We start from the raw sequence: 72089 nt of genomic DNA on the forward strand, positions 1-72089 counted from the left end.
GCCGGTGGACTCTCAACCTAATGCTAGTAACCCGAATGATGAAGCTAGACAAGCTTTCTATAGCGTGATGAATGATTGGTTCAACCAATACATTCAAACTAATACGGCTGTTCCACAACCTCTATTCCCGACAAATACCACCCCCGCACCTACCATACCTCCGGTAACTGACCAAATAAGGTCAAATAAGCCCCCAGTTGACAGAATCTGAAAACATGGGGCTACTGAATTTAAAGCCACGGACAGCGATGATGCCGAGCAAGCGGAATTTTGGTTGGACAACACTATCCGGGTACTAGATGAACTATCTTGCACACCCGATGAGTGCCTAAAGTGTACTATCTCCTTGCTACGTGATTCTGCCTACTATTGGTGGAATACGTTGACTTCTGTTGTGCCTAGAGAGCAAGTAACTTGGGAGTTTTTCCAAACCGAGTTTCGAAAGAAGTATATCAGTCAGAGATTCATTGACCAAAAACGGAAGGAATTTCTTGAACTCAAATAAGGTTCCATGTCGGTTACCGACTATGAACGAAAATTTGTTAGGCTTAGCCGGTACGCACGAGAATGCATTTCCTCAGAAGCCGTGATGTGTAAACGTTTCGAGGATGGGCTGAATGACGATATAAAGCTGTATGTAGGCATTTTGGAAATCCGAGAATTTGTGGATCTTGTCGAGCGAGCTTGCAAGGCCGAGGAGCTCAGTATGGAGAAAAGAAAAGCTAAGGTGGGAGCAAAGGAGTTTCGTAAGAGGTCTTCGGGGAAGCCCTTCCCACAGTTATCGAAGAAATTTAGAGATGGCTTAGGCCGATCTAGAGACACTTCAGGCTTTTCTAGACGAGATCGCGATCGACCCCCTGTGGATGCACGAGTCACTTCGGTCGCTAGTGTTGGAAATGATCGTCGGGACAGAGCGGAGTGCCAGTATTGTGGTAAATGGCATTCGGGGAGTTGTAGATTCCATGATCGCTCCTGTTACAAGTGCGGATCAGCTGACCACTTCATTAAGGATTGCCCGAGGTTGTCTGAACAGAATATAAATCAAAGCAAGAAACCGGGTGCTACCACTGTTCGAGGTAAACCATCTAGAAATACGGGCAATACTAGGGGTGGTCAGAGAGGATCTAGAGATGCTACGACCAGATCCGAGGCTCGCGCTCCTGCTAGGGCTTATGCTATACGCGCACGCGAGGATGCTTCCTCGCCAGATGTTATTACCGGTACTTTTATTCTCTTTGATACTAATGTGATTGCTTTGATTGACCCTGGTTCTACTCATTCTTATATATGCGAAACCTTAGCATCCAGTAAGACTTTACCTATTGAGTTTACTGAGTTCATAATTCGGGTGTCAAATCCCTTGGGTCGTTACGTGCTTGTCGACAAAGTGTGTAAGAAATGCCCCCTAGTAATTCGAGATTCCTGTTTTCCGGTGGACTTGATGCTTTTGCCGTTTGATAAATTTGATGTTATTCTTGGTTTGGATTGGTTGACCGCGCATGATGCGATTGTGAATTGCAAAAGCAAGACTATTGATTTGAGGTGCGCAAATAACGAGATAATCCGAGTTGAGTCTATGGACTTAAGGGGGTTGCCAGCTGTAATATCAGCAATGTTGGCCCAGAAATATGTAAGAAAAGGGTGCAAAGCATACCTTGCGTATGTACTTGATGACAAAGAATTAGAAAAGAAACCCGAATCTGTACCGGTGGTTTGTGAATACCCGGATGTTTTCCTGAAGAATTACCGGGTTAACCACCTGTTCGGGAGGTAGAGTTTGGTATTGAGCTTGTACCTGGAACTACGCCAATTTCGATAGCTCCGTATCGTATGGCACCAACCGAGTTAAAAGAATTGAAAGCTCAGTTGCAAGAGTTGACGGATAGAGGTTTCGCTCGACCAAGTTTCTCACCTTGGGGTGCACCAGTATTGTTCGTGAAAAAGAAGGACGGAACCATGAGGTTGTGCATTGACTATCGTCAACTGAATAAAGTGACGATAAAGAATAAATATCCATTACCGCGTATTGATGATTTGTTTGATCAACTAAAGGGAGCCTCAGTGTTTTCAAAGATAGATTTGAGATCGGGTTATTATCAGTTGCGGATTCGAGATTCGGACGTACCCAAAACTGCTTTCAGAACGAGGTACAGTCACTACGAGTTCTTAGTGATGCCGTTCGGGCTCACAAATGCCCCTGCGGTATTTATGGATTTGATGAATCGGATCTTCAAACAGTATTTGGACCGGTTCGTAGTTGTGTTCATTGATGACATCTTGGTCTATTCAGGAGATGAGACCGAACATGCTGAGCACCTGAGATTAGTGTTGCAAATTTTGCGGGATAAGCAGTTATATGCTAAGTTCAGTAAGTGTGAGTTCTGGTTAAGAGAGGTTAGCTTCTTGGGTCATGTGGTATCCGCATCGGGTATTCGAGTTGACCCGAGCAAAATTTCAGCCATACTTAACTGGAAGCCTCCAAGAAATATTACCGAAGTTCGGAGCTTCCTGGGGCTCGCCGGTTATTACCGACGATTTGTAAAAGGTTTCTCGATGATAGCCACACCAATGACGAAGCTACTTCAAAAGGATGTTAAGTTCGAATGGACGGAGAAATGTCAAAAAAGTTTCGATCAACTGAAAACTTATTTGACTGAAGCTCCAATTTTAGTGCAACCCAAATCAGGCAAAGAGTTTGTCATTTATAGTGACGCATCCCTACTTGGGTTGGGTTGCGTATTGATGCAAGAAGGTCGAGTTGTGGCCTATGCGTCGAGACAATTGAAGCCACATGAGAGAAATTATCCGACCCATGATCTCGAACTAGCTGCCATCGTATTTGCTTTGAAAATATGGCGACATTATTTGTTGGTGAGAAGTGCCATGTATTTTTGGATCACAAAAGTCTCAAATATTTGATGACCCAGCGAGACTTGAATCTGCGACAAAGGTGTTGGCTTGAGTTGTTGAAAGATTATGAGCTTGTCATTGATTACCACCCGGGAAAGGCTAATGTGGTTGCGGACGCCTTAAGCCGGAAATCACTGTTTGCTTTACGAGCGATGAATGTACACTTGTTTGTTCTACCCGAAAATGTGTTAATAGCTGAATTAAAAGCCAAACCATTATTGATTCATCAAATTCGTGAAGCTCAGAAAGCCGATGATGAATTGGTTGCAAAACGGGCTGAGTGTGTTCCGAACAAGGAATCGGAGTTTCAAATTGATGATGATGATTGTTTGAGGTTCAGAAGTCGTTTGTGTGTTCCAAGGAATTCAGAACTCATTCCGATGATTCTGAACGAAGCCCATTGTAGCCGAATGTCAATTCACCCGGGGAGTACGAAAATGTACAACGATTTCAAACGTCGGTTTTGGTGGCATGGTATGAAACGAGACATCTTCGACTTTGTTTCGAGATGTTTAATATGTCAACAAGTGAAAGCAGAACATCAAGTGCCTTCAGGATTACTTCAGCCGATCATGGTACCTGAATGGAAATGGGATCGAGTCACAATGGATTTCGTATCTGGGTTGCCAGTATCGGCAAGTAAGAAAGATGCGATTTGGGTTGTTGTGGATAGACTGACTAAGTCGGCTCACTTTATCCCCGTACGTACGGATTTTTCATTGGATAAACTAGCTGAATTGTATGTTTCTCAGATTGTGAGATTACACGGGGTACCGATTTCTGTTGTGTCGGATAGAGATCCGAGATTCACCTCGCGATTTTGGAAGAAATTGCAAGAAGCTTTGGGTACCAAGCTGCACTTTAGCACCGCTTTTCACCCCCAAACCGATGGTCAATCCGAGCGGATAATTCAGATACTTGAGGATATGTTGAGATGTTGCATCCTCGAGTTCAGCGGTTCATGGGAACGGTATTTACCTTTGATTGAATTCGCTTACAACAACAGTTTTCAATCAAGTATTAAGATGGCACCTTACGAGGCTTTGTACGGTCGTAAATGCCATACACCATTGTTTTGGACCGAGCTCGGTGATAGTAAAATTTTCGGAGTTGATTTGATTAAAGATGCTGAACAGAAAGTAAAGGTAATCCGTGAAAGTCTGAAGGCAGCCACAGATCGTCAGAAATCGTATGCGGATTTGAAACGAAAAGACATTGAATATCAGGTGGGAGATAAAGTGTTTCTTAAAGTTTCGCCTTGGAAAAAGATACTCAGATTTGGCCGTAAGGGCAAGTTGAGCCCGAGATTCATTGGGCCGTACGAAATCTCCGAACGAGTTGGTCCGGTTGCGTATAGATTGATTTTGCCCCCTGAACTTGAAAAGATTCACGACGTCTTTCATGTTTCGATGCTTCGACGTTATAGATCCAATCCGTCACATGTGATTAATCCCTCAGAAGTTGAAATTCAATCTGACTTGAGTTATGAAGAAGAACCGATTCGTATCCTAGCTCGTGAAGTGAAAGAGTTGTGAAACAAAAGGGTTCCGTTAGTTAAGGTGTTATGGCTCAAACACGGGATCAAGGAAGCTACTTGGGAAACCGAGAGCTCGATGAAAGAACGATACCCAAACCTATTTACCGGTAAGATTTTCGGGGACGAAAATTTCTTAAGTGGGGGAGAGTTGTGACAGCCCTAAAGTGACCCTAGTCGGAAAGCGGTCTCGGGACCGCTAGACCGAGTCACCAAATTATTTGAATGTGATAATTATTGCCTAAAATATGTGAATATAAATGTGTGAAAGTTTTAAGCTTCGATTTAGTTAATTGCATGTGAATTTAGTTGATAGGACTTATGTGAGAAAATTTAGAAATGTGCTAGGCAAATGCAAGTGGCCTAATAGTGCATGTAATCAAAGGGGTGGACTTGCATGTCAATTTCCCCCCATTTAAGTACTAGTGGCCGGCCATGACAAGGGATGATGGGCAAAACAAGTCATGAAACATGTTGTGTTAATGGAAAAATAAAATAAGAAGCATGGGCAAAACATGTCATGAAACATGTTGTGTTAATGGAAGAATAAAATAAGAAGCATGGGCAAAACATGTCATGAAACATGTTGTGTTAATGGAAGAATAAAATAAGAAGCATGGGCAAAACATGTCATGAAACATGTTGTGTTAATGGAAGAATAAAATAAGAAGCATGGGCAATAAACTAATAAGAAATTGAAGGAAGAAAAAAAGAGAAAAAAATGTGTTCATCATTCTCATGCATGACCAAAAAAAAAGAAGAGAAAAGCTCTCATGTTGTTCTTGGCCGAATAGGAGAAAGAAAAAGAAGGAAAAAGAGCTTTGAGGAAATCGGCTATGGTGGTTTGATAGACTAAGGTATGTTTGATGATGTTCCATGAGATGCATGCATGTTTTAGTAGTTAGCTTGAGTTCTAAATAGCCCATGGTTCAAATCTTTACTATGTCATGGAGATGATATTCGACCAAGGTGGATTGGTGTTGATATCATTTGCATGCTAAAAGTGAAGCTTTGTAGTGGTGCATGTGATGGTGGATTGATGATTCTTGAATCTTCTTTTTAGCATTTTTGAGTGAGACATTAAGTTCTTTGTTTAACCATGACCAAAAATTGAAATGGTATGGTGTTGTGATGCAATCGGCCCCAACATAGACATGTATGTTCGGCCACATGAATAAGTACATAAGTTATGTGTATGTTCGGCCATAGGTAGCCTATTGATGGCTTTAGCTTGACTTAGAAAATTCGGCTAAGGGGAAATATTAGCTAGTATGTTGAATTCGATTCGTGATTTCGTACATATGTGACTCTAGTGTCTAATGTATATATGGGCTAAGTACCTTGAGCTTCTCTTTTGATGTTCGAATGAATTGTATTAAATTGCTTGATGTGATTAAAAATGCGTATGACCATTGTGTATTTGAGCTAAAAGGTGGCCATATGACCTATCAAACTCCTTGTCATATTCGGCCATAAGCTAGCAAAATGAGACTTTAATGAGTTAAATTTGTTTGAATTAAGCTCAAGAGCAAAGGGGAACTAAATCCGATAAAGGGAAGGAAAAAGTGGTCGAATAGCCGTCGAAACCGTTCGACAACATCCGAGGTAAGTTCTTGAGTAATAGAGCTTAAATTATTATTTGATTAGATCATGTTTTAAGCAAATCAAAATCGTGCTCTTTGTGTGTGGCTATTGAGCCGAAATGGCAAGAGTGATAAGTGTCTTGTGTTTGAGTTTTGCTAATGAAAATGAAATACGAATGTGTCATGATTTATTGTTAAATGTACATGGTTATTCGAATGATGTCCGGGCTAAGTCCCGAAGGCTTTGTGCTAAGTGACCATATCCGGACTAAGATCCGAAGGCATTTGTGTGAGATACTAATTCCGGGCTAAGCCCGAAGGCATTGGTGCGAGTTACTAAATCCGGGTTAAGTCCCGAAGGCATTTGTGCGAGTTACTAAATCCGGGTTAAGTCCCGAAGGCATTTGTGCGAGTTACTATAACTGGGCTATGTCCCGAAGGCATTTGAACGAGTAGATATATCCGGTTAAATTCCGAAGGTACGTGATTTGGGAATGAATGATCTTGCTGTAAAAATTTCAGTTAATACGCTTGTAACATCCCAACATTGAGGTATGTTTCGTATGTGCTTTGAATTAGTTGAGCCCTTACAAATAAGTATTCGCTCAGTTGATAAATGAGCTACCGGCCTTTGGCTAAGTTGATCTTTGTGTATGAATAAAAGGGTTGGTAATGTGAAGTAAGTATGATATTGAAAATTTGTGCATATGAAATTATCCGTTTAGCTACATGAATGCTATACTTTGTTTGTATCTAAATTCTTTGCTCAAAACTTACTAAGCATTTAATGCTTACTCCGTTTCTTTGATTCTCTGTTTTATAGATTTTGGTTCTTCAGCTATCGGACTCGGGATTTTGAAGTCGAAGTCGCCCACACTATCAAAGCCCCCTTTTAGTACAATTTTGGTTGAACTTCGAAATGGCATGTATAGGACTACCCTTTTTGTTGTGGGTCATGGACCCTTTGGATTTGTATAATTTTGGATAGCCATGCGAAAATGGCTTATATATGTTTGAGCATAATGTTATACTCATTTGGTATGGATATGCTTAACAAGGATTGGCCATGGGAATGGTTAATCACTATCATAATTTGTGCTATTTATGCTAAAAGGGCTAGTTGAATCATGGAAACTATGAAATAGGTAAAGTCTACCTTAAAGGCAGATGCTGACAGCAGCAGTGATGTAGATTTGGAAAATCACTAAAAATAGTAGGAATGGAATTAAATAGTGAATAAATTATGAAAACGAACCTTGATGAATCTATTTTCATAGGAAAGTAACGAAACGTTCATATGAACAGTATATTATGAGATGCTAAAGTTTTCGTGAGACAGGGCCAGAACGGTTTCTGGATTCCCTGTTCCGACTTTGGAAATTCATTATAAATTAACCAGAGATAATTAGAAGTCATTCCATATATGAATAGATTTATTTTTGAGTCTAGTTTCTATAGAAATAAACGAAATCAGTATTGAAGCCCTGTACAGGGAGATATCCAAGTCGTAATGCGCAAAGGTCAGTGTAGTCGATCCCTGTAACATGGGAGACTTTGACTAATAAACTGTACTAATTGGCTGGACCAAAAATTCTAGAAAAAAATTTTTAGATGCATATATGAGTCTAGTTTCAGGGAAAAATCACGAAGCTGATTTTCGAGTTGTGAAACTCAAGATATGATTTTTAAGGTGACAGTGACGCAGTTAGTCAGCTTGCCTGGAAAATTTAAAATGGATTGTGCAAAGAAGTGATTTAAGTCTGCAAACCCCTCGTGTCCGACTCCGACGAAGAACTCGGGTACGGGGTGTTACATTTACCCAATAGTCAAAGGGAAAATTATTCTTTTTATTGTTTATAGATTCCAAAATAACCCAAAATAAGGTTGCCTTAATAATGCAATAAAAAACCATTAACATTAAACTTTGACTTTTTTTTCTAAAACTTACATATCAAAACCAAATAGAAATAATGTAGTGATTCAAAACCAAATAATTAACAAGAACATGAATTCATAATTTTGGCATAGACAAAAACACCAAAGCAATTCACATATATGCATGTATTCATAATCAAATAGAAAAACTTACCCTGAATATACTATGTAAATCCAAAATTGTATTTATGATTAAACAAAGATTCACATGAATACTTGAAAAATATTTTCAAGCCAAGAAATCTCAAAAATAAAATCATAATAGTTGACATCTCCCACAATTCATACATTAAACCATATCATCATAATTTAACCAAATAATTGGAACCATAAGATGTCAAAACCTATATTATAGAACCAAATTTTAAACCAAATTCTTTAAACATGTATTATAGTTGACATGTTATTCAACCAATCTTAAAACTAAATTCCTTAAAACATGCATTAATCAAAACATATTTATGAATAAAGCAAGCAACGAGTTTGACACCATCAATTTTGGTTTATAACTAAACTATGTACTCTAAAATTAACAACCAAATAAAAAACTATACATTGAAAAGTTTGTACAATCCTTTTCCTCGTCAAACACTGACAAACAGTTTTGATTGGTTTTGGCAAATACTAGATAATTGAATTGAAGCAAATTGCAATTATCACAACAATCATAAAAATATCACTGACTTCTATAATAATAGATAAATGTGCATTTAGATTTAAAATTCGAAACTAGAATTCAATAAAATTACACATAGACCAAAATTCATAGGCATTGCCATATAACAATATAACAAAACCTAAATATATTATTCCTAATACTCGAAACATAGATTTCAGAGATATTACCATAGATAATCAAAATTAAAAAAATGATTCTAATAGTTGAACACATATTATTGCAATTGAAGAATAATTGTAACACCCTAAACCCAGCCTAGACATTATGGCCGAATCCGGGAGTGTTACGAAGAAGAGTTTTGAAACCGATGATACTTCAATAAATCAGTGTTTAGTTATTTGATAAAACGTCCAAGTTTTATAAAACATATTCATTTATATATATGTTACTAAAACTGTTACATGTTGTCCTTTAAAGTTAATCAATTATTTTACAGCGGAAGTTTGAAAATCGTTAAAACAAAACCACTCACTCGTGTTTTTAAAACATTTATTCACGTATAATCGCTCTTTTTCAATCACCATAATTTTAAAAACTTAAACACAACCAAACCAAAACCAACAATTAAAACCGTATAGTCCAGATAGTCCCAAAAATTATAAACTCTCAAAGAAATCCAAAATTTAAAATACCGAAACTAATGGTAATGGGAAAATAGTTTCCCAACGAGTGGTCACCAGTGAGCCTCTGTCGCACTGACTCGTATATGACTAAGGGTTACCTGTACAGATCAGACAAACAGATGTGAGTTTTCGTAACTCAGTGTGTAACCTTACAGAGATAGTCATGCAACATTCATAGAATCTCATATGCAGATAGAAATAGATTCAGACCTAAGTCCCTAATAGATACAGATATCAGAATCAGATGTACAAAATAGATATATTGAATCTTACCCTGTAATGGCCCAAATTTAAGGCTATTGAAATAGTGGTTTTGTAACCACAAATCCGATTTAAAGAGAAATTATTATTAATTTTTTTATTATTTATCGAGTGATCAGATATAAGTATTAGAGTATTGACAAGAAATTTTATTGATTGCATGCCTAAATTGCCTATTAGGACTTAATTGCAAAAGTGGGTAAATATGAGTTTTAGATGATAAAGGATTTATTTGAAGTGCATAATCAAAGTAGAGGTCCTTAAATAGTAATTAGACCATAAAATTTTCATGGACAAAAATAAGCATGCATAGATAAAAATAACTAAAGTTTTAATGAAGGGTATTTTAGTCATTGAATAATAAAAAGAATAAAAAGGGAAAAAGATGGCAAAAATATCTTCTCCAAAAAGCTTGCTGCCAAAATTTGAAGGACACCATAGCTAGGGTTTTCACACTTTCTCAAGCTCATAGTAAGTGATTCCAAGCCTCGTTTTTAATGTTCTTTACGTTTTTGAAATCCCGATAGCTTAATTTAGTTTATTCTAGCAATAATTTAACCTAGGGTTTATATTTGGAAAAATACCCATAGGTGAAAAGTGTTTATTTTGATGTTTTAAGGTATAATTTGAAGCTATAAATTATGTTAAACAACTTTTTCTAGTCGATTTTAAGAGAAAACGAGTAAAACTCCATAATCAGTAAAATACCTAATGTTCATAAGTAGATGTTATAGTGAGAATTTGATTTGTCATAGAAGAGAAAAATGTTCACCATGTTGTAAAACATAAGAATAAGAGATGAAGTTTAATTTCCGAGCTTTGGGGCAAAAGTGTAATTATGTAAAAGTTTAGGGGAGAAATTATAATTTTTCCAAATTTAAAGTCCAGGGCTATTTTAATGAATGTGGGTATTAAATAAATTAAATTTGCTATTATAGATCAAGAAGAACGGAATTCGAGGTTAGATCAAGGAAAGAATAAGATTGAAGAATAAGTGATGATTTGGCTATATTTGGTACCGAGGTAAGTTTACGGTAAATAAATGTAATATTTTAATAATTATTATTAATGTTGTTATTTTTCAGCAATTATATATTTATTTCATGAATTTATCAGATGTTGACTAAAGTATGAGATGATAGAGAATTAGTGATACAAGCCCCGTTGAAACATTAGGAATGTACTGGATACAAATATCATGACATTTGGGTAAAGAGATCCCATGTAAGACCATGTCTGGGACATGGCATTGGCATCCTTGAGATCATGAGAGGTTCCATGTAAGACCATGTCTGGGACATGGCATTGGCACCGAGACGAGAGGTCCCATGTAAGACTATGTCTGGGACATGGCGTTGGCACCGAGATGAGAGGTCCCCCGTAAGACCATGTCTGGGACATGGCGTGGGCACCGATAGGAGAACTCCCATGTAAGACCATATCTGGGATATGGAATTGGCAGTACATGAAACATCCCATGTAAGACCATGTATGAGACATGGCTTTGGCATGTTATTATCAGAAAGAGACCCAAGTATCCTTATTGTTCCAATGTGGCTCAACGGGCTAGTAAATAACTTATGTCCATGAAAGTTCAGTTAAAAGCATAAATGGCAAGTTCAAGTGGGTTATAAGAGTTAAGAGTATATTACGTTACCCATTGAGAATCAACATTTCAACAAGAGAAAAGTAAGTCATAATTATGAGTTATCTAAGTATACAAGTAAGTGAATGAGTAAGAGATTAAGTAAAGAGGAAATTAAAGATTATGTTACTTGGTATTATTATTTGTGTTCAATGTTTCTATTTATTTACTTGTAAACTTACTAAGCATTATTCTCAATTTGTTTATTTTCTTTTTATATAGCATTATTAATCAAAGTTGAGGATCCTAAAGACGTCGGAGATCGTCCACACTATCAACCATAATGACTCGGTATTTTATGATGAACTATGTTTGAACTATGGCATGTATAGGGACTTACTTATTTTGAATGTTGTATTATGATTTTTCTAAAGAATGATGTGTAAATATCTAATGATGAATGGTTGTCGAAATGGCTAAGTATGAAGGTGTTTGTTGTTATACATATCTATGTGATAAATTATGCATAGAAATCATGAAAGGGTAATAAATTGCAAAGAAACAGATTTCAAATAGCAGCAGTAATGTGATTTTGAAAAATCACATAGGATATTATAAAATGAATTAGAGGGTGTATGATATATATAATGAAAGCTTGTTGAGTCTATTCTCATGGAAAAATAACGGTTTAGAAAAATGAATTTTATATTTTGAGAGATGTAAATTTTGGTGAGACAGGGTCAGAACTGTTTTTGGAGTCCCTTGTTTTGAGTTTAGAAAATCACTAAAAATTGTAAAAAATATATTTATGAGTTGTAATAAATATTTTTAGATTCCTTATTGAGTCTATTTTCTATAGAAACAAGTGAGAACACCATATGAAAATCCTACAATGAGAAAACTTATTTTTAGTGGCAAGAGGTCAGGACAGTCGAGTGGTGAAATAGGGAAGACTTTAAATAATAAAATGTACTAATTTACTGAACCAAAAATTCTGAAAAATTTATGGTAAGAAGATATATGAGTCTAGTTTCATATAAAATTTATGGATTTAAAGTTTGAGTTCTGTATCTTGAGTTATAAATGATTTTGTGACTGCTCCACGAGTGGACAACTTTATCATAAAAAATGAGATAAATTTTAAAAGCAAATTTTTATGCCCCAAACTAATAAGTTAGTGAAGTAATGCCTCGAGCTCGACTCCGGTAATGATCTCAGGAAAGAGGTGTTACATTTTTTTGTATTAGAGCAGGTTTAGTCGGTTCTCAGATCGAAATACTCAGTATGAATAAGAGTTTACCTATACATGCCATACTTATATTTTGATAGTGTGACGACTCCTGACGGTTTTAAAATATTTTCTTTTATAGTTATGGATCCCGAATGAGTTGGCACTGATGAAGTATAGAGTAATGCACTCGCTCCCGTAGAAGGGATGGTGCCACTAGATGTTAATCTTAGTGAAAGGCCCATATCAGTTAGTCAGGGAGGAGGAGCTAGAGAAGCCTTCTTCCAATCTATGAATGATTGGTCTGCCGAGTTCGTTCGTACGAATCCGGCTGTGAGACCTCCACCCCCTCATGATTCTCAAGTTCCCTATGTAACTTCCCCAGCTATAGGTATAGTTATCAGAGAGAGACCTCCAGTTGATAAGATTCGGAAACAAAGTGCTGAAGAGTTTCAGGCTAACAAAGATGATGATGCTGAGAAAGCTGAATTTTGGCTTGAAAATACTATCAGAGTTTTTGAAGAATTATCTTGTACACTGAAAGAATGTATGAAGTGTGTTGTTTCACTTCTCCGAGATTCAGCCTATCATTGGTGGAAGACTCTCGTGTCTGTGGTACCGAGTGAGAGGGTTACCTGGGATTTCTTTAAGGAGGAGTTCCGAAAGAAGTATATCAGCCAGAGCTTTATAGATCAGAAAAGGAAAGAGTTTCTTGAGTTAAAACAAGGTAAGATGATTGTGACTGAATATGAATGCGAATTTTTTAGACTTAGTAAATATGCCCAGGAGTTTGTATCAATCGAAGCTAACATGTGCAAGAGATTTGAAGAATGGCTTAATGATGATATTCGACTAGCAGTAGGTGTTTTAGAAATCAGAGAGTTTGTCCTTTTGGTGGAAAGAGCCTGTAAAGTAGAAGATTTATTAAAAGAAAAAGAGAAGGGCAAAGCTGAAGTTGAAGTGCAAGGTACAAAGAAGAGGCAAATGAGTAAATCATTTCAGTCTACTTCTAAGAGGCCTAGAGAGCTCTCTAGTTTAGAAAATCACTAAAAATTGTAAAAAATATTTATGAGTTGTAATTTATATTTCCAGATTCCTTATTGAGTCTATTTTCTGTAGAAACAAGTGAGAACACCATATGAAAATCCTACAATGAGAAAACTCATTTTTAGTGGCAAGAGGTCAGGATAGTCGAGTGGTGAAATAGGGGATACTTTAACTAATAAAATGTACTAATTGGCTGAACAAAAAATTCTTAAAAGTTTATGGTAAGAAGATATATGAGTCTAGTTTTAAGGATAATTTATGGATTTAAATTTCAAGTTCTGTAGCTCGAGTTATAAATGATTTAGTGACTACTGTGCGAGTGGACAGCTTTATCATAAATAGTAAGATAAATTTTAAAAGCAAATTTTTATGCCCCGAACTAATAAGTTAAGTAAAGTAATGCCTCGAGCTTGACTCCGACAACAGTCTCGGGTAAGGGGTGTTACATACCCCCTCCTCTACACACCACCTCCAACCATCCCATCACACCATGTGGGGTTAAAAATACTCACCCATCCCTACACACCATATAGTGTCGATGCGACACATAACAGAATAATATGCAGCCAAGCTACCAGATAATAAGCAAAAGGTCGCCATACAAATCACTTCCTCCACATATGCAATCCCTACCCTAGACACAGATACATGATACAGAATTAACAGAATCATCATGCTTAACATGCTCGTATACAAATAACATATATACTCAAACAAAATAGCCAGACATACATATCAATTTCCTACTCAGATCAAACTATCAGAACATCAGATCATATGAAATAGGGTTTGGTTAGCCCTTACCGACCCTAGGTAGACCCATAGTTGATCGGATCGACCAATGTTTAGGGAAATTTTCAAAATTTTGGCCCCATATGGCTATGTGGCTTACCCATGTGGGCCCACACGCCCATATTGGCCTTACCTATGTGGCCCACACAGTTTGGTCCAAACCAACACGCCCATGTGGCTTACCCTTGTGGGCACATACGCCCAAACTAGCTTATCCCGTATGGCTCAAACGGCCATGCCATCACCGTCACACGATCATATCTCACACACGGCCACACCTATGACATTCACACGGCTGCGTCTTGCATACGACCAGCCACACGAGGGGGCGCACACCCGTGTGGCATCGATAGTGCCCTTTTTCGGCTTTTGTGGAACTTCAATTTTTCATGTTTAGGGTACAAACCTAGTTCGATTTTGATGCGTAAGCAATCCTGAGCCCACTAAAACCTAAAAATCAACATTATACGCTCCCACAATTAGTTTTAATTCTCAATTAAACCGAACCAACAAAAATGACAACGGTGCAAATTAAGCGTTCTACACTTACCCACTACCCTGAACGATTCTGACTACGATTCCGTAAGAGGAGAGCCTCGTTCTTCATGATTCACTGTTTCCAAAACCCAAAAATCAAACTACGAAAAGTAATATCAACAAAGATTATCACAAACTGTTGCCTATAAAACGAGCAAGAACTCGCCACCTTCACTTACCTAATCACACGAAGAGACCAAGGGTCTATATCACAGTGATTTGGAACAAAAGATTTCACAGAATAAGGAAAAAGAAAGAAGAACCTTTTGATGGGGAATGAACATAGAAAAGAAACGTCAGAGAGAATTGGAAAGAGAAAGAGAAAATCATTTTTTTTTAAAAAGAACCAAAAATAAAAACAAAATGGATATATCTCAACTTCCTACTAACAACTCAACCTCAACTAACTTAGAATCCCACTTCTACCGAACCTCTTTCACACAATCAGAGTAAAAATATCACCCACGTTCACGTAGGGATTCAAACACAAGACCTCCAACAATCTAACTCATTACCACTCAAACCAGCAGGCTCATTCTGATAAGAGTTTACAAACAATCTTATATAAGCCCACCCAATAGGAATAAGGCTTGGATAAAAAAATAACAAAATTTTCACATATGGGACTTAAACCCAAGACCTCAAACACACATCCTGAACACTTAACCACTAAAGAAGATACATATTTTTGTTAGATTTCACAAAAACAGACTTAAATTATTCAGGGCATTACAATAACAGTCAAACCAACTTTCATGAAATCAAGAATGCACAGATTCTTAGTTTTGGAAATTCTAGAATAATAAGTTCACTTAATTACTCATTATCGATTAACAATGAAATAAGATTGAAGCATAATTGAATCTACAAAATCAAAAAATAATAACTAAAGTTGTATGAATACTCAAAATATACATGTCTGCGATTTCTTTAAAATATATAATAATCGACTAAAGAAAACAAACAACCTGCATTCAATACACTTCAAAACCAAATATGATTCTCGTTTTTTTTATTACAAAGAATATATAACACAAGCAAAGCCTTTTTATATATACACACGTATATGGCATTAAAGAGAGCACTAAAGTAATACACCTGAAACATTAATAATATATTCATATTTTAAATTCAATTGTGAGGCTTCAATTCCATTAAAACTTACCCTGATTCCTTCGAGAATCAAAACTTTTTTTAACAAATTTTCCCTTTAAAACCAATACATATATAGTTTAAGTTTTCTAACCGAAAGTGAAAAGCCATGAGAAATTCATATTAATCCAAAAATTCAACATTGAATAAAAAATCAAATTAAAAATAACCCTAAAAAGATTGGATCATAATTAATCAAAACCTAAAAAAAATTACCTAGAATTTGAAAGATACAACATTATATATAATTCACATATCATATCTATAAAATCTAAAAAACAAATCAATCCAAAATAATAGAAAATCAATTCATTCTCAATGATTCAACATGGCAAGGCTCGGATGCCACTTGTTAGAACCGTAAAATCAAAATCTAATATAAAACTTAAAACAAACTACAAATCAAGATCTATCATGTCAAATCATCAAGAAAAAAACAATAACAAAACTAGATGCAAAATCGTACCCGAATTCATCAATTTCTTAGAATCTACGAATCTTGGGGATTTGATCTTACAAATTAGCACACAAGTAATCTAGAGAACGTGGCTCTCTCTTTTCTAAAGATGTGATATTAGAAAAGTTAGCTTGTTGTGTAATTTGGGGACCATAACCCTAATACATATATAACTTTGGCACATTAGCCCTAATTCCTAATTAGCCAATCATTAATTAAAAATCAAATACTAGACTATTTACACATATTACCCATACTTTATTTAAATAATTAAAGCCCAATAAACCTTAACCAAATTAGATCACTTTTAATTTGGGCTAACCTATCATGATAGTAAATAATAACATATAATTACCCTTATTATATACGAGATGTCCATATTTTTCAACAAAAATTCCATAGATTTCATCATCATCTTCGCGTGTGGGTTTTTCGAGTTTTGGACAAAAGTCTATTTTTCTTTCAACTAAGGTAACCGTTCATCTTTCTATTAGTTTTTAATGTTATCTAGTCTTTTAAATGGATGTTTTAGCCATTAAATCCCATGAATTTAATAAAAGTAAAAAATTGGGCATTAATGGTGAATTTTAGGATTTTGAGTAAAAACGTCATTTCAAAGTGCTTTTTAACTTTTTTTTAACATGATTAGAAGGTTTCTAAACTTCCTTTGATGTTTTGTTAAGGATTTCTAATGTTTTAATGAATTTTCATTAAAATAGCCATAAACATGTCAAAAATTTTGATACCATAAATTAGTAGTTTTGTGTAGTTTAAAGGTTGAGAATTAGTTGTAGGTGAATTATAAGATGAACAGAATTGGTTTTAGGCAAAAAGACTAAATATAGACCGAGATATTCAGATTTAAAGTTTACTATGTTAAAGGTTTCTGTCAAAATAGAACCTAGATTAGGCTTGTGTTTTTAGATTGTTTGATATGAGTCTTTGGCTGAATGTTGATTGTATTTTTGTGTGATTTAATTTTTTGAAACGTTGGAATCAATAGGACCTTCTACGGGTAGAGACAAAAGTAAGGAAAAACTAGTTTGAGCTTTCAGCTTTTTGGCGAAAGCGTAATCGGTAAGTGTTTGGAATCGCTTCTAGTAGACACAATTCTTAGTGTTAATTGGGAGTTTAGGAATATTCTAAACCCCTATCCTAAGTTCTGAGTATAAGCTTTCTATTTCCCTTATTTTATTTTTGGTAAATAATGTGATTATGAGAATATTTATAGATTGATTATTATGATGCAATATTGTGATATGAGACATGTGTGATGCCTATTGTGAATTGTATTGTGTTGTGGGCATATGAAATATGTCAAATTATAGTAATGATGTTGTGTTAGCAATATAAATGTGCAGTGAAAGTGTGCAAAAATCAATAAGTACGTATGTGTTGAATTATGGAACGTAATGCTAATGTAACAGGATATATATGTGATAAACTAAATTTAATGCACTCATATGTGGCTGGATACGTGATGGTTCAATTAGCATTATTGTGGCACTTTAAGCGCAATTAAATGTGAATTCGATAAGCATGCATTGTGTACAAGTTTGTGATGTGAATTGATGTATATGAACAGAGATTGTATGTATTAAATCAATAATTAAAATTGTGTAATTGTGGATATTTTGGCCTTGTGACCTTAGGAGATCGTTAGATATAATTGTCATGTCATAGGATTGTGAATACCCACCTATATGTATTGCACTTTTGGGCATTAAGGCCCTAGGACAGGTTGGAGAGATAAGGGAATGTGAGCTAAGCTCTATTCAACGGGACATGTTTGGTGTGGTGAAGAGTGTTAGCTTTATGTTTCACTTTTGGGGATATATTCGACTCTATGTGTCAATTGGTGTGTTAGAGATCCGTGTATTCGATGTGTGGTGATAAAGCCCACTTTTATGTTTCATAGCCTCAAGTGTCAAATTGTCTTTAAAATGTATATATGTGTAATGTGATGTATTCCTAAATGAGTATGTGGTTGCTATGCAAATTATCATTTAAATGTGATCTTATATGTTGTAATAATACAGTGTGAGATGGATGCAAAAAAAAACATGCGAATAATATTCTAAATGAGTCGACTTAAGTTTCATGAATATTTTAGTATGCTCTCATAGAAAATTGCGTATGTAATTGTGGTTTGAATAGTTTCTATTTATCTTGTGAATGCATGTGAATATATCAACTAGACTTGTGGGTTATTAAATTATGTATATGTCATTTAGTCTTGATGAATTATTGTTAAATGAATTATATATAAGTGAGTTGATTGTAATTGCATGTAGGAGTATATGTTAGTTTTATGACTTATTGAAACGTGAATATGTTATTTTAACTTGATTAGAATATGGTTGTAAACATGTTGTAGTATGCTCTTGTTTAATTTTTGTTGTTGTGTGTACATTATGGTTATTCTAAGCATTCACTAAGCTTGTTAAGCTCACCTACTCTTTTTAAACCCTTGCGGAGTAGTTAAGTGCCGGTGTGAACGGTGTGGTTTTGAGGGGTGATCCAATCGACTCCATTTTCATTATTTCGTAGGTGTTATTTTTAATTGTTTACATTTTAGGAATAAGGCAATGTGGTAGACTTTCACTAATATTTTCCATGATGTTTTGGATGCTTCTATAGACTATATGCTCTTAAGTTTATGAGATCCGTTCCGTATTATGTTGACTATAGCTCAGACTTACTTTCGATGTTTGAAACTGTGATTATAGTTGTTTTGACGTTCATTTGATATGATAAAAGATGCATGTTGAATAGATTTGTGTTGGAATGGTTTATATGCTTAAATATGCTGAATTTTTACTGTCTGAAGTAGAGGTATCGATATTCGTGTTTTTAAAACGATACCTCTGTTATTTTCAAATGTGCAGGAATTCAAAATCATAATTTGGTATCGATACCATACCATGAGTATCGATACTCGAGGAAAAATTATCGATACTTTTTGAAAGGTACTAATATTTTCTTATGTTTTGATTTTAGACGAGAAGCATAATACTGATTTGGTATCGATTTTACAAGCGGTATCGATACCGTACCAAGAAAATATCGATACCCTTGTCTTGGTAGTGATACCTATGTGATTGTCTTGGAAATTTTGCTCAGTGGTCTTAATGCATGTTTAATTATTATTATAAGTTTATTTAAAGTATGTTTGGCATGTTCTAATGATGATTAATATATGTTTGACTAAAAATTCATAAGATCACTAATAAAGAGAATGAATTCTTGATCATGTGACAATTCACTATGAGTATGATGTGTGACGGTGGTATGACATCCTGATATTGAGGCTAGAAGACCGAGCCGGGTACAGGGTGTTACAAAAACCATCCATTTTGTTTACACTTAAATTGCTGATCATATGGGCATTGAAAGTGATCTTTCGATCAACACAAAGTGATTTATTACACTATTCAAGATGGGAGATGAATGAAGCCATGGAGAAACCTTCTAGAAGCTGACTATTGGACATTTTCATGATCCATTAAAGGCCACCGTCCATCATAATGGCTAATTGTGACTATTGGAGCTTGTTTAATCCTTAAGCATGCATGGATGAATTTATGAAGCTAATTGCTTAATCTTTAAGCATGCATGGATGAATTTATGAAGCCTTTTGCTTAATCTTTAAGCATGCATGGACGGATTTGTGAAGCTAATATTGGTTTTTTGATTGGAGAGAAGACATTAATCCATTTCAATTATTCATGTACTTCATCTATCGCTGAACATGACTGTTAATCTACTAGATGTCCTTTATATATTTCGTTTAAGTCATTCTTGTAGGGTCAGACGTTTTATGATATAAACATATTTGAGTTAATCTCTTTATTCTTTAAGAACTTTCTGAACTTATTAAGAACTTGTTCTTATGGCATTCTTTAACCAATCTTATCACTTTGTTAACCATCCTAAAGTGTGGCAATAATCCTTATACCTTTGGTTCCTATCTCAATATAGATAGCAGGTCAGGTTCCATCCATTCCTAAACTTTTCGATTTTAAACAACCTTATAGAATCCGGGTCATGTTAATATATAACATCGGTTCTTTTTTGGTTCATTTATATTCGAGAGTTATATCCAAAATTTATCGTTAGTTTACCTTTTATTTCAATTTCATCCAAATCTAGTGCAAGTAAGTATTTAGATGATTGGGCACATAAATCATGAATCAATTCGTAATCGAGTTCACATAAGTTAGTATCAAAGCTATCGAAATCTAAATCAGGTACGTACGTTATCTCCGGTTTCCAAAAATATTCATTAAGGAAAAAAAAGAAAGAAAAGGAAAAGAACAAGTAGAAACTAAAAAAAAAGAGTCTGGCAATCCTCTTGAAAAATTTCTTCCATTTCATATTATAGAGCCTATTTTACACCTGTTCGTGAAATTTGGCGATAATAAAAAATTTTCAACCTGAAAAAGTTTCCATTTTACCCTTCTACTCGAAAACCCCCGTAAGCACCATATTTAACCCATTTTACATCATTTTATGACATTTGGTGAATGCAAAATTTTTCTAAAAAAAGCCCAAAATACCCTTAAACCTTTTTTAAAGCCTATTTCTACCCTTTTGCCACAACAACTCCGATTTCTTGATTGTGTTCTATTAGTTCTATTTGAACCGAAGGAATAATTTTTGAGAGGTAAAAGGTATGAGTGAGTGAAATTATTAGAGTGAATAATTTTTGAGAGGTAAAAGGTGTGAGTGAGTGAAATTATTAGAGTGGAAAAATCCAATTCGAATGCAAACATGAGTGGAACGATATCCTTTTCGAGAAAATCTCGTGAGGTTTGTATTTTGTAAGGTATTCATTTACTGTTTTTTTTATTTCTCTTTTAATTAATAATTTGTTGGTGAAGTATGTCTCGAAGTCCTAAAAGAGTGATTGCTAATGTGGGAGCTCAACCTCAAAACTTGCAATATCAAGCGTTGCTACAAGATATGCGACAAATGATGCTAGCCAAATTGGAGCCTATTCATGAAAGGCTTGACTAAGTGGAGGAGCAATCTCAACGAGGTCATTCACCACGAGGTCCTAATGTACGAGGCGGTCGTGTTCCCATGAGAAATGATAATGAAGGATGCTATGGTAATGATGAGGTTTATAGTGATCGTGGTTCTGTTGTTAGCATGAGACGAAAAGGAAGGAGAATGCGTGAAAGAGTCGATGACAACCTTAAAAGTATTAAGCGACAAACTCTGACATTCCAAGGCTTGAAAGATCCTGAAGCCTATTTGGAGTGGGAAAGAAAGATTGAGATGATCTTCGACTATCACAACTACTTCGAGCCAACATTGATGAAGATTGAGATGCAACCATGGCTCGATTTTTTACCAAACTAAATCATGAGATAGCCAACATTGTGAAACTACAACATTATGTGGAGTTAACCTATAGGGTGTATATGGCTATCAAAGTGGAGACACAACTTAAGCGGAAAGGTTTATTAAAGCTTGTGAATAATGATGGGTCATATTCTCGGTGGAATCCGAATGCCAACAAAAAAGATGTGATGCCCTAGTGAAAAATCCATCCAAAGCATCTAAAGTTAATAAGCCCTATGTTTCAAATGAAAAAGGCGAGAATGAAGTACAGCAAGGCTGATCTCATGATTTGAAGTGTTTCAAGTGCTTGGGACATGGTCATATCACTAGACAATGTCCTAACTGAAGCATGATGATTCTTAAGGATAATGGTGAGATTGTGCCTGAAGAAGAACTTGAGCAAAAGCCAATTTTACCAAACGAAGAATTGAGCGATGTAGAATTTCCCTTTGAATGAGAGCTCCTTGTTATCAAGAGGAGTTTAGCCATTCAATCAAAAGAAGATGAGTAGCAACGTGAAAACATATTTCACACTAGTTTCCACATCAATGGCAAATTGTGTAGTATGATTATTGATGGTGGGAGTTGTATAACATGGCTAGTTTAGTTTTGGTCGAGAAGTTGGGTTTGCCAATTACGAAGCATCCACAACCATATAAGCTTCAATGGCTCAATGATGATGGAGAGATTAAAGTGATGAAGGAAGCGTTAGTTACTTTTTTGATTGGTAAGTATACCGATGAGATTTTATGCGATGTTGTTTTGATGCATGTCGGGCATATCTTGCTTGAAAGGTCATGGCAATACGATCAGAAAGTGATGCATGATGGTTACACCAACCAATATACCTTCAATTTTGATGGCAAGTCCATTACACTTGCTCCAATAACACCAAAGTGTATGAGGACTAGATTCGAATGAAGGATGAATGTACGGGACATACTTCAAAAGAAAGTGAAACATTAAAAATGAGTAACAAAAGTGTGAGCGAAAAAGAAATTGAGAGTGGAGGAACCAAAACTTCTTAAAATGAGGTGGTAAAAATTGGAGAGAAAGAGAAAGGTAAAAATATTAAGAGGAAAAAAAAAGAGAAAACATCCAAAAAGAAGTTGAATTTTTTATCAAAAAGAGTCGAGTGTGTGAGAGCTTTAGGAATAGATTCAACAATGAGAGAAAAAGAATGTGAGGAACATTATGATTTTCCTAACCTACTTCACCATTCTTTTGACTTATTTTAGGTTCCTTTCCGTGAAAGCATGAAAACTTTTGATAAGGAAGAATGCAAGGGATGGAGCTTTGATGTGCACAATCAGTTAGTTAATTTTCCTTTGTGATAGGGATTGAAGGTGGAAGCGAAACGAATTCAAGTTGTTTGACTCAAGGAAGAAAGATTTGGATCTCGTGATTGGACCTTGAGCAAAACTAAGCCCATCTCTATTCTGGCCTTTGAATTAGACTGAGCTACTCGTATCATTCCCCCTTCCACAGCAGAATAGCCTCGAATCTGTAATATCAAAAGGAGAAAGGTCAGTGACATTAAAAGTGGCACTAACATTATACTCACCAGGAAGATCGATTTGATATTCATTGTCGTTAATGCACTTGAGTACTTGAAAAGGTCCATCACCATGTGGGTTTAATTTTTTCTTGCATTTAGTCAGAAATCATTCTTTTCTCATATAGACCCAAACCCAGTCACTGGGCTCAAGGAGAACTTGCTTGTGCCCCTAGTTAGCTTTGTTGGCATTTGCTTTATTTATTCTCCCCATCTAAATTAGAAATTTTTTCTATAGGAAATGGCACAAGATCAAGAATAATTAGTGGATTAAAACCATAAATAAGTTTAAACGGGGAATAGCCAATTGTAGAGTGAATAGATCGATTATATGCAAATTCAACAAATGGAAAATATTATTCCAAATTTTTAATGTTCTTACCCACAATAACTCGTAGTAAAGCACCTAAGACTCGATTGACTACCTCAATTTGTCCATCAGTTTGAGGTGACTTGTTGTAGAATATAACAATTTAGTGCCAAGCTTACCCCAGAACACTTTCCAAAAGTGGCTAAGAAACTTTACGTCTCTACCAGATACAATGGTGCGAGGTATCCCATGTAGGAGCACCACCTCTCTAAAAAATAAGTCAGCTATATGTGTAGCATCATTCGTTTTGTGACAAGGAATGAAATTATCCATCTTAGAAAACCTGCCAACAACAAGAAAGATACTATCTCGACCCTTTTTAGTTCGGGGCAAACCAAGAATGAAATCAATGAATAAGTCTACCCATAGCGAAGAAGGAATTGGCAAAGGAGTATAGAGCCCATAAGGCTTTACCTTTGATTTTGCTTGTTTATAATAAATACATTTAGAACATACCTTTTCAACATTCTTCTTCATGTAAGGCCAATAAAAATGTTCTTGTAGAATATCTAGTGTTTTTGTTTTGGCAACACCAAAGTATCCCAGTAAGCCTCCACTATGTGCCTCATGAATTAATAACTCTTTTATGGAACATTGTGGAACACATAACCTGTTTAGGCAAAAAAGAAACCCATCTACAAGATAAAACTTATTAAAGGCACCATTCCCACAATTGGAAAAAATATTCACAAAATCAACAACATTTAAATATAAATCTTTTATATGATCAAACCCTAAGACTTTAACATTTAATGTAGTTATCAAATAATATTTACGAGATAAGGCATTAGCAACTACATTTTCTCTATTCGTTTTGTATTTAATTACATATGGGAATGTCTCTATGAATGCTACCCATCGAGCATGTCTCTTGCTCAACTTACCTTGTCCCTGTAACAATTTTAGGGATTCATGATCCGTATGAATAATGAACTCATGTGGCAGCAAGTAATGTTGCCAAACTTGTAGGGATCGAACTGATGCAAGCAACTTCTTGTTGTAAGTTGAGTAATTTAATTGCGCCCCATTCAATTTTTCACTGAAATATGCTATTGGCCTTTTTTCTTGCATCAACACGGCACTAATTCCAATATCTGAAGCATCACATTCAAGTTCAAAAGTATTAGAAAAATCAGGTAATTTAAAAACTAGAGCAGAACATAACTTATCCTTTAAGGCTTGAAAAGCCTTTTCCTGAGCTTCTCCTCACGTAAAACCACAGACTTTTTAATAACCTCAATTAATGGGGCGAAAATAGTAGAGAAATCCTTCACAAAATTTCTATAAAAACTTTCTAAACCATGGAAAGATCTTACCTCGGTAATTGATTTAGGAGTGGGTCACTCCCTAATTGCCTTTACTCCATCCTTATTGACACGAATACCTTGAGCACTTATTATAAAATCTAAAAAGATTAGTTTATCACAACAAAAAGTGCATTTATCAAGGTTGACAAATAACTTTTAGTTCTCAGAATGTCCAAAACAGATTTAACATGGAAAACATGATCATCTAAAGAAGTTGAGTAAATTAGAATATCATCAAAATATAATACCACAAATTTACCGAAATAAGGCCTTAAAATATGATTCATTAATCTCATGAAATTACTAGGTGCATTAGTTAGACCGAAAGGCATAAGAAGCCACTCATATAATCCAAACTTAGTTTTAAATTTGAACCATATAACTCATCAAGCATGTCATCAAGTTTAGGGATTGGATGTCTATACTTTACTGTTTTTTTTATTGGGCGGCAATCAACACACATTCAGAATGAACCATCCGTTTTAGGCACCAATAGGACAGTGACGACACAAGGGCTTAAACTTTCTCTAATGCACCCATTTTGTAATAGCTCTTCCAGTTGCCTTTGTAACTCTTTTGTCTTCTCAAGATTGCTTTGGTAAGCTGGATGATTTGAAATGGTTGCATCGGGTACTAAGTCAATTTGGTGCTATATGCCTCGAAGAGGTGGTAAACCTTTAGGTGTTTCATTGAAAACATCCGCATAATCCTGCAAAAGATATATAAATGCACTAGGAAAAAAATTGTTAAGGTTAGCTAAAGATAAATAATTTTCCCTAAACCTCACAAGGATACAAGGTTGTTTGTGATATAGGGCTCTCCTCACATCTTTTTTACTTGTAAATAAATTTTGCACTATGTTTTTAACATTATAGAGTTTATTCACCATTGGGCCATTTGTATTTTGACTTTTATTACAAATAAAATTCCCGACTTTGATACCAAATGATAGGGATTGAAGGTGAAAGCCGGTCGAATTCAAGTTGTTTAACTCAAGGAAGAAATATTTGGATCTCGTGATTGGGCCTTGAGGGAAACTAAGCCCCTATCTATTATGGCCTTTGAATTGGACCGAGCTGCTTGTATCACTTTGAAAGACTTTGAGCTTCCAAACTTCGAGAAAAAAGCTTTGGTTTCTAAAAATACATTTGATAATTATTTTGAGCACTTGAACTTTGATTACTCGTTCCCTTATGATATAGGTATTGATTTGAGGAAAATCGTTTTGAAGAGGGAGGGAATGATGTGATCTCGGGTCCCTTAATTGGGCTCAAATCGAAGCCGCCAATTGGGTTTTAAAAAGTGATTAAACCTAATAAGCCCATAACTCTTAAGGCCCAAATCCGGACATCTTAAATAATTTATTTATTTCCATAGCTTCTTATTTATTTATGTTTTATTATTACAACATTTTTAATATGTCTTCATTATTACATGTTCAATATGAGTGTTTAAATTGTGTCTTTGTTATTACACCTTTTAAATGTGTCTTAAGCATGTTTAATGTGTCTTAAAGTGTGTTAAATTCTGTCCAAGTTTATTATAGCTTTATTATTTCATCTAGAGTGTCTAATGTTTGTTTAATATGTCCTAGTAGAAGACCAATGGCCGGCTTAATTAAAGCTTAGAAGGGCTGCATGTTTTTGCTAAAAAGAATCAATAGTGTTCACATTATGGGGCTGTTCGTATTTGCAAAAGCATCCATTTTGTTCACACTTAAATGGTTGATCATATGGGCATTGAAAGTGACCTTTCGGTCAACACAAAGTGATGTATTGCCCTATTTAAGATGGGAGTTGAATGAAGCCATGGAGAAACCTTCTAGAAGCTGACTATTGGACATTTTCATGCTCTATTAAAGGTCACCGTCCATCATAATGGCTAATTGTGACTACTGGAGCTTACTTAATCCTTAAGCATGCATGGACGAATTTATGAAGATAATATTGGTTGTTCAGTTGAAGAAAAGATATTAATCCATTTTAATTGTTCATGTACTTCATTTATGGTTGAACATTACCATTCATCTACTAAGTGTCCAATATATTTTGTTTAAGTCATTGTTGTAGGTCAGACTTTTTATGATATAAACATATTTGAGTTAATCTCTTTGTTCTTTAAGAACTTTCTGAACTTATCAAGAACTCGTTCTTGTGGCGTTCTCAAACCAATCTTATCTCTTTGTTAACCATCCAAAGTGTGACGATTATCCTTATACCTTTGGTTCCTATCTCCATATAGGTAGCGGGTCAAGGTTCCATCCATTCTTAAACTTCTCGATTTTAAACAACCTTATAGAACTCAGTCGTATTGATATATAAGATCAGTTCATTTCTAATTCGTTTATATTTGAAAGTTATATAAAAAAAATATCATTAGTTTATTCTTTCAATTTCATCCAAATGTAGACGATCAGGCACATAAATCGTGAATTAATTTGTAATTGAGTTCACGTCAAATATATAACTAAATTAAATATAAATTTAAAATATATAATTAAATATACAATTTTTATGAAAGAAATATAATATATTTAATTGAATTTATGTGGGCTTGCATCCCTATCGAACGAAACTGATCTCAGTCAGCGGGATTTACAAAATGAAGCAATTGAAGGAGGAAAATAGAAGGCAACACACGTGCAAAAACATATTTATTTAACCTTTGAATTATATTCTATTCTATTTTGCAGTTAAAGTTTTTGGTTTATTAAAATGGATGAAATCCACAGTGACAAGTCATTTTCTTATTAAACAAAATGATGGTTAAAGAAAACCTTGATAATTGTTTATTGGGTGGGGTGGGGATAGATAAAATCTATCAGTTTAGCCTTGGATTACGCCAATTTTCAAATTTCAAGAAAGAGAATGAAGAGTGTAAAAATGGAGATTGTGCTGTGTGGTAGATTGCAGTTTCACATATCGAAAAATAAGTAAATAAGATCTATTATTAGGCTCATCTTAAAAATCCAAGCCCTTGATCAAATATTCAAATCTTTTTTATTTTTATCAGATCATCAAAATCATTTCGCTCGCACGCAATTCAAATCGTAAATTATTTATGTTGGTAAACTAAGATAAATTTATATAATATAGCCAAAAGCCCAATCTCTTTCTCAAACCTTGGATTTATCGCATCAGATTCTAAACTTCGATAAATCTTACAAACTTGTTCTTACGGACTCTTTGTTTTGTACTTTTGTTTGGTATACAAATGCAAAAGGAGAAATAGAAAAGAAAAATTCAGCTAAAAAAAGGGTAACTTTTATGCTAAGTAATAGATTCAAAGGTTCTTCATCTTGGGTTATTATCACAAAAGTTTCTCATTTTTGCGTGGAGGAAAGATGAGAGAAAAGTTTGGGGTTTTAATCTGCGTATGGATTATGTTATTGGGGAATTGTTTGGGGAGGTTCGTAGTGGAGGAGAACAGCTTGAAAGTGACATCACCTGGGTCAATCAAAGGAGTTTACGAATGCGCGATTGGGAATTTTGGGGTCCCCCAATATGGTGGAACCTTGGTTGGTACGGTTGTTTATCCTAAGGCAAACCAAGGGGCATGCAAGATCTTTGATGAGTTTGACATCTCCTTCAAATCAAAGCCTGGTGGACTCCCTACTTTTCTCCTTGTTAATCGTGGAGGTCTGCCAGTTTTTCCTTTTAAATTTTATCATTGATGATCCAATTTTGGAAATTATGATGGGTTATCATTACGTTCCATCTTTGTAAATGTGACACGTGATAATCTGAGTTTTGCGTACTTAAATATGTTAGTAGTTGATAGTTGGCACTTGTTATATTTAGAATTGCCTACTGTATTGATTTAAACTTGTTGGCCATATTTTCCCTTGGTTTCAGTTTTTATCTTCTCAATTAGCTTTTGCTATTCTGCCAGATTGTTTCTTCACCTTGAAGGCATGGAATGCTCAGAAAGCTGGAGCTGCTGCAGTTCTTGTTGCTGACAACCAGGATGAGTCCTTGATTACCATGGATACCCCTGAAGAGAAGAATGCTAGTGCTAAGTACCTGCAGAACATCACCATTCCATCTGCCCTCATTAGCAAATCTCTGGGAGACAGTTTGAAGAAGGCAATAACCTTTGGGGAAATGGTTAAAATCAGTCTGGACTGGACCGAATCTCTTCCGCATCCTGACGAGCGAGTTGAGTATGAGTTTTGGACAAATAGCAATGATGAGTGTGGACCAAAGTGTGACAGCCAGATGGAATTTGTCAAGAACTTCAAAGGAGCTGCTCAAGTACTCGAGCAGAAAGGGTACACACAGTTCATCCCACACTATATAACTTGGTATTGCCCTGAAGCTTTTCTTCTCAGCAAACAGTGCAAGTCACAGTGTATCAATCATGGGAGGTACTGTGCCCCAGATCCTGAGCAAGACTTCTCTAAAGGATATGATGGTAAAGATGTCGTGGTTCAAAATCTTCGCCAAGCTTGCTTTTTCAAAGTTGCTAATGAAAGTAGAAAGCCATGGCTTTGGTGGGATTATGTGACGGACTTTGCTCTCCGCTGCCCAATGAAAGAGAAGAAGTATACCAAAGACTGTGCAGATAAAGTTATCCAGTCTCTTGGTTGGTTAATGCTTTACACAATGTTTTTTATTTTCTATGATTCAAAGAATGGGCTACACAATATTGATGCTTCTTTAATGTGTTAACAAGGTGCTAGTGTTATGTTTTGATTGATTTTATGAAGCATAAGAATACTGAAATGGTTTCCTTTTGTTTCAGATAAACAAGTAATTTCTTCTTCCTGTCTCATAGCATGTACATAATAAAATGTTTCCTTTTTACTCATCTTTTTATCTTGTATGCCAAAGTTAATGAAATTAGGTCATTGTTTTAACACTAGTGAATTTATATGCATTTACATTTGCATCTACCTTATGTTTATTTATTACATATATTGAATAATTTGTGATTTTATTGGGATCTAGGAAAGCCAGAACAATGATAAAGCAAGGTTATATCTTTATATCTCGCCAGTGTACTTATGCTTAGTATATTTGTATTCTATTCTCGGCTTTATAGGTGTTGATCTCACTAAAATAGACAAATGCATTGGGGACACTGAGGCTGATGAGGAGAACCCAGTTCTTAAAGCTGAACAAGATGCACAGGTTAAGCTATTCTAAACTTTTATAAAAAGGTCAGAAAAAAAATTCAGGGCCTCTCTTTGACATATTTTATCATTGAGGTTTTCATTTTATGCTATAATTCTGGTTTCAGATTGGCAAGGGCTCCCGTGGAGATGTAACTATAGTGCCAACTCTTGTAATAAATAATAGACAGTATAGAGGTTTGAATCTGAACTTACTGTCACTACCAGCACTCAGCATGAATTACATTCTGTGACTCAAAGCTTTTTTTGATGCGTTTAGGGAAGTTGGACAAAGGAGCTGTTCTCAAGGCAATTTGTGCTGGCTTTCAAGAGACCACAGAACCAACGATATGTCTAAGTAAAGGTTATTATTATTGCACTCAATTTACAACCATTTTCTTCTAGTGGTCCTCCTTCGAAACATTTAAATTATCCGGTTTTCACCATTTTATTGCGTAGTGTACATGCTATGCGCTCCTTTATTTACCAATGAACGAAATGAAAGAGTTAAATCAGCATCGTTGGGTATTAAAATAATTCCAGAAACTTTCTGATATGGACGCTTTTATTGCAATAGGAATTTTAGTTCTATTTATTTATTATATCAGGTTTTATTAAGAGTTTTAGTTTTACTTATTTTCTCTATTATATTAGGTTTTTGTTTCCTTCATAAACTCTAAGTTAGTAATTCTATTTTATGTTAATTAGGACTCTTTCAATAAAGAGGCAAGCAATTATTCTATCAAAAAGAAACATTATTTTGAAAGGGGGTTCAGTCAAGGACGAATCTACCTTTTGAGTAACCATAAGTTGAAGTAAGAATTCTTTCTCGTCTAGACCTGTGACTAGATCCTATGCCAAGGCACATAACAACTTGGTATCCGAGCCAGCTGTCATGGGTGACGAAAAGACTTTGATAACCAAGCTGGAGGCTTTCATGGAACAAATGGCTACAAGGCAACAAGCATTAGAGGAGCAGGTGGCAATATTATCTCTTTCGGTCCAAAAGATAACGAAAGGAGATTCAGAGAAGAATAATGAAGAACAGGGCAGCAGCGGAGGCAGAAAAAGGAATTTAGACCTGCAACACGGTGGGTGCATGGTGTCACGATACTCTAAGATGGAATTTCCCACTTATGATGGTGTTGGAGATACTTTAGGGTGGTTGAAAAGATGCGAAATTTTTTTTTTTGGCAATCAACGAACTAACGAAGAAGACAAAGTAAACTTAGCATCATTCCATTTTTTAGGAGAGGCACAATTGTAGTTTGATCAAATGGAAGAAAAGGAGGCAAATGTTGATTGGGGGCGCTTCAAAGAGTGTTGTCATGTAAGGTTTGGGCCACCTATGAGTAATAACCCCTTGCAAGAACTTGACTTGAAACAAACTGGGACTATAGAGGAATATCAACGCCAATTTCAATCACTATTGGCTAGGACTACTGATCTTAAACCTCGAAAACAAGTAAACCTCTTTACTGCCGGGTTGATAGAGGAACTTAGAATTGATATTGAGATGCAACAACCGGAAAACCTTGGAGTTACAATGAATATGGCTCGAACATTGGAACGTAAACAAAATGTCTCTTCCAAACTGTCATCTCGAGCCATCCTGAATTGGCCAACTTCCCAAAACATTGGCAGCAATTCAATCATTCCAACAACTAAGAGCATTGCAAAGGGAGGGGGACAAACAACAGAACCAACAGGGAACAACGGCAAAATAGGTTCTTCTGCACCATTTATTAAGAGATTGACACAAACAGAAATGGCGGAAAGAAGGGCCAAAGGGTTGTGTTATAATTGTGACGAGTCTTATTCCATGGGACACAAATGTAAAAGGTTATTTTGGATAGAAGTACCATATGTTGAAGGCAAGCAAGATGATAGATGATTTTGGATAAGTTCTGAAGTTTATTCTGAATTTGAGCTTGAGGACAAGCTCAACTCCGAGAAGGGGAGTAATGATATGGACGCTTTTATTGCAATAGGAATTTTAGTTTTATTTATTTATTATATCAGGTTTTATTAAGAGTTTTAGTTTTACTTATTTTGTCTATTATATTAGGTTTTTGTTTCCTTCATAAACTCTTAAGTTAGGAATTTTATTTTATGTCAATTAGGACTCTTTCCTTTGTTACTAACAGTCTATAAAAGGCTGCCGATATGAAATAAAGAGGCAAGCAATTATTCTATAAAAAAGAAACGTTATTTTGAGAGGGGATTCAGTCAATGACGAATCTGCCTTTTGAGTAACCATAGGTCGAAGCAAGAATTCTTTCTTATTTAGACCTGTGACTAGATCCTACGCCAAGGCACATAACACTTTCCTTTATAGGCTGCATACTTGTCACCTAATGAGCTTCGGTAAAGTAATAGTTGTCTCTTTACATAGTTTTTTCAATGCTATTATAGTTAAACAATGATAAACTTGTATTTCTAGGTACAGGCTACAATAGAGATGATATTCATTTCTTATTACAAATTGTCCTGAGCAGATATTGAAACTAATGAGTGCTTGGAAAACAATGGTGGGTGTTGGGAGGACAAGACTGCTAACATTACTGCATGCAGGGTATGTCGCTTGCCATGAGCTTTTGTAGATTAAGTATATGTTCAATTCAACTTTTTCTGATATCCCTTTTTATTTGTAGGATACCTTCCGAGGAAGAGTGTGTGAGTGCCCAATAGTTAATGGTGTGAAGTTTTCTGGAGATGGTTATACACATTGTGAAGGTCAATAATTTTCCTAAAAAGGAAGACAATGTTAATTTGTTGATAGAAATTATTTTTGGTTATGCTTAAGACCTATATCAATAGTAAAATATAAATTAACATTTTGCAACTCATATGTGCTTAGTTCTTATACTACACTATCTGCATTTCTAATTAACAGCTTCTGGGGCTTTACAATGTGAATTCAATAATGGGGGATGTTGGAGGGAAACTCAAGAAGGAAAGACTTACTCTGCTTGTCTTGTGAGTTCCTCTTTGTCTGTCTCCTCTCCCTCTCTCTTTCCTGTTTCTTAGTTGTTTGGTCCTGTAATGGATTGTTCAGGATGATCATTCGCATGGCTGCAAGTGCCCACCTGGATTCAAGGGTGATGGAGTCAACGGCTGTGAAGGTACTAGGATTTTCTCATGTTCAACACTACCAATAGACAACCCTGTAAATCTGTAGAATACATGTGAATTTTTTTATCTTTAACTGCTACATATACTGTTAGATTCGTGTCTACTAATACTAGTGTGTCTATGTGTCCCTTTGGTTTCACACGGTCTTAATGACCTTTGAAGAATAATTCATCAGTGGAAGATTTCTCGTAGCAGAAATGTTTTCCTGAAAATCTGTCGAAAACATGGAATTGTAAGATGCTTAGCTGCTGTTTCTACTGTTGGACTTGTGTCAACTAACATGTTTGTTCTTTTCAGTTCCACATGGTTTTTAGCCTGTGAGGAATTATTTTTCTTTGGAGTACATTTCTAGTGGCAGAAATTTTGGGTTGCTAGCCCTCTAAGGCCCTATTGAGTATCAGTATGATAGTTTTAAATTGAGTTCTAAGCATTTAAAGTACTTCAATATGAATTTGGTAAGATCTTGAATAACTTCTAGAGGTTTCTGACTTAGAGAACTTCTGGTAGAAGCTGAGATCTTAGCGCTTTATATATTAGGAAAATGATGAGTGGAGGTGTTGTTGATATGTGAATAAAATATGGGTGCTCTACATACCATCGTTATGATATTTTCCTTTCCACTAAGTTTGTAGTCTATATATGTTTGGTTGGTGAACCGATTCTTACATTTGATTGTCTCCCAGATGTCGATGAGTGCAAGGAGAAGCTGGCCTGCCAATGTCCTGGGTGCAAATGCAAAAATACCTGGGGGAGCTATGAGTGCAGCTGTAGTGATGGCTCATTGTACATGCGAGAGCATGACATGTGCATCAGTGAGTATCTTCGGTGCTTCTGTGATAAATAGATGGGATTTTATGCCGTCGGACTCTTTAGGAATGTTTCAATTGACGTATTCTATTTCAAAAGATGCAGGTAAGAATGGTAAAACAGAGGTAAGCTCGGGCTTCATTTGGGCAATAATTCTTGGATTGGTTGTTGCTGGAGCTGTAGGATATGCCATTTACAAATACAGAATCCGGGTAAGAGAGTTTTTGCATCTGATTTTCCTATGTATTCTAGTCTATGGGGAGAATATAATAAAAAATGGTGAAACTGAAGTTGATTAATTGTTGTTGATGCAGAGATACATGGATTCGGAGATTCGGGCTATAATGGCACAATACATGCCATTGGATAATCAACCTAGTAACATTCACCATCCCGATATCTAAAACTGTTGCAGGAAAGATGATGCACTCACAACTATTTTAGAAAGCCTGCCCTTCCATTATTTTATTGGGTTATTATTGTAATATTTATTCAGTCATTTGCTCTATTTAAAATCCGGTTGGTGAACAAGTTGGTTTCTCTTTCACACTGTAAATCTAAATTGTTAAGGGATGCAAATTCACATGACATAATTCCAGAATCAGAGTTAAAATTTTAACTTCCCAAGGCTTTAGAACAATTCTTTTAGAGCCCAACTTGTTGAATTGATCCGCTCGATTCAACTGGTCTGATAAAAATAAAAAATCATAAAAATAAAAGTATTTTAAAAAATCCGATTCAATTGGTTGGTATCTTTTTTCCGTAGTTTAAAAATTAAATAATATCATTAATGTTTCTTGAGATTTCATTAAGTTTTCAATATAGTTCATCCACTTCAAAATTATATTTAAAAATTTATTAGTTTCACCTTAAATTTTTCAATATAGTCCTTGAAATTTATCAATTTTTTTATATGTTCCCTTCAATTTAAAATTATAATTAAAAAATTTTATTTTTTTAATTAAAAATATTAACTATATATTTATTTAAATTAAAATTATTGTAAGACATTAAAAATTAAAGTATTGAACCATATAGGGGTTAGGTGAGATGATAAAGGTAATTTTCACCTTAACTAGTGATTTAAGGTTCGATCCTCGCCCTAGATATGGAGTAACTTTAAAACTCATGATCAAAGTTTTGAAATATAATTATTTATAAAATATGAAACTTTAAGATTTACTTATTAAAAAAGTACGCTATAGAATGGATGGATTATATTGAAATTTTGATGAACTTTCGAGGATTATTTATAATAGGCTTAATGATTTAAAAGGCCCTTACACTTTCTTGAAAAAATTAATTAAAAGACTTAATTGGGCCCCTAGACTAACAAAACTAGCTAAATAGGTTCTTTAACTAACGTTGATCGTTTTAGCGTTAACGTGGCTATCAGCTGTGTTGATGTGTGCTTCATGTCAACGATAGATGCTAACATGACACTACCACGTCAAAAAAAAATTATTTTTTAAAAATTAAAAAAATATTTTATTTTTTTTACTAGGCTGAAACTGGACAAATGATTGTTAGTTCATAAGTTTTAAAGCTTAATTTCTTTTAAAAATTAAAAAAGTTTTTTTTAAAAATTTTAAATTTTTTAAAATTTTTGTAAATTTGTAAAAAATTATTAAAATTTACAAAAAAAATTAAATAAAGTTCAAAAATTAATAAAATACCATTTAAAAGTTAATTCCAGAATGAATCTAGACAAACTTATCCAAATTTAAAGCGAATCTGGACAACCATATGTCCAGATTCATTCAAGATGGTTTTTCTAAATTATATAAAATTTTAAAAAAATTAAGAATTAAGAATTAATTTTCTTCTAAAAATTGATTCATGTATCAATGTTTTAATTTTCTTGGTACCTTTTAGGATACAAAAGTAATTTATAAAATAAATAAATAAAAATAATTTTAATTTTATCAATTGTATGTATAAAATATTATTTTTAAATGTATGAATATATGTAATTATTTAAAACTTTTAAGTTATAAAATAATTGATATACCTAAAGTACCCCACAAGTCCTTGTGTTATCAACGAGGGGGCAAACAAGTCCTACTAAAGGAGGGAGGAATTAAATCCTTATATTTTTTAAATGTAAGCAAATTAGTAAAATTGTTAATATTTGTAACGGAAACCTTACAACTGCATGATGAGGCATATGCCTTTTCGATCAATAATGGCATGCCACTGAAAATGTTGACGTGGCATTTATAAAATATTAATATTTAAATATGGCATGATTTCTTTTTAAAAAAACACAGAATTATTGTTCATATGGTGAATTTGATTGGCTATTACAATTAAATATGGGGACTTTAAAAACAAATAAATATTTTTTTTACTTTTAATTTCAAAAGTAGTTAACCTAAGAAAATAACTTAGAAAGTGCCTGCCCGTGAAAATAAAGAAAGAACAAATTGAAAAACAACCTAACGTTACTCCCTTTGTTTTTGCCATTCCAATTTCTAATTTTAAATCTAAAATCAAAGTAACCTTAATTTCAAAATGAATCTTTTTTGCTTTCTTTCCACGTGTTCTTAGTCCTTCTTCTTAATGCAGGTTTTCAAGAGGGGTTTAAAATAGTTTTGTGTTTTGGATTGTTTATAGTTTAAGATATCATTTTGATTTTGGGTTTCATTAAATTTTCTGAAAATAAAATTTTTAAAAGCTTTTTGTTATGGTAGGAAATGGTCTGTTAAGTTAGTTAATGATATGTTGTGTTTTAGTGGACCGTTGTTAAATAAAACAAGTTTTTTTAGTCCGCCTTAAGTTTAATGAAAATGATGAATTTTGTTGGTGGATATAACTGTCGAGTAACAACTTTTCAAACCAACTCATATAACAGCTGCTTTTTTTCCAATTTAAGATGGGATGGCAAGTTAAGCAATTATGCAATTCTATTGAATGAAAATTCTCCTTTCTCTACTTCGTTCTCTTCTCTCTTTTCCATTCTTTTCTCTTTTTTGAAACACTTCGCACCAAAAGGTATTAGAGCCAACCAATTCTCCATGGCTAGTGATGAGGCTACCACTCGCCTTTAAAAAGATGTTGACCACCTTCAATAGGAGGTTGCCAAGCTCCAATTTAATTATCTCAGTGGGATGCCAAGCTGGACATTTGTTTGAAGGAACTTAAAGATGATTTTTGTGGTGAGTTGAAGTCTGAGTTCCAGGCGAGTAGTATTTAGGCAATCCAACTTTTGCATTCAACTGCATGGCTACACATGACAAAGGGAAGGGAATTTTGGGTGGTGATCCACCTGGTTTTCCTTCCAGAGAACCCCTTATTTCTCCTACAGTACTAGACTTGGGACACATGTGTCCTCCTTCCCATTCGAGTAGTTTGGATGGGAATCCTCACTCTCATAGACTTCAATGCCCCAAGTTTAATGGGACTGACTTTCGAGGATTGTGCTCCAAGTTAGAACAACATTTTGAGGCAGAGGGTGTTGCTAACAATGCCAAGGTCAGAATAGTGATGCTTCACCTAGAGGGAAGAGCACTAGATTGACGCCATTTTTTACACTAAAAAACATGGAGAAGTTCATTTGCTGACTTGGGATTTCTATGCTCACAGCTTGAACGAACGGTTTGGCTTTAGCTTATTTCGATATCCTATGGTTGAGTTGGTTTCCCTGTAACAGTGTGATTCAGTTAATCAGTTTCATAATGAATTTGTAAGTCTCCTTAACCAGCTGCAACTATCTGGAGCTTATGCCTTAAGCATTTTTACTAGCAATCTAAAATTGGAGATTGGTCAATACCTACAATTATTTAAACCTAAGTCCTCAGTAGAAGGTTCCCTGGTTGCTAAAAAAGTTGATGGAATTCTATTCAACTCTCAAAAAGAAATTTTCAAGCTGGTACTGGTGTCCATTCACGACCTCTTACCTTGTTTCCTACACCATGACCAAAACTGTAACACCCCAAACCCGACCTAGACGTTATGGCCTAATCTGGTGATGTCGCATGGTAGTGTGTTAGGAAACTGTAGATTTGTTTAAAATATTTTTCGTTTAGAATTCCTCAATATCTTTTATTAATTCTAAAATCGTGATTCTTACTCAGTCATTAGCTTTCAAAACATTATGCGTTGCGGAAGCTTTTTTTAAAAACAGTTTGTGTCCCTGTGGGTATTTTGCTATAACACATGCTTTTCTTTTAAAACCCATATTTGTTCTACCTCTAGCAGATATAAAACATAAAATAATATAAGCCCAAATTTTAAGAAAAAATCCATAAAGGTCTTTATTACAGTAAAATACCCCAAATAAAAATTTAAAAACTTAATTAAGTACAAAACAGTGTAAAAAGGGGTCGTGTGGCCACCTCAGAGTCCTCTGCCGCTCCGATCCGCCTAAGTCTGGGGGTCTCCTGTACAGATTAAACAGAAGGGTGAGTTTACGAAAACTCAATGTGTATCATAGTTTGGGCCTAAGCCCATTTCAGTAACAGTTTCAGTTTCATTTTCAGTTAAGGCCTTAGCCCATTACAATACAGTATCAGTCATGCGTTTGGGCCTTGGCCCATTACAGTATCCATATTCAGTACAGTAACAGATATGCAATATCAAATCCTACCCAGCCAGCCTCTACACTCCAACTCTGTCCAACCCTACACTCCATGTAGGGATATAATCAACCCACCCATCCCTACACTCCAAAAAGTACCGAATGCGACACTAGGCAGTGGTTTGCAGCTGAACTGCCAGTAAATTAGGCTTGACGCCTTTCAGTGCACTTCCTCCGAACAATATAAACCCCCCACCTCAATGCAATGCAATATGCGTATATGACATGCTAAAACATGATATCATGCATAAAATCATGGCATACTATATCAAATCAGTGGGACATCATCATACTTATTAACATGCATAATCGTATCAGTCATACAGTCATTTCAGTCAATTAGGGGTCTCGGTAAGCTTATTGACCCTACAATAGGTCCATAGTCGACTTGGGCAACCCGTGCAACCTTAACTATCAAATAGTGAAAATGGACCCACAAGCCCATGACATTTTCCCGTGTGGGCCCAAGAGCCCATGTGGCCTACACAGCCTAAAAAAATGGCCTTGGTTGTGCCCAATAATCCCACACGCCCATGTGGTTCACTCGTATAGGCCCACGCGCTCGTATGGCCCATAAGGCCCAATTCGGTCTGGCCCGTGTATCGCTCACGACCAGCCTCGTTGATCACACGTCTGTGTTCAGTCATACGACCTATCGCACGGGCGACCACACGCTTATGTGGCATCGACAGTCCTATTTTTCAGCTTTTCACCGATTACCGATTTTCAGTGTTGTGTTTACACACCTGTTATGGTTTCGCAGCAAAAACACTTTTGAGCTTAGTAGTTCCTAAAATTGATCGTTTCAACTTTATCGTTAATCTCAACTCATGATTAGCAACAACACAAAGCCAAATATACTACCAATTCAATCATACGATACTTACCTTGAAACCCCGAATGAGTATCCTAAAATTCCACAAAAGAAGGACCTTGTTCCAAATGACTCCTTGCTGTCAAGACAATTGTAACCTCCAATCAACATTTTAATTAGGCACAAATCCAGGCCTAACGAAGTTAAAGTTAACAAAATATCAGTGATATTAACAAAAATTAAACAAAGATACAACAAGCCGTTCGACTTTCAGTCATTTTAGCCTTACCACTAACGGAAATTGATGATTCCTCAAATCTAAAGTTTCGACTAGCCACCCTCAAACCTTGATTGCCTCCTAAACATAAATCGAAACCTTAGTAACCGATCGATTAGATAGTCATAACGAAGCACATCATAAACTTACCAAAAATGCGAAAGAAAAAGGCCGTTGGTATAGGAAAAACAACACCAAGTCGCAAGAAAAAGAAGAAGAAACAAAAATAGCAGCAAGTAAGGTGATAATTCGATAGCAAAAGAAGAGGTTTGGGAAAAAACGATAGCAAAGTGTAGAGGGAAAGGAGAACAGTTATGATTCAGCTTGGGGAGAAAAGAAAATGAGGAGAATGGAATTCATAAGATTCCAATAGTAGGTGGAGGTTTGGAAAGAACCGCACGGCAGCAAATGAAAAAGAAAAAAAAAAGAGAAAATGAAAGCAGAAAATTTGACAGAGAGAAAACACCTACGGCAGCAAAGGAAAACTGTCAGAAATTTGGGGAAATAAAAAAAGGTAGCCAAATTTTCCACTACCAGTTTCAGTTCTATCCAACCTCTTCCACCCATATTTTTCTCCCCAAATCACTCCAACACAATCCCCTCAACCACCAAATTCAACCCCACTCAAACTCTTCAGAATTTCCGTCAAACTACAACACCCATATGGCACAAGCAGTAAAAATAAATCCCCTTGATCGCGCAGAGATTCGAACACAAAACCTCCAACATATTTACACTCCACTTAACCACTAGACCAGCAGGCCCATTCTGACATATTTTACCAACATTTATTTATAAGCCTACTGATTAGAGATAAGTGTTTATTCATTAAAAAAACAAAAATTTGCCCAAGCTAAGGCTTGAACTTAAAACCTCCCAAACACTCCCAGAACACATAACCACTAAAGCAGACAAATATTTGTGTCACAAACATACAAAAAATAAATATATAAAGGATTTTTGGGGCGTTACAAAAATTGCTCCTACTTTAAATTCCACTCAGCCCTCTAGTGGGTTTCACTCTAATGTAAGTAGTACTAAGGTTGTTAACAAGTTTCTGTCTCAAGTTAATATGGAGGAAAAAAAGAAGAAGGGTTTTTGCTTTGAATGTGTAGCAAAATACAATCCTAGCCACAAGTGCATGGAATCATAACTGCACCAGCTTTTACTAGATCTCTACTTTGATGGTGAAGGGGATGAGTTTCAAGAATGCCAGGAGCGGTTAGAGGACACTGAATATGAGGTGGATACAATTAAACTACCAATTCTATTATTGCATCATATATAGGGATTTCAATGCCATAATACCATGAGGATCGCAACTCGGATTGGGACTACATGGGTAGTCATTTTGGTGGATTCATGTAACACTCACAATTTTATAGATGCTAAGTTGATTAGGAAGTTATCCCTAGCAATAAGGCAACAATACAAAGTGAAGGTTACCATTGCTGATGGGAGCAACCTTTCCACTAATGAGATTTTTAGAGGGGTCTCTTATTAGATCTGGTTTCATAAGTGTAGTATTTTCGTCTATGTACACTTGTATTGTTTTGAATAGATTGGTTTAATAAAATTATCCACGAATTACATTAATACCCTTTGTATTTTGTCCTTAATGGTTTTTTTTCACGCAAAGAAAAATGAAAGAAAATATTATCATTTAAATTTGATCTTATATATTGTGATAATACGCTGTGAGATGGATGCATAAACATGTGAATAATATGCTAAATGAGTTGATTTAAGTTTCATGAAAATGTTAGTATGTTTTTATAGTAAATTACGTATTTAATCGTGGTTTGGGTCGTTTTTATTTAACTTGTGAATGCATGTGAATATATAAGCTAGACTTGTGAGTTATTAAAGCATTTATACGTTGTTTAGTCTTGATGAATTATTATAAAATGAAATATTTGTATATAAGTTGAGTGTAGTTGTACATGAGAGTATATGCTAGTTTTTTGATTTAATGAAGCGTGAACATGTTATTGTGACTTGCTTAGAATATGTTTGTGAACGTATTGTAGTATTCTCTTGTTTAACCTTTGATATTGTGTATACTTTGTGCTCTCTCTAACTATTGTAGGTATTTAGCATTTGCGGTGTGAGTGTTGCGGGGATACCAAGGAAGTGATCCAAGTTAGGCTTTAGTTTTTTAGTAGGTGATATTATTATTCTTTGAACTGTGAGAAGCAATGTGGTAGACTTTTAGTTGAGTATTGCCATGATTTTTTGAATGTTTATATGGCTTTATTACTATTAGGATTTATGGATATTGAGCTTGGTATATTGATAGCTTGTTCGGACATATTTACGATGTTTTGAACTGCCATTATAGTTGTTTTGAAAATTGTTTGATAAAGTAATAGATGCATATTAATTTGATACAAGTTTGAATGGACTAAATGCCTTAATATGTTGTGTTTTTGTTGACTAGAGTAGAGGTATCGATATTCAGGTTTTAAAATTGATACCTTACTATTTTGAATGTGCAGGAAATCAGTAACTCAATTTGGTATCGATACCATGTCACGAGTATCGATACTCAGGGTAATAAAATCGATACTTTTTAAAGTGTATCCGTAATTTCTTGGGTTTTAATGTTAGGTGAGAAACATAATGGTAATTTGGTACTAATTTTTTTGGGTGGTATCGATACCATCTACGAGAATTATTGATACCTTTGATTCAGTATTGATACCAACGTGATTTATTCCAAATTTTTTTTAAATGGTTTAAAAGCATGTTTAAATCCTGTTATAAGCTCGTTCGATTTATGTTTAGCATAATTTAATGTTGCTTAGCGTATTCATGACTTAGAATCACTATAAATAATTTAATGAAAATTTATGATAATCGCATGAAAATGAAATGTTTTATGCTTGTTGTTAATGAGACGGTGGTATATCGTCCTGTTACTCGGGCTAGGCGATATGACAAAACTAGAATAGTGAGGAGCTTCCCTCATATGTACTATGATAGGGATTCAAGGCTCTCTTATATTGGGTCTAATTATATGTGCTTTGGTCAAACCCGAATTCGTAAGGTCTTAAGTAGCAAAAGAGTTTGATGTACTAAATTGAAAGGTTCTCTAATTTGGAGAGTTCTTTTTACAAATAAGAACAAGTAGTGGGCTGGTTGAGGAAAAGTTGGATTTCAGCCATAGTACAGTTGGTTATGAACTAGAAATAAGTTAATAGAAGACATGATGATTAAGAAGTTGTGCACTTGGTTGCTGAAACGGAGATCGATTAAGATAGTAAGGGGGTCTATATAAGGGAAAGATATTACCCTTTGAGATTGTCCTTTTCTTCCTCTGTTATTTCTTCACCATCTTTATTGGTTGGGGTTACAAGGAAGAAGGATGAAAGAGCAGTCTTCATGGAGGAAAGAAGCTAAAGATTGTGCACAAATAATTGATGAGTTTTCAAGCTAGTAAGTTGCTTAATCTTTCTTTATGCATGGATCTAAGGAAAGGAAAAAAAGTAAAATATGTCAACTAGTCATCGAATTTATTTTGTTCTGGGTTGAAATTATGAATAGTTACTTAAATGGTTTTCGCAGCAAGTAAAGTATGATCCTTTTGATGACTGGAGAGTCTGAATTGGTTGTTATATTGTATTGATCAAGCTATTGGAGGCTGGGGTAGTAAAGGAAAAAGCTTAGTGGATGGATTTGGCGTCAACGTCCAGGTGAGTTCCAAAACTTAGCTAGTAAATAAATCATTTTGTTCAATTTTATGAGTAGAATAGGCTTACTTCAGTGTTATGTGAATGATGAATTATTCTATAGATGAACTATGATAACATTATGGCGAAGTAATGATGTATGGTGGTTGCAAGTAGTGTGCTATGTAACTATATAGATGGTTGTAAGCTAGTTATACTGAGCCAACGAGGTGTTTGGTATAATGCATTATTGCAATTAAAGTGATATGATTGGCTAGTAGTAAGTGTTATTATGATATATCAAAGAAATTTTTGGCAAGATATATGTCATATGATTCATAGTCTTTATTGGTAGAATGTGTGTATGATATGCATTCTATTTATTTGGCTTTGTGGAGGTTCGGATGGTCATGCATGAGTTGCATATGCATTTTATGCATGTGGCTTTGAGGGAGGTTCAGTTGAACTGACCTAGGAAAGGATATTTGAAATGATACGGAGAATAGTGCACACCAATATGTGAGATCCCCTTGTGTGGAACATATGAGATCCTTCAGTTGGACGAATGGAAGTCCATGGCAATCGCATTACTGTATATGTGGAAAGTTTGTTTGGACTGTCTTTTGTGGGAAGTCCGTCAAGTCTATCTAATGTGGAAAGCCTATCAGAACTATTTTTTGTGGAAATTTCATATCTTGTAAATTTGATTCCACCCTATGTCCATATGTATGAGTCCTCAGAAAGGTGATCTATTATTTTGAGAAGGCCATTGTGCTTGTGCTAGCAGAGAAATTGAGGCAGATACACATTATGATGCTCAACCGACTTATTCTTACAATTTTACATTTACTATCGTTATGGATTTCACCTTGGTGAAACTTTGTAGGTTCATTTGGAGATTCGAATCTAAATTTATAATTTTTGCCAAGAACGAGTCTGCGTGCTAGTAGCACATCCTACGTTCGATCCCACTGTATAAGCAAATTGTATGGAGGTCATATTGTTTATAATAGTTCGTTAGGTCCTTTTGGGGACAATATAAGGATATTTTCCTATACTTCTGAAATGAAGAAATTATTTATCTAAGTAAGTTTTGTGTCTAAAATACTGTGCAAGCTATCTGTTTATGCGAAACAATTTATAAAAGATATGGTAGTCCACCATGACTGTCTCATAAGTATGATTCCATAAATAGAGGATTCACTGTTAAGAATCTGCCTGGAAGTCATTTATTTGAAAGAGAAAACCTCCAGGATGATTGTTTTACGGGTCTGAGTTTGGTAAGACAAACTGCTATTATTAGTCTGTAATAGGGACTATTCACCAAGAATGGTCTTATGTGAATATATATAGTCATTAGTGTAAGGCATGTCATGGGAATTATTCATGGAGTATCTTTTACAGTTCGCAAGTGAGAATCTATGAGGATTTCCTTCTCGAGGAGGTAGATGCATAAGGAGGTAGATGCATAACTGCAATTAATATAAAAAATGGAGTTAGAAGGGAAAACCACCAGGAAATCTTCTGCATGTGATAGGGAGGATGGCGTATTTCTTAAAATAAGCAAAACCATTGTGAAGCCCCAGCCACGAAGTGCAGTTGTATTAACATTGTGTTAGTAAGGTATGAAAACTCATTAAGTTCTTTAGAACTTGTGTTATTATGCATTGTAGGTATAGGGGATTTTGGGAATTCGAGAAGGGATCAAGCTAGAGATCACCGTGCATTGGCAAATTTTGTCTCTTAGTGTAATATTCGTATAGTGGGGTGACCCAGTGGTGGAGTCTTAGGGTCTAGGTTGTACATTTAATTAAGTGGCCAGAATACAAATTTTTAGTACCAAGTGACTATTTGTAAACATGTTAAGGATTAATTGGCAACATTGTTGTGTATTAAATTAAAGTTTTATCATCGACAAATATTCTTGAAAGATTTGAATTTTCTTAATAGTAGTATTAAATATATTATTATCTTCATTCTTTTATTATTACGGATAAACATGATTGAAAGTATAAGTTAAATTTGAAATTAGAATGTAGCATCCTATAGTCCAGACCCGACGATCGGGTCTAGTATGGGTGTTAGAGTATACCTAAAGACTAATCATGAGATGATTGTAATCACATACTCCTTTTACCTTGTTTGTTAATATAAGACATTGCCATTTTTATTCCAGTTTCTTTTTCTGTGTGTACAAATAAAGTGATTAATAATAAAATCCTGATAATAATATGATTATTATTAAAAGGTCTTGTAATGACTCGATAGTTAGGGTGACGAAAAATGAAGTTCGAGATCCTATTTCCAAAAAATGAAACAGTAAATATTTTTATTTAGTATTTACGAGGTTAGTTTAGTAGTGAATTAAATTTTAGTTAAGTGAATTTTGTGAAATTAATAGTTGTTAAAGTACTAGGACTAAATCGCGTATGGATTAAAATTTGATTTATAGATTGAAATAAATTAAAAGGACTAAAATTGTAAATATACATCTACCTTGTTGAGTGGACAGTATTAATGAAATATATACATATACATTATATTTGTAAACTTAATATATATGTATGTTATATTAATTAATAAGTTAAAAATTAAATGTAAGTATATATGTATTATATAATAATAAAAGAAAGTGATTGCATGCAAATTAAAAGAAAAACAAGAAAGAAAAAAACAAGAAAAACAAAGAAAGAAAAGAAGGGAGAATGCACGGCCTAAGGGTTTCTAACGTTTCAACTTCAATTGGTTAGTCAATTTAGTCCCTTTTCTTTTACTTTTTGCTTTTTTGGAATCCCGGTGTTTAGAACTACCCAACCCATGTTGATATTTTAGCTAATTAAGATTTAGATGTTGTTATTGTTGAATAGTTTTAGTATTATGGATTAAATTGATAGATTTTTAAGCTAGAAATGGAAAAGGACTAAATTTTAGAAAAAAAATTGTAAATTTTGAGTATTAGGGACTAAATTGTGAAAAACTTTAAATTTAAGGGTAAATTGAAAATAGGGAGTTAAATTTTGTTTAAAGTGAAATGAGTATGAAAATATAGAGTCAATTGTGAAGATTAAAAATTTGTCTCGGTTTAAGGACTAAATTGAAATTTAAGCAAATATCGTGTAAAAACTAAAATATTCAACGTGGAATTGAATTGTGTAGTATTAATGTATCTTAATTATTTTAATTCTGTATCTAACGTCGTACTGGAATCCTCGACTAAAAAGGGGAAAGATAAAATTGACGTCGATTAGCTCGAAATCCATGGTTTGTGTTTCTATAATCCGAACCTAGTTGTTAATTATTGTATTTTGAGTTATTGCATATAGTGAGCAGTTGAGGTGAGTACTTTTGTACTTTGATATTGAATTGAAATTATAGTTGATTGAAATGGATCAATTTTGTATATATTATGAATTTATTAATTATATGAAATTGAAATGAATATATGCTTAAATGTGATAATATGCAAATATGAGAATTCAATATTTGATGTATTTGTAAGTGAAATGGAACCCTATTAATTGTTTCGGGCTAAGTCAGGTATAGATGGCACACCATAGGATAGGAAGAGTTTAGAGATTTCTTCAACTTCGAGTCGATGAGGCACTAGGTTCCAATTTACTTCGGTTTAACCGATGAGACCCTGGGTGTCAATTTATATAATGTTGGGCATAGTTATTACTTTAAATTTATCCGACGAGACACTTGGTGCCAAACTGGTGTATTGATTGGATCTGTGTATCTGTTCGAGTCTGAGTCTGAGTCGTGTTAATAAAGGTAATTAAGTAATAAATTTCTATAATCGATATTGAAATGGAAAAGTATGTGAATCGGAAATGAGAATGTGGATTGAAAAATGAAATGTGAAATATGATGTGATCATAAATGAAATATATGAGTGATGCACTCATGGATTGAATATGGATTGGTTTGTACCATTGCTTAAATGAATTATTGATTGATATATGAAAAGCTACTTATATAGCAAGTGATATGAATTAAGTATAGTACGAAATGATATGGTAATATGCTTGAAATTGAAATGGTGATATCTGGTAATTGTAAGCTTAGACAGTAGTATGATCGTATAATTCAATTTGAGCATTCATGTATCATTATGTTTTCAAATTTTCGCAATATAGAAATATCATTGAGTTTTACTCAACGTGCGGTTTTGTTTTCCGTTCGCAAGTTAGGTACTTCTCTTTTGATTGCCTACTCAGCATACAACAATGATCCCGATCTCAAATGTGGTGATTTTTAATTTTGTAATGACATGTACCTAGGATGTCTTGGTTGTTACTTATTTTGTGAATGGGATGTAAATTGAGTTATAAGTATAATGTTGGTTTGGGTATATAAGTATATGTTTGTGTTTGAAGCCATAAGTTGGTATGTTGTTTTGATCCAAGACTTGGTATGTGTGTGAATTTTAAACTTGATGTCTTAGATAGCTATATATGTTAGGATAAATTGAATGATTTTGGCATGTTTAAAATCTTGATTTGAATGATGCATTGTTGATATCTTTTGATAATATAAAATGTGGTACCAATGAGGGTACATTGGTTAGGCCCCTAAGATGATTGTTTTAAGTATGTTTGATTGTATTTTGAATAGGTTAAATGATTGGTTTTTGAGTTTCTTAATGCCTAAGCAAGTAGGAAATGGTAAACTTGTTGTTTAAGGTACACTTTAGGTCCACACGACCAGAGACATGGACGTGTGACTTGGCCGTGTGAGGCACACAGCTTTCGCAACATGGCCATGTGTCATCTGTTGAGTGCTTAGGGTGCAAGTTAGTTAGCACACGACCTGGTACACGTGCGTGTGGGGCAATTTTGAGAGTTACACGGCCGGACACACGGGTATGTGACAAGACCATGTGACCCTACTCAATAAGTTACATGAGCTAGGACATAGCCGTGTGTCTCTAGTTCGAATGTTACATAGGCAAGGACATGGGCTGGGACACGACCGTGTGTCCCTATTTCGATTGTTACATTACCTGAGACACGGACGTATGTCTCAGTTGTGTGAGGCACACGATCGTGTGACCCCTGTTTTCAAAATTTTGTGAATTTTTCCTAGGGTTTCCAAATGATTTCAAATTAGTCCTGATTTGTTTCTAAAGTATTTTTAGGGCCTTAAAGGCTCGATTTAGGGACAATATGTGTATGTATGAATGGTTTAAGTTATGCTTATGATATTGAATGAAATTAAATATAAATGTTTCGATTGTACAGTAATGCTCATAACCCTAACTGGACGACAGAGAGGGGTTAAGGGTGTTACATTTAGTGGTATCAGTGCGTGCAGGTTTAGCCGATTCTCAGACTAAATCGAGCTCAGAATCAAGTCTAGAGGTACATGTCTTAGTTAAGTCGAATTGATTCAGGATTTGTTTGTTGCTTATATTTGTTTTTTTTATAGTTGAAAATGTCGGATGACTATAATAATGAAGTTGATCAAGAGATGTATACCGGATATGATGTCTCTAATGAGCTAGATGGAACTGAATTAGTAACACCAACTGCTATTCCAGTTAGTCCTCAATAACCTAATGTTTAGCGATGTAATAATGAGGGAGTAGGTGACCACAGTTATTTTGAGCTATAGCTGATGCTTTTCAGCATGTTACGGGAACTACATCCGTTACGGCATATGCACCTACAGTTTGTTGGGCTTCGATAAAAGAATTGTGTGGATATTACGACCGAATTCTTGGGGTTGAAAAGGGTTGATCCCTCCGCAGCTGAATTTTGGATTGAATCCACTAAATACATCTTGGAACAATTTGAATGCAACCCGCGTGAAAGCGTAATTTGTGTTGTTTCTCTACTGCAAGGAGAAGCTTATACCCGGTGGCAGTCAGTGACACGCCACGTATATTCAGATCAGGCTAATTGGCAATTCTTTCAAGAGGAAATCCAAAAGAAATATGTGGGAGAACTATATATTGAAGATAGAAGAGAAGAGTTTTTTATGCTGAAACAGAGTGGGATGTCTGTGGCTGACTATGAACAGGAATTTACATGACTTAGTAGGTACGCCATTAAATTTGTGCCAACTGAGATAGAAAGTTTTTAACGATTTTTTCGTGGGTTACGTTATGAGCTTCGGGTACAGTTGGTATCGCATAGAATTACAGAATTTGCTAATTTAGTTGAATGGGCAAGAATGGTAGAACAAGCTCTAGGTCTTGATAAAATGACTAAGACTTCTCGTACTGTTGGAAAACGTTCTGGAGCTGCTAGCTCAAATCCACAATCGAAGTGAACTAAAGAATTTTGTGGTAGCTAGAGGTCGACTTTTAAGTCTAATAGAGCTGATAAAAATCGTGATCGACAACTGAATTTGTCTACGGGTATTGTGCGAGGTCTATCCAAGGATACTAATATTCCAAATTGTGAGAATTGTGGGAAAAAGGACTATGGTAAATGTTGAAAGTTAACACGATATTATTTTTGTTGTAGATCTACGGAGCATTTTGCTAGAGAGTGTTGAAGAATGAGAATGCTACCCCTGTTAAATCTCAGTTGTTCGTGCCTGCCTCTAGGGGTCATGGTTCAAGTCGAGGTGGTTCTTTTTCGAGAGGTGATGCTAGGAAGGGACATGATGTTGTTACTCATTAGTCGGAGGCTAGAGCGCCAGTCCGAGCTTATGTTGTGCGGACACGTGAGGATGGCGATGCTAATGACATTGTGACAGGTATCTTTTTATTACATTCAGAACATGTTTATGCTTTGATAGATCCGGGGTCTTCGCATTCGTATGTTAATGCTGAATTAGTTAAATAAGGAAGTTTAAAATATAAGATGTCTAGAGTATCGATAGGGGTGTCAAGTTCGTTGGGATAATCTGTGTTAGTAGGTCAGGTGTGTAGGAGATGTTCGTTAGTGATACAGAATATAACCTTCCCTGTTGATTTGTTGATAATGCTGTTTGGTGATTTTGATTTGATTTTGGGTATGGATTGTCTTATGGAACACGAAGTGATTCTGGATTACCGTAAAAAGAAGTTTGTAGTGCAGAGTGAAGACGGTGATATGAATGAAGTGAATGATGTTCAAACGAGTGGTTCAACCGCATCATTTCAGCAATTCTCAATCAAGGTTGTGAAGCTTTTTTAGCCTATGTTATCAATTCGAATTCTTGTGATAACCAGAACAGTAAAATTTTTACTATTTGTGAATTCTCTGAAGTGTTTCTTAAGGAATTATCGGGATTACCACTAAATCGGAGGCTAAGTTCGCAATTGAAGTGTTTCCTGGTACGGCAACGGTGTCAATGTCACCAAATCATATGACACCCATAGAGTTGAAAGAATTAAAGGTGCAATTGCAAGATTTAATGGATCACAGCTTTATATGCCCTAGTACATGGCCTTGGGGAGCTCCAGTACTTTTCGTCAAAAAGAAAGATAGCTCGATGCGACTCTGTATAAACTATAGGCAATTGAATAAGTTGCCGATTAAGAATTGATACCTTCTACCTCGTATAGATGACTTATTTGATCAACTAAAAAGAGCTTCTATCTTTTCTAATATCGATTTGAGATCTGGTTACTATCAATTGAAAATGAAAGGTAGTGACATACCGAAGACGACATTTCGTACGCGTTATGGCCATTAAGAATTCTTAGTGATGCCTTTTGGGCTAACGGATGCTCCAACGGCATTTGTGGATCTCATGAATAGTATTTTCCAACTATAATTGGATCAATTTGTGGTAGTTTTTATTGACGACATCTTGATCTATTCAAAATTTGAATCTGATCGTGAGCAACACCTCAGAATTGTTTTGCAAGTGTTATGAGAGAAACGGTTATATGGAAAGCTTAATAAGTGTGAATTCTGGTTATCAATTGTGTGTTTGGGGCATGTTATCTTGGCAGAAGGGATTAAAGTTGATTCGAAAAAGATCTAGGCCATTATTTAGTGGAAAGCACCGAGAAATGTGTCAGAGGTTCATAGTTTTCTTGGGCTAGCTGGTTTTTACTGAAGATTTGTAAATGAATTTTTGAAGATAGCTTTGCCAATGACAAAGCTATTGCATAAGAATGTCCAATTCATCTGGAACGATCAATGCCAAGAAATTTTTGAGAAATTAAAGTAGATGTTGACTGAAGCACTAGTTTTAACTTTACCAGAATCAGGAAAGGATTTTGTGGTTTATAGTGAAGCTTCTTTGAGCGATATTAGGTGTGTTTTGATGTAAGATGGGAAAGTGATTTCGTATGTGTCTCGTCAGTTAAAAACGTATGAATACAATTATCCGACACACAATTTACAATTAGTTGCTGTGGTTTTTGCTTTAAAGATCTGGAGACAGTAGCTATATGGTGAAAAGTGTCACATCTATACTGGTCATAAGAGTCTCAAATACCTCCTATCTCAAAAGGGGTTGAATATGAGGCAACGTCATTGGATCAAGCTTCTGAAAGACTTTAATCACATTATTGATTACCATCCTGGTAAAGCTAATGTCATAGCTGATGCATTGAGAGAAAAGTAGCGGTTGAATTGCGAGTAATGTTTTCTCAACTCAGTATCAATGATGATGGAAGCTTGTTGGCTGAACTAAAGATGAAACTGGTGATGTTTGATCGAATCAAGGCAGCGTAGTTAGATGATGTCAAGTTGGCGAAGAAAAGAGAAATGGTTCTGAATGGCACAATAGAAAGCTTCAGCATTGATGGTTGTGATTGCTTGAGATTTCATAACTGAATCTGTGTTCCGGATGTTTCAAAACTAAAAGAGTTGATACTTCATGAAGCTCATGATAGTCCTTTTACTTTACATCCTAGAGGAACGAAATGTATCGTGATTTTCAAGAATCTTATTAATGGCCAAGAATGAAAAGAGACGTGGTCGAGTATGTAGCTAAATGCTTAACTTGTCAACGAGTTAAAGCAGAACATTAGGCTCATAGGATTACTTCAGCCTATTTCTATTCCTGAGCGGAAATAGGAACGTATCATGATGGATTTCGTAATAGGGTTACCTTTGTCATCAAGTAAGAAAAATGTTGTGTGGGTGATTGTTGATCGACTTATGAAATCGGCTCATTTCATTACTGTTAGGACTAATTGGTCACTCCAAAAACTTGCCGAAGTTTACATTCAGGAAATTGTTAGATTGCACGGTGTCCCTATGTTGATAATCTCTGATCGAGATCCACGTTTCACTTCGAGATTTTGGAAACAATTGCATGAATCTCTTGGTACGATACTCAATTTTAGTACAACCTTCCACATGTAGACAGACAGACAATCTGAGCGTGTTATTCAAATTTTGGAAGATATGATTCGCACTTGTGTAATCGATTTTGAATCAGGTTGGAAGCGTTACTTACCTTTGGCCGAATTCGTATACAACAATAGCTTTCTATTGAGTATTCAAATGGCTCTGTATGATGCTTTATATGGTCGTAGGTGTCGAACACCTGTTTGTTGGATGGAATTGTGTGAAAGAAAATTGGTTGGGCCAAAATTAATTCAAGAAACGGAAGATATTGTTAAGAAAATTTGAGATAGATTGAAAACAACCTTTAATAGATAGAAATCATATACAGATTTGAAATGACGGGATATTAAATTTTCTATTGGCAAAAAAGTATTTCTTAAAGTTTCACCTTAGAAGAAAATTTTGAGGTTTGGTCGAAAAGGGAAGCCGAGTCCTCGTTTTATCAGACCGTATGAGATCATTGAAAGAGTGGTACCAGTTACGTATTATTTAGCTTTGTCTACGAAATTATAGAAAATGCATGACGTTTTTCAAGTTTCAATGCTTAGAAGGTATCAATGAGATCTGTCTCACGTTAGTTCGACGGAAGACATTGAGATTCAACCTGACTTGTCTTATAAAGAAGAACCGGTTGAGATTTTGGCTCATGAGGTAAAAGAGTTGCGTAACAAGTGTTCCTTTAGTGAAAGTTCTATGGCGCAGTCATAGTGTTGACGAAGCGACTTGGGAACTAGAAGAGACAATGAGATCTCAATACCCCCACCTTTTTTCAGGTGAATTTCTGGGATGAAATTTAATTAGGAGGGAGAATTGTAACGACCAGATAGTTAGGGTGTCAAAAAATGAAGTTTGAGATCCCATTTCCGTAAAATGAAACCGTAAATATTTTTATTTAATATTTACAAGGTTAGTTTAGTAGTGAATTAAATTTTAGTTAAGTGAATTTTGTGAAATTAAGAGTTGCTAAAGTACTAGGACTAAATCGCGTTTAAATTAAAAGTTGGTTTATAGATTGAAATAAATTAAAAGGACTAAAATGGTAAACATATATCTACCTTGTTGAGTTGAAGGTATTAATGAAATATATACATATACATATACATTATATTTGTATACTTAATATATATGTATGCTCTATTAATTAATAAGTTAAAAATTAAATGTATGTATATATGTATTATATAATAATAATAAAATAATAATAAAATAAAGTGGTTGCATGCAAATTAAAAGAAAAAGAAGGAAGAACGCACGGCCTAAGGGTTTCTAACTTTTCAACTTCAATTGGTTAGTGAATTTAATCCCTTTTATTGTAATTTTTGTATTTTTGGAATCTTGGTGTTTAGAACTACCCAACCCATGTTGAAATTTTAGCATTGATTAAGATTTTAGATGTTGTTATTGTTGAATAATTTTAGTATTAGGGATTAAATTGTAGAACAAATTGTAAATTTTGAGTATTAGAGACTCAATTGTGAAAAAATCAAAATTTAAGGGTATAATTGAAAATGGAGAGTTAAATTTAGTTTAAAGTGAAATGATTATGAAAATATAGAGTTAATTGTGAAGATTAAAAATTAGTCTCGATTTAGGGACTAAATTGAAATATAAGCAAATATTATGTAAAAATTGAAATATTCAATGTGGAATTAAATTGTGCAGTATTAATGTATTTTAATTGTTTTAGTTCCGTAGCTAATGTCGTACTGGAATGCTCAACTAAAAAGGGGAAAGATAAAATCGACGTCGAATAGCTCGAAATCCACTGTTTGTGTTTTTATAATCCGAACCTAGTTGTTAATTATTGTATTTTGAATTTTTGCATAAGATAAGTAGTTGAGGTGAATACTTTAGTACTATGAGATTGAATTGAAATTATAGTTGATTGAAATGGAACGATTTGGTATATATTATGAACTTATTGATTATATGAAATTGAAATGAATATATGTTTAAATGTGATAATGTGCAAATATGAGAATTGGATATTAGATGTATTTTTAATAAAAATGAAACCTTATCAATTGCTTTAGGCTAAGTCGGGTATAGATTGAATGCCATAGGATAGGAAGAGTTCAGAGATTTCTTCGACTTCGAGTCGATGAGGCACTGGGTGCCAATTTACTTCGGTTTAACTGATGAGACATTGGGTGTCAATTTATATAGCACTGAGCGCAGTTATTACTTTGGATTTATCTGATGAGGCACTGTGAATTTTTCCTAGGATTTTCAAATGATTTCAAATTGGTCCCTATTTGTTTCTAAAGTATTTTTAGTGCCTCGAGGGCTCGATTTAGGGACAATATAGGTATGTATGAATGGTTTATGTTATGTTTGTGATATTGAATCAAATTAAATATAAATGTTCCGATTGTACGGTAATGATCGTAACCCTAGTTCAACGACAAAGAGGGGTTAGAGGTGTTACAGGTCCTTTGTCAAGTATTATTGTAGTCTTGGACAATGAAAATGCATTGAGACTAATGTGTAGTTGATTCATGACAAAGTGTTGTCATTGACATAGGGATGTCAAAATTGATGCACAAGTATGTGTTAGAGAACAACATATTGGACTGACCCACTATGAGTATGGATTTCGGATTATTATGTAATAGTCACAATATTACTTATTGTGATAATTATGTATATGATCCTTAGACTTGAGACCATCATTGTCCCAACATAGTGAGTTGAATATTTTGACACAATCAAATGTCTACCATAACAGGTTATACTATAAATATCGATGTTGGGTATGTCGCAATCTATGTAGAGGATATGATTGATCAAGATAGGATTTGTCCCTCCTACATAATGGGAGTATGACTAGAAATGTATGGTCATGCTCGAATAAGGTGATATGATATGTCACACTTATTTTTTTATAATAGTCTAGTCAGAATATCAAGAAATATGAGATTGGACTATACAAGTGTGACTATTCCATTGCTAGATGTCACTCATTGCTTGTAATATTATAAACGTTCTAGTATTACCACTAACGTTACAAGAACCTACATGGTCAGATCCTATAGTTGAAGCGAACAGAATCGAAATACATTTGGTATTGTATTCAGCTGTCACATGAATTAAATTAATTATTTAATTAATTTAATTTTATATTTAAGTATTGATCACATTATATGTACAAATTCATTGTACACAAGTAGAGAACATAGATAAAATTAATATATGAATTTGATTCATACAAAATATTAATTGTATATAGTTCACTAAAATTATTAATATAAATAGTTATAATAATTAATTTTGGTCAAAATAAAAAAGACATGGAAATTGATATTCTTCAGGAAAGAATATGCTTTCTTTTTCTGACTTTCCATTTGTTTCTCTAACAATAAGGGAATAATCAAATTTCCTTTCTGATATGTGATATCAAAGAAAATAAAAAGAAAATAATCGCTTAGTGTGCTAGGGTTACCAAAAAAATATCAAAAGGTCTAGCAGTTTTTTTTATTTTTTTTCTTTCTGAAAAATTTCAAGGGAATTTTACTATTTGTTTTTTACTGGGTGGATTATGTAGAGGCCGAGACATTATTGTTGCGACTTGGGATCGACGTCATTGAAAGGAATCATATCAACAACCTTGTTTCAACCTGATTCGTTCCTCTATGGCATGGGGCGTACCGAAGATCTAAAAATTGGGTGTTACAATTTTATTGGTATCAGAGTTCTGCTTTAACTAGTCCTAAAGAGATAGGATTTAAAAAGTTATTCACTGTATGCATGTTATGGAAATTTTGGCTTAGTCCTTTGAGCTATTAATAAATTATATTGCGTGTTGTGTACCTAAATCCTTGCGAACGGATAGTATGATAAGTGTATGATAGGGAGGAGAACCCACAAACTGTGAGATCAATTACGAGAGTCAAATGAATTATACAAGACCAAAGGGTAAGCAATGAAGGCAATTAAATTGAAAACAAATAAATTCCATTAAAAATGGATTGAATCTTGTACAAGGGGAATAGAGGAAAATACAAACAAAGAATTCATTTTTTCCTGAATCGGCGGCTCATTGAGAGTGGCACCCTTTAGATTCCCTCCACCTTGTTGGCTGGCTTCTTTATCAAGGGTATTGTTGGACACCTCAGGCTCTTTGGGAAAGAAGAAATTCTTTTATTCTTTCCATTTTTTTGGAAGTCCTCTTACTATTTGCTTGAAGGAAAAAAAACTATCGAAACCCATATTGACATTGGTAAACTGACACAGACACTTGAAGTTCACTCACTTCACTTCGAAGGGTCCCACGGCTACTTGGGCGTGCAGAAGAAGATTTGATCTCAGCTTGGGATGATAGCTCTTAAATTTAGCTCTAGTTTCTACATTATATTATTCTAAGGCTTCGGTGTTCTCTTTCTATATCTGCTCCAAGTCAACCAAGTGTTGCTCATTCAAAGCTTTATTCTTGCTTTCCAATTGGAGGACCCTCTCTGCCAACTCCTTCTCCCTAGCCTCCAAAGAATTACACTTAGTCTTAATCTCCTAGGTGGAGATAGAATCAGTATGCTTTTGATTTTAGCAGAGAATCGCCTCATATGATTGACTAAGCTTTGGAAATTTCTTTTTGTTGGAGTGGTTGGCATTCTCGAGCTCAACCCATTTGACCTTTATACACTATTGAATTTTTGAAAGGCCCAACTGAGGAGTCTGCACTCCTCCACCATTACCTAAAAGGAGTTTGCCAGATCAACCAAATAAGGCTAGTGAGCATTGATCTGCCACAAGTCAATGTGGCAAATTAGGCTTTTCCAACTTACTTAAGGAGCTTTTTCTTGAACAAAATAACGTATTTAATGTAGATTTTTTTATTTTTATATTTTCAATTAATAAGTGGAAATGTCTCATTTTTGCTCATTTTGTGACCCAAAATGGCCAATAGCAACATTGGGAGGCCTAACATGTCATTGAATGATGTGAGGACATGTTGAAGGTAAAAAATGAGCGAGAATGGCACTGAGGCAAAGGGTCTACGACATCCACACCTTGGAATCGCGATACCTCCAACAGTATATAAGAGTGAAGACTCCCTTCAGTTGTATCGCGATATCCTCTTTGGGTATCATGATTTCAACCTTCCAAGGAAGACCCCAAGACTCAAAACTACTTGAGTTATCACAATATCCTCTTTGGTTATCGTGATATCACTTTCATCAGGGGAGTTTTTGTTTTCTCTTCTTCTACCTTAGTTTAGGGTTTATTTTCTGCATTTACTTATTGTTCTTGATGTTCTTAGAGTTAGTTAAGTTTGTTATTACTATAGCCATTATCAATGGAAAGAAAAAGTCAAAGGCATTTGCAAGAATTATTGATCGGTTCTCATGCAGAATTAATAGTTGGTCTAAAAGGCTTCTCTCCTATAGGGAAAAGAAATTTTTACTAAATCTATTTTACAATCCCTATCAACTTACGCTTTGTCTGTGTTTCTAGCACCTAGAGGTACGGTCGAGGAGATGCAAGCAAAGATGCGAAGAATGTGGTGGACGAGCAAAGATAAAGGGCAAGGATGGGCTATGCTTGACTAGAAGAAAGTGTGCTTGCTGAAAGGCATGGGAGGGTTGGGTTTTAGAGATATTCGGCTTTTCAACGTCGCCCTTCTTGGCAGACAAGTGTGGAGGCTTGTTAAGAACAAGGACACCCTGTGCTATGAGGTTCTTAGTGCTAAATACTTACACGAGGGTCACATTTTTTAATCTAAAAAGGTTGACAAACCTTCGTTCACGTGGAATAGCATTGCTACAGCAGTAAGTATTCTTAAATATGGTTTTGGATGACAAATAGGAATGATGGTAAAATCAAAATTCATAAGGACAATTGAGGTATCGAAGGCCTCAACAGTGACTGGATTTATGAAACTGATCAGATTGTGCATGAGAAGAGGTGTATGAGCTGTGGGATAAGGAGAACATGTGCTAGATGGTTAACAGAGTTAATGAAATTTGCGGGAGCTACATGGATGATTGAATTTGCAATCTCCCTTTCGTTCCCAATGGCTTGGACGATAGCTTAGTTTGGTTCCAAAACCCTCATGGATGCTATTCTTCGAAAACCACTTACTCTTGGCTTCTTCTTAAAAAAGTTGGCATGGGTCGTCATAGATTTTTCTAGAGAATGATTTGGAAACTTAAAACTCTCCCAAAAATTAGACTATTTGATTAGAGACTGGGTCACGATCTCCTCCCTACAAAAGACAAGATAGCTTGGATGTGCCAGCATGCTGATAGAGAGTGTTTCAGGTGCTGTGAAAAAAGGGAAACCCTTGTTCATGCCCTTAAGGACTATCCAAATTCTAAGGATGTTCTTATCGCGGGGGGTCTTGATGGGAGAATTATTGATAACAATTTTGCCAATTGTATTGACTGGTTGGAAGAAGCGGTGAGGATCCTGGACAAAAAATCCATGGCCAACTTCATTTCTATCTTATGGAATAGCTAGAACAATAGAAATAATATGATGTTCAGTGGTAAGGAGAAACCTGCCTGGGTTATTTGGGAGAGGGCTAAAAGCATTAGCAAGGAGTTCTGCTTCCATAACATGATGAACAGACCTATTTTACCACCTCAAATTGTGGAGAAGTGGGAGAAACCTCCTATCGATAAAGTTAAAGTGAATTTTGATGCAGCTATTAGTAACGACAAAATAGGGTTCAGTGTCCTTGCACGTGATGATAAGGGCATTGTTGTTGATGGGAGCGGCTTTAGAGTGGAGAAAGCGCATGCTGAGTGGGCAAAATTACACTCCAATATTATTTTCAAAAATGACTACATAAGTCTGGCTAACAGAATAAGGAATCAGGGGGTGGACATCACTATTATGGGATAGAGGATTAATGAATTGTTCAAGTCTACAGATATTCTTAAAAAAGTGAAATTCAGATGGGTAAATCGCAACTGTAATAAGGCAACAAATTTTATGAGCAAATTTGCAATTAAAAATAATTGTAACTTGAATTTTGGGATGGATTACCCTTCGGGACTCCATGATTTTGTAATTGTTAATGTGATTAATTGAAGTTGACCTTTTGGTCTTTTTTTGTCAAAAAAAAAGACTATTTGAGTTTAGTTTAATGCATTTCAGTTTATTTTATTTTAAATATGTTAATGCTTGTTTCTTTTATGTGTCTTGCTTTAGATATTCTTGTTAAATGCTTTTAGCTTCATGTTTTTTTACATCTCCTTGTATAAAAATCTCAACTTTCATATTTTTCTTAAGCTTTATTTTCATGACTGCTTTATTTTCCACTTCCATGTTTATTTCTTTCACTTTGAGCATGAGTAGCTAAAACTCAAAGGAGGTTGGTTGATGGAAATGTGGGTAAACTAAAATCTTTGTAAAAATGACTAAATCAAATAGACCTAAGAATTTAGGAAGTGACGCCACTAAGGAAATATCTAGGCAAGTGAGACAATAAAGAAAATCTTGTCACGCACCCGTTCATTAGTCCTGGATTAGCCATTGAGATTGAAAAATAAATCTGGCCTAATTCATCTCAGTCGATAAAATTGAGATAGGAAGATAAAATCGAGCCACTTAGTAATTAACGTCATTTAAGTCCCTTGCCTAAGGTGTTGGATCACCGGTACAACCAGATTCGTTCCTCGTACATGGATCATCGGTTGATGATTGCCGAAATAAATTTTCGGAACTGGAAAAAAATATACCTTTTGGAACTGGATTCTGTTCGCTCCAACTATAAGGTGTGACCCTGTAGGCCTTTGTAACGTTAGTTGTAATACTATAACATTTCTAATATTATAAGCAATGAGTGGCATCTATAAATGCATCATTGCTACCCCAGTTACAAGAAGTTTTTATTTGACAAAACCTTTCTGTGACAATTTTTTCATGAATTATATCCTTTTATCCTTAATATCTAGATTGGACACAAGTCATGGAATAGTCACACTTGCATAGCCCAATCTCATATTTCTTGATATTCTAAGTAGACTATAATAAGCAAACAAGTGTGATATCTCATATCAACTTATTTGAGCATGGCCATGCATTTCTAGTCTCACTTCATCAAGAGGCCTAAGATATTGCTCCCATTATGTAGGAGGGATAAATCCTATCTTGATCAATCATCTCCCACTACATAGATTGTGGCATACCCAACATCTGTCTTTATAGTATAAATTGTTATGGTAGACATTTGACTGTGTCAAAATATAAAACTCACGATATTGGGACAACGATGATCTCAAGTTTAAGGATCATAAACAATGTTATCACTATGAGTAATGTTGTGACTATTACATAAAAATCCAAGAAACATACTCATAGTAGGCCAGTCTAGTATGTTGTTATTTAGCATATATTCATGTATTGATTTTGATAACCCTATGTCAATAAAAACTATAACTCCCCTAACCCGTCTCCATCGCTGGATTAAGGTTACGGAGCGTTACTATACAAAATAGAACAATAATTCAAATTAAGTATAAATTTCCAATAACTCATTCCAATTATATCAAACATACACATTTGGGCCTAAAACCAAGCTTTTAGGGCCTTAAAAGCAATTTAAAAACAATCGAGGGTCATTTTGAATAAAATAAAAAATTTTAGGAAAAACTTGAAATTTTGGGAAAGCAGGGGTCACACGGCCATGTGGCCAAGCCGTGTGACATGGCTCAGACCTTGTGGACATTTGAAGTAGGGGCACATGGTTGTGTCCCAGCTCGTACGTGTATTTAAAATAGGGTCACATGGTTGTGTGCTAAACCGTGTGATAAACTGTTTTGAAACACACGGGCATGTTGTAGTTCGTGTCTCAGACCGTGTGAACTGCACTTACAATATAAGTGACACACGACTGTGTGAGGTGACTGTATGTGGCACACGACCGTGTGAGAGGCCGTGCAAGCCATTTCAAAACCTATACTTGCATACCAAAACACACATTTCCCATACACATTCATATGACCAAAACACACCTTAAACACATAAAAAACAAACTAATTCAACCATCCTATATGTTCTAACCAATATGCCATTTCAAGGCACCACATTTCAAACATCTAACCTAAATCAATTTAACATCATAAGTTCAATCATTTAACATACTTCATATATACCAAATATCCACATCCAAAAACATATCAATCAATCATTTCCTTTCTAATTTCAAAAGGTCATGCACAACCATTAACATCATATAAATACACTTCATATACAAACCATAAACAAAAGCATTAAGGCACAACAAGGCTTGGCACAATCCAAGGCATACCACATAGACATACAACCCGATACATGCCATTTATAACCATTCCAATAAATTCAAAGCTACCAAAGTGGATTGATGGATAGTGTGATTGTGCTCCGATAAAGATTCCAACCATTCGAGCTTTCCGACGATCTACAAAACAAAGAAAACAACTATATAAGCAACTAGTACTTAGTAAACTCGTATAAAGGAACTTAAACTTACCAATTGCATTAAATTAATCAATCATGAGTAATTCCATTTAGTCATAGACCAAATTTCCTTTTTTTTCTAAACACCATACGTCACAAGGTTAGTAGGTGAAGCCATACACATATAAATCCAATCCAATCAAAGCGTATAACATATCAAGCATTTCAAATTCACCATTCATTTATCATATGACTACCATATACCTTCATTTTCTTTTGACTATACTTATCATATATTTGATATTCTTACTTTAAATCATAAATCATTTCATATAGTCATATAGTCTGTAAACCTACAATTACCCGTTCATATCATGAAATTAATTTCACTATATAAATCATTCATCCACATAATTCAAATGTTTCATTTTCAATCCAAATACATCAAAATAACCTCCATCTCAAATGAATTTTTCATACCATAAATCACATTTACTCAAAGTAACAATCCATACATGTAACTAAGAAACTCATTTTCATATCTTTCACTTACCAGTACTATAAATATGCCTTAATATGTAAGCACATAGATAGATTGTAGTTCAATTATTTCATAGCTTGAAGAACTAGTAACTTGACTCAGATACATGAGTAACTACACCACACCAGAAGCATCGTAGATGCGTAATAAAGGCACCGTACAATCGGAAGCACGGAAGTACAAACAGAGACACCGAAGTGTAATAGAGGCACCAAAGTGCAATCTCGTACAAGGGCACATACTAAACATGTAACACCCCTTACCTGAGACCATTTTTGGAGTCAAGCATGAGGCATTACTTGACTTAACTTAAAAGTTCGGGGCATAAAAATTTACTTTTAAAAGTTATTTCACTGTTCATAATAAGGTTGTCCACCTGCGCAGTAGTCACTAAATCAATTCTAACTCGAGCTAAAAAACTAGAAATTTAGATCTGTAAATTTTCCCTAAAACTAGACTCACATATATTTTTACCATAAATTTTTTAGAATTTTTGGTTTAGCCAATTAGTACAGTTTATTATTTAAAGTCTCCCCTGTTTCACTGAACAACTTTCCTGACCTCTCGTCACTAAAATTCAATTATCACATTGTACAAACTTCATATGGTGCTCTCACTTATTTCTACAGAAAATAGACTCAACAAGGAATCTATAAATATAAATTAAAACTCATAAATATTTTTTACAATTTTTAATGATTTTCCAAAGTCATAACAGAGGATTCCGAAAACCACTTGACCTTGTCTAACTACAATGCAAATATCTCAGAATACATAATTTCTTTGTCTACACCCTTATTTTTCTATGAAAATAGACTCAATAAGATTTAATTCTATATCTCATCACCTTCTAATTCATTTTCTACTATCCTTGGTGATTTTTCAAAGTCACGTCACTACTGCTGTCTCAAAACTAATTTACTACCAATTTTTACTTTTTCATGATTTCTATGCATAATTTATCACCTAAACATTTATAACAACAAACACCTTCATACTTAGCCATTTTAATAACTATTCATCATCAAATATTTACATATCATCTTTTGGTCATATCTTAATAATATACAATTGAAATGACCAAGTCCATATGCATGCCATAGCTCAAAACATTTATCATCGTAAAATACCGAGTTGTGGTGGTTGATAGTGTGAACGCTCTCCGACGTCTTCAAGATCCCGACTATGCTTGATAATACTATATGAAAGAAAAATAAATAAAAGAAATAAACATAAAGCTTAGTAAGTTTACAAGTAAATAAATAGCAACATTTATCATAAACAATTATATTCATAAATTTTTATTAAGCATTAAGATCTTTACATTCTTCTTTACTTACTCTCTTACTCGTTTACTTACTTGCTTGCTTAACTTACTCCTTCATTGCTGAAATTTCTTTTCTCAACTGATAACTGAGATACTATTAATCTTATTAACTCACCTGAACTTGTCTATTAGGCTTTTACCTGAAATTTCATGTAACATCGTCTATTTATTAGCCCGTTGAATCACTTGGAATACTAAGGATACTCGGTCTCCTGTCTGAATATAACATGCCAAAGCTATGACCCAGACATAGTCTTACATGGGATGTTTCTTGTACTTCCAATGCCATATCCCAGATACGGTCTTACATAAGAGTTCTCATATAGGTGCCCATGCCATGTCCCAGACATGGTCTTACGGGGGACCTCTCATCTTGGTGCCAACGCCATGTCCCAGACATGGTCTTACATGGGACCTCTCATAATCTCAATGATGCCAATGCCATGTCCCAGACATGGTCTTACATGGGATATCTTTACCCAAATGTCATGACATTTGTATCCAATACATTCCTCATGTTTCAATGGGTCCTTTTAACACTAATTCTCTGTCATCTCATACTTGAGTTAACATTAGATATTTTCATGAAATAAGTACATAATTGCTGAAAAATAACAACATTAATAATAATTATTGAAATATTGTATTTATTTACCGTAAACTTACCTCGGTACAAAACATGATCAAATCTAGCACTTTAGTCCTCAACCTTTTTTTTCCCCAGTCTAACTCCGAATTTTGTTCTCCTTGATCTATAATAGAAAATGTAGCTTATTTAATACTCACATTCATCAAAACAGTCCTTAATTCAAAATTTGAAAAAATTACGTTTTTCCCCTAAACTTTTGCATATTTACACTTTTGTCCCAAATCTCGGAAATTAAACTTCATCCCTTATTCTTATGTTTTATGACATGCTGGACATTTTTCCCTTCTATGGAAACATCAAAATCCCACTCTAACAGTTACTTATGAACATTAGGTATTTTTACCGATTATGTCGTTTTACTCGTTTTCACTTAAAATCACTTAGCAAAAGTTGTTTAACATAATTTAAAGCTTCATATTTTACCATAAAACATCAAAATAAACACATTTCACCTATGGTTATTTTTCCAAATATGAACCCTAGGTTAAATTATTGCTAGAATAAGCTAAATCAAGTTACCGGGACTCCAAAAACGTAAAGAACATTAAAAACGAGGCTAGAACAGACTTAAAATCAAGCTTGGAAGCTTGAAAAGCCCTAGACATGGTTACCCATTGTGAAATTCGTCCATGGGGTTGAAGATGGACAAAATTTGGCTCTTAATTTTGTTTTTAATTCATTTTAATAACTAAATAACCAAAATGCCCTTAATGAAAAACTTTGGAAACATGCCTAACCATGTCCATTTTTGTCTACCAACTGAACCAATGGTCTAACTACCATATAAGGACCTCCAATTTAAAATTTCACAACAATTGGACACCTCTAACATGTAGAACTCAACTTTTGCATTTTTTACAAATTAGTCCTTTTGACTAAATTGAGTGCCCAAACGTCGAAATTTTCGAACGAAATTTTCATGAAATCATTTTGTGGTAGACCATAAAAATATAAGAAAAATAAATTTTTCCTCATCGGATTTGTGGTCCCAAACCACTGTTCCGACTAGGCCCAAAATCGCGATGTTACATTTCTCCCTCTTTTAGGGATTTTCGTCCCCGAAAATCTTACCTATGAAGAGATTTAGTTACTTTTTTCACATAGCCTTTTCGGGCTCCCATGTAGCCTCGTCTATCCCATGCCTATTCCATAATACTTTCACAAGTGCAATACTTTTGCTCGTTAGTTGCTTGGTCTCTCGAGCTAATATCTTTACCGGTTCTTCATCGTAAGTCATGTTTGGTTGAATCTCAACCACTGTATGAGAAATCACATGTGACAGATCTAAACGATAACAACGTAACATAGACACATGGAACACATCATGAATCATCTCTAACTCAGTCGACAAAGCTAACCGATATGTTAAAGGCCCAACTCTTTCAAAAATACCCTATCACCAACTTGGAACTCAATCTCTTTTCTTTTAAAATATGCATAGGATTTCTGTCAATCTAAAGTTGCGTTCAAGCAATCTCTAATGACTTTTACTTTCTCTTTTATTTCTTTGACTAGATCAACCCCATAAATCTAATTTTCCTTAAGCTATGTCCAATAAAAAGGCGTACGACACTTACGTCCATACAAAGCTTCATAAGGTGCCATCTTTAAACTCGACTGATAACTATTATTTTAGGAAAACTCTACCAATGGCAAATATTTCTCCCAACTACCTTGAAATTCTAAAACACAACATCTGAGCATATCCTCAAGTACCTGAATAACTCTCTCTAACTGACCATCGGTCTGAGGATGGAAAGCTGTACTAAAACTCAACTTTGTGCCCAAAGCTTCCTGCAATTTCTTGCAAAATCGTGAAGTAAATCTCGGATCTCTATCTGAGATAATCAATAACGGCACTCCATGCAGTCTGACTATCTCTGAAATATACAACTCGGCCAACTTGTCAAATGAATATTCGGCACTTCTCACCGTACAAGTAATATCTCCAGATTTTCAATGCAAATACAATGGTAGCTAGTTCAAAATCATGCGTCGGGTAGTTTTTCTCATGTGACTTTAACTATATGGAAGCATATGCTATTACTTTATCTTTCTGCATAAGTACACAACCCAATTCATTCAAGGATGCATCACTGTAAATCGCAAATTCTTTAGCCGGTTCTGGCTGTACCAAAACAGGAGCTTCTGTCAACAATGCCTTTAACTTGTCAAAACTCTGCTGACACTTCTCAGTCCATTCAAACTTGACATCTTTCTGCAACAATCTTGTCAATGGGTAGCTATCATGGAAAATCCCTTTACAAACTGTCTGTAATAACCAGCTAATCCAAGAAAAATTCTAACCTCTGACACATTTCTGGGTGGTTTCCACTCAACAATTGCTAAAATTTTACTCGAATCAACTTTAATACCATCACCTGAGAAAATGTGTCTAAGGAATATGACTTCTCGAAGCCAGAACTCACTTTTCCTAAACTTGGCATCCAACTGATTGTCCCTCAAAATCTGTAAAACTGTTCTCAAATGTTCGGCATGTTCAGTCTCATCAGGAGAATAAATCAGAATATCATCAATAAACACAACTACAAACTTGTCCAAGTACGGTCGAAAGATTTGGTTCATTAAATCCATGAATATGGCAGGAGCATTAGTCAAACCAAATGGCATAACAAGAAACTCATAGTGACCATACCTAGTCCTGAAAGCAGTCTTCGAAACATCTAATTCTTTAACCCGCAACTGATAGTAACCGGATCTCAAATCTATCTTAGAGAACACTGTGGTTCCCTTCAATTGGTCAAACAGATCATCAATTCTGGGCAGTGGATATTTATTTTTTTATTGTCACTTTCTTTAGCTGTCGATAATCTATACACAACCTCACGAATCGTCTTTCTTTTTTCACAAAAAGCACTGGTGCACCCCACGGAGAAAACTAGGCCTTACAAAACATTTATCAGTTAATTCCTACAACTGAGCTTTCAATTCTTTCAATTCCATCGGAGCCATTCTATAATGAGCAATGGAAATAGGAGTGGTACTTGAAATCAACTCAATACCAAACTCAACTTCTCTAATAGGAGACAAACCTGGCAATTCTTCCGGAAACACATCGGAAAACTCTCAAACTACTGGCACTGATTCAATTTTCAACTATGGATCTTTAGTATTCAATACAAAAGCAAGATAAACTTCATACCATTTTCTTAAACATTTCTGAGCAAACATAACAGAAACCATGGCAAGAGAACTATCTGACTCATCTGCCTTTTCTTCGAGTCTTGAACTTCAATTTCAGCTTTGCCCTTTTCTTTTTCTTTTAACAACTATTTTATCTTTAGAACACCAACTGACAGTCGGATATCATCATTAAGCCCATCCTCAAATCTTTTACACATAATAGCTTCTGTATATACACACTCTCGAGCATACTTGTAGAGTTTGACAAATTCACGTTCATACTCAGTAACAGTCATCTTACCCTGCTTTAACTTAAGGAACTCTTTTCTTTTCTGGTCAATAAACCTCTGACTGATATACTTTTTACGGAACTCCTCCTGAAAGAAATCCCAAATAACTCTCTCACTCAGTACAACTGACACAAGAGTCTTCCACCAATGATAGGCCGAATCTCTAAGGAGTGAGACAACACACTTCAACGTTTCTCAGGTGTACAGGATAACTCATCAAATACTCTTATAGTATTCACAAGCCAAAATTTTGCTCTCACTCCATCATCATCTTTAGTAGCCCGAAACTCTTTAGCTCCTTGTTTTTTTATCTTATCAACTGGTGGCCTTTCTCTTATAACTGTACCTATAACTGGGGGAGCTACATGGGGAATCTGAAAATCATGAGGGGGTGGAGGCCTAACAGCTAGATTCGTACGAATGAACTCCGCAAACGATTCATTCATAGCATGTAAGAAGGCTTCTCGAGCCCCTCCTCCCTGACTAACTGTAACAGGCCCTTTCACTAACATTAACATTTGGTGGCACCATCCCTTCTACGGGAGCGGGCACATTACTCTCTACTTCATTTGTATCAGCTCGTTCGGGATCCATAACTATAAAAGAAAATATTTCAAAATCGTCAGGAGTCATCACACTATCAAAACATATAAGTATGACATGTATAGCTAGAATCTTATTCAGACTGAATATTCCGAGAACCAACTAAACCTACTCTGATACCAATAAAATGTAACACCCCTTACCCGTGACCATTTCCGGAGTCGAGCATGAGGCATTACTTGACTTAACTTAAAAGTTCGGGGCATAAAAATTTACTTTTAAAAGTTATTTCACTATTCATAATAAGGATGTCCACTTGCACAGCACTCACTAAATCAATTATAACTCGAGCTACGAAACTCAAAATTTAGATCCGTAAATTTTCCCTGAAACTATACTCATATATATTTTTAAAATAATTTTTTTAGAATTTTTGGTTCATCAAATTAGTACAGTTTATTGGTTAAAGTCTCCCCTGTTTCACAGATCTGCTGTCCTGACCTCTCGTCACTAAAATTAAATTATCACATTGTACAGACTTGATATCGTGTTCTCACTTGTTTCTACAGAAAACAGATTCAATAAGAAATCTAGAAATATAAATTAAAACTCATAAATATTTTTTTACAATTTTTAATTATTTTCCAAATTCAAAATAGAGGATTCCAAAAACCACTTTGACCTCGTCTAACTAAAATGCAAATATCTCAGAATACATAATTTCTTTGTCTACACCCTTATTTTTCTATGAAAATAGACTCAATAAGATTTAATTCTATATCTCATCCACCCTCTAATTCATTTTCTACTATCCTTGGTGATTTTTCAAAATCACGTCACTATTGCTGTCTCAAAACTGATTCACTACCAATTTTTACTTTTTCATGATTTCTATGCATAATTTATCACCTAAACATTTATAACAACAAACACCTTCATACTTAGCCATTTTAATAACTATTCATCATCAAATATTTACATATCATCTTTTGGTCATATCTTAAGGATATACATTCGAAATGACCAAGTCCCTATACATGCGATAGCTCAAAACATTTATCATCTTAAAATACCAAGTTGTGGTGGTTGATAGTGTGAACGCTCTCCGACGTCTTCAAGATCCCGACTATGCTTGATAATACTATATGAAAGCAAAAGAAATAAAAGAAATAAGCATAAAGCTTTGAAAGTTTACAAGTAAATAAATAACAACATTTATCGTAAACAATTATATTCATAAATTTTTATTAAGCATTAAGATCGTTACTTTCTTCTTTACTTACTCTCTTACTCGTTTACTTACTTGCTTGCTTAACTTACTCTTTCGTTGCTAAAATTTCTTTTCTCAACTGATAACTGAGATATTCTTAATCTTAGTAACTCACCTGAACTTGTCTATTAGGCTTTTACCTGAACTTTCATGTAACATCGTCTATTTATTAGCCCGTTGAATCACTTGGAATACTAAGGATACTCGGTCTCCTGTCTGAATATAACATGCCAAAGCTATGTCCCAGACATAGTCTTACATGGGATGTTTCTTGTACTGCCAATGCCATATCCCAAATATGGTCTTACATGAGAGTTCTCATATAGGTGCCCATGCCATGTCCCAGACATGGTCTTACGGGGGACCTCTCATCTTGGTGCCAACGCCATGTCCCAAACATGGTCTTACATGGGACCTCTCATTTCGGTACCAACGACATGTCCCAGACATGGTCTTACATGGGATATCTTTACCCAAATTTCATGACATTTGTATCAATACATTCCTCATGTTTCAACGGGGCCTTTTAACACTAATTCCCTATCATCTCATACTTGAGTTAACATTAGATATTTTCATGAAATAAGTACATAATTGCTGAAAACTAACAGAATTAATAATGATTATTGAAATATTATATTTATTTACTGTAAACTTACCTCGGTACAAAATATGATCAAATCTAGCACTTTAATCCTCAACATTTTTCTTTCCCCGATCTAACTCCGAATTTTGTTCTTCTTGATTTATAATAGAAAATGTAGATTATTTAATACTCACATTCATCAAAAAAGTCCTTAATTCGAACTTTGAAAAAATTATGTTTTTGCCCCTAAACTTTTACATATTTACACTTTTGTCCCAAAGCTCGGAAATTAAACTTCATCCCTTATTCTTATGTTTTATGACATGCTGAACATTTTTTCCTTCTATGGCAACATCAAATTCCCACTCTAACACTTACTTATATTCGCGTACATGATGCTTTCACATATTCCTTTTGCCTTCGCATTGTGGCAGAGTCTCTTATCTGTGGCATGCCCGCGTTCCGAAACACGCCATAATTCATTATGACAAAATTTTTCATCATACGATTCATATAGTGGTTTTTACGTACATGCCGTAATGAACTTCCATGTTTCCTATCCTGGTGGACTTCATTTTTCCCATAAGAGCGAACCTATCTACTAAATCATGCCATGGCCAGCTATGGACTTTCGACTCTGAGGAGTCAGAAAACCATTTTCATGGTGTCACTCTATAGAGCCAGTAGACCATTTCCATGGTGTCGCTCCATAGAGCTAGTAGACCATTTTCATAATGCCGCTTCGTAGAGTCAATAGACCATTTTTGTGATGTCGTTCCATAGAGCTAGTAGACTATTTCCCAACCAAACCTCCTCAAATCCCCCTTTTTAATTCAAACATCTAAGTGTTCACCCGAAATGTTGGGCCATTTCATAATTCAATGTCTCCAATTCCCTTTCAATCTGTCCTTTCCTCCATTACGTCAATTTTCGTATCTTCAACTAACCCGCCAAATAATTCCCTCTGTACTTCACATTTATAATCGTGCATAACACGCACATCATTACAACCAGTACTACTTATTCATACCATATCATGGAGTACGCCACATTCCAATTCATCTATACACAATTCTATCATGCAATTCAAAGAACATACTTGCAAACATTCATGTAATTGCACAGCTTTATGCATCCATAACTTTCTCAATCAACCACAATCATATACAACCATAGAACTCAAACTGAACTCAAAGCAAAACATACAAGCAGTACAACAACCAAAATATCTCCCAAATAGCAAAGTACAGAAACTCACCTCCTAACAGTTGTCCTCGTAAGCTTAGCTTTTCCAAATGCTAGAGCCTCAATCGTCCTAGCAGCTAAGCACGACAACCAATATACCAATAAAATCGAAGGTATTCAATCTTTAAAACCCATAGTCCAGTAACATGCAAAAGCATTTCAAATATCTCAAAAATCCTTAACTTCTCTTTTTCTCAAATCCATGAATACAAAAAAATTAAAAAGCTTACCAGCTCACCGGATGCTCTACTTTCCAGACTCAAACCTCATGACCCTATCCAATGCTTTCCTCAACTTTCTCTTCTTCGGGTAACTAAATAAGATGATGTAGAAGAGATGAAAATGAAGTAGGAATAACAAGAATTCTGTCTGTAGAATAATCTTTCTCACTCATATATATATATATAACTTTTCACTAACGGTCACCTAAGTCCAAATTAAACCATCCATCGATAATCATTTTATTTCCCACTCAGGAACTAATCGGTTCCAACTTAACTGAACCTGAATTGAAACCCAACTATTTACCATCTAGCCACTAAAATTTCCAGATTTTTCAATAGAGTCC

The 72089-nt window shown here is 34.9% G+C and overlaps 1 protein-coding gene across 2 annotated transcripts; it reads left to right on the forward strand.

Moving 5' to 3' along the window:
* Nucleotides 1-27796: 27796 nt before the first annotated feature.
* Nucleotides 27797-34580, forward strand: LOC107910673 (vacuolar-sorting receptor 1). Of its 2 annotated transcripts, none has more exons than XM_016838613.2 (12): nt 27797-28542; nt 28796-29488; nt 29948-30036; nt 30146-30215; nt 30298-30381; nt 32516-32592; nt 32672-32753; nt 32914-32996; nt 33076-33142; nt 33836-33964; nt 34065-34171; nt 34274-34580. In XM_016838613.2, the coding sequence occupies exons 1-12, from the start codon at nt 28248-28250 to the stop codon at nt 34361-34363; spliced, it is 1866 nt and encodes a 621-aa protein (XP_016694102.1). In that variant the 5' UTR covers nt 27797-28247; the 3' UTR covers nt 34364-34580. The 2 variants fall into 2 exon arrangements, with proteins under 2 accessions (XP_016694102.1, XP_016694101.1); XM_016838612.2 differs by having other exon boundaries at nt 27805-28542; nt 34059-34171.
* Nucleotides 34581-72089: the final 37509 nt, after the last annotated feature.

Source organism: Gossypium hirsutum, chromosome D02, assembly GCF_007990345.1.
Source record: "Gossypium hirsutum isolate 1008001.06 chromosome D02, Gossypium_hirsutum_v2.1, whole genome shotgun sequence".
Lineage (NCBI taxonomy): Eukaryota > Viridiplantae > Streptophyta > Magnoliopsida > Malvales > Malvaceae > Gossypium > Gossypium hirsutum.

Bases quoted from the DNA above. Each gene is read 5' to 3' on its own strand.
- LOC107910673 (XM_016838612.2), top strand. From the start codon at position 28,248: ATGAGAGAAAAGTTTGGGGTTTTAATCTGCGTATGGATTATGTTATTG. The intron at 28,543-28,795 runs GTCTGCCAGTTT...CTATTCTGCCAG, and splicing joins TCTCCTTGTTAATCGTGGAG to ATTGTTTCTTCACCTTGAAG. The intron at 33,143-33,835 runs GTACTAGGATTT...ATTGTCTCCCAG, and splicing joins TGGAGTCAACGGCTGTGAAG to ATGTCGATGAGTGCAAGGAG.